At 43.1% G+C, this 72,089-nt stretch overlaps 3 protein-coding genes and 1 pseudogene across 3 annotated transcripts; 2 read left to right on the top strand and 2 right to left on the bottom strand.

Moving 5' to 3' along the window:
- The first annotated feature begins 3,531 nt into the window (after positions 1 to 3,531).
- Positions 3,532 to 13,490, top strand: LOC142665871 (gastrin/cholecystokinin-like peptide; annotated as a pseudogene).
- A 735-nt stretch (positions 13,491 to 14,225) lies between these two features.
- ABI3 (ABI family member 3) lies at positions 14,226 to 46,545 on the bottom strand. Its single transcript, XM_075846794.1, has 10 exons — positions 46,323 to 46,545; positions 44,404 to 44,571; positions 43,765 to 43,938; positions 39,983 to 40,068; positions 38,677 to 38,745; positions 29,537 to 29,640; positions 23,441 to 23,548; positions 22,756 to 22,857; positions 15,902 to 15,989; positions 14,226 to 15,493 (listed from the first exon to the last, which is right to left on the bottom strand). The coding sequence occupies exons 1-9, from the start codon at positions 46,476 to 46,478 to the stop codon at positions 15,928 to 15,930; spliced, it is 1,029 nt and encodes a 342-aa protein (XP_075702909.1). The 5' UTR covers positions 46,479 to 46,545; the 3' UTR covers positions 14,226 to 15,493; positions 15,902 to 15,927.
- Positions 46,546 to 48,789: 2,244 nt separating this feature from the next.
- GNGT2 (G protein subunit gamma transducin 2) lies at positions 48,790 to 51,720 on the top strand. Its single transcript, XM_075846761.1, has 2 exons — positions 48,790 to 49,058; positions 51,324 to 51,720. Exons 1-2 carry the CDS (start codon positions 48,975 to 48,977, stop codon positions 51,447 to 51,449), a joined length of 210 nt encoding a protein of 69 aa, XP_075702876.1. The 5' UTR covers positions 48,790 to 48,974; the 3' UTR covers positions 51,450 to 51,720.
- A 4,592-nt stretch (positions 51,721 to 56,312) lies between these two features.
- LOC142666277 (olfactory receptor 5AR1-like) lies at positions 56,313 to 57,263 on the bottom strand. Its single transcript, XM_075846263.1, has one exon. The coding sequence runs from the start codon at positions 57,261 to 57,263 to the stop codon at positions 56,313 to 56,315; it is 951 nt and encodes a 316-aa protein (XP_075702378.1).
- Positions 57,264 to 72,089: the final 14,826 nt, after the last annotated feature.

Raw genomic sequence — 72,089 nt, forward strand, 5'->3', positions numbered from 1 at the left:
ACATGGATGGGGTAGAAGGCATTGCAGCTCCGGGGCCCAAGTCCGCTGTTAAAAGTGCCAACGAGGTGAGCCTAATGAGGAGCAGATGGAAGGGTGGCAGCATATAGGGGACAGCAGAGCCCAGAAAGGCCAAGGAAGGGAGGAAAAGACCCACAGGACAAAGCAACCTTTCTATTACTTGAACACACTCACTAATGATGGTGGTCGTTGCAGAGTGGGGCCCCCTTACAAGTTTAGCTAGAGGGCCCCGTAGTTACTTGTGACACACCTGGTGGCAACGTTGGGTCTTCAGTTTCCCGCCACACAAGCAACTTGCCCAACAATGCAGGCAAGTGTCCCACATTTCTGATAGACGCCCCCCCTAGTGAACCTTGTGTGCCAGGGCTGTAGAATGAGGAATGCAAGATATGGACATCGCTGTGGTATTGAGCCCCCTAAGTAGAGATCTAAATGGAGACCTCTTGGTGGAATCCACTAGAGAAACATTGAGCTTCAGGGTTCTCCATATTACTCCAAGTGTTAATTATCTCATTGTGCTTGTCCGCTTTATCTACAGATACTTCCAAATACATAAGAGCCCTCCATTGAAGGGTATACATTCTATTCCCAAAGACAATCAGGTTTTAATCAAACACAAAAGAACCCGTGTAATGAGAAGAACCAATTGTAAGGAAAATAATAGACAAGAAAGACATGTTGCTTGTAGCATGGCAATGTCAGAACATAAATAAGAGCTCACGGCATATTAAGGGATCAGGCAGCCTGCCCGCTCTGAACTCACTGTCCTCATTGCTGGAAACTTGCTGCAGAGACAACTTGACACAGAACTGACTCATTATGGACGGTAGACGAACAGAACTGAGAGCCTTCAAGACAACCAGACATCAATGGGTAAAAGCAACTCATTAGGACGTGTGTCTATTCTTAGTTTAGCTCATCAACTGTATTGGCTTCAGATTTGTAGGATCAGATGTAATATAGGTGAGGAGATAAATATATATATATATATATATATATATATATATATATATATATATATATATATATATATATATACTCACACATATACATATATATATATATATATATATATATATATACACACACACTCACACACACGATATAGGTTTCCAGGCAGGATGCTAAAAAAATCGGAATGGATCATGCAGACAATACTTTTTCCATAGAGATCCCGAAAGCCCTCAAGTACCCACAACAGGTCATGATTTAAGGGTGTCTGGGAAGAAAAAAACGTACACAGCGCCACATGGTGCAAGATAAACCTGATAGGTAAGATAATTTGTAGTGGTGGTAAGTTATAGCACTCAACTAAAGAAGTTTGTACTGGCAGGTACAACTTAGGGATGTAGGTAGTAGTAAAATAGGTTGCAGCTTTCAGTATCCAGATGCCGGCATCAATTGTATTGTGCCGCGATAAATCGTAATTTAAAAAAAGTATATATTTTTGGAAAAAATATATAAAAAATGGAAATAAGAAAGTGCTTAAAAGTCATTTTTGGCCTGATGAAGACGCAGGTTCTGCGTTGAAACGTGTTGCCCTTCTTTGCAAAATAAATCCACCCATTATTATTACTCTGCCGATCCTTCCTTTTGTGTAGCGCTTTCTTATATCCATTTTTAATATATTTTTTCCAAAAATATATACCTTTTTTAAATTATGATTTAAGGGTATCCTCTACAGAAAATGTTGGTAATTCCTGATGTACTGACAATAATTGTTTCACCTGTATGCTACTAAGGCAATCCTGAGGGTACACTGAGAAACACTGGTCCACATTACACCGCACCTCATGACTATGAATGGTATAAGTACAGGCTCTAACATCAAAGACCTTATCACACACAACAGAGTATATTGAGATCGGTATGAACAACATCAAATTGGCCAATAGAAGATTGGGAAGGCCATTTGTGCACCCCCAGCAGGTCATAGTGGTGTGCCAAATGTCAGCAAACACAGTTCCTTGGCACAAGTGGGTTGAAAAACAAGAAGTGTTGGGAGATATGGACCAAAATTGCAAGCTTACAATGTTCAGCTGTCATGATGTCAAGGAGATGGTCAGTGATGGAAAGTAACCACAATGAGGAAAGCCTCTCATATATTTTCTTTGGTTTTGAGTATTTTGAAGGTCTTATCAGCAGAGGATCTTCTGTTCCTCTGGTGGGAGAGACCAATTCTGCCCATCTGTATCTACACTCCTCAATTGAAATTGCAACACCAAGAAGGGCAGGCCGTAAGATCGAGGAAGTAGCAGCTGTCGCTAAGATCTGCAAAGGATCAATTCTCAGGCACCGAACTCCAATCTGTGGCATGTGGGAGGGGGTTAAAAGCCATATTGAAAGCAACGTTTTTTAGCCACATGAAACCTCAAAAATCGTATCAAGTGGTGTGGGATGTTTGTGCGATGCCTCCTGTTCCTCGATGTGCCAGTTATCACCACTTTTCGCAAACTGAGATGGACAGAATCCTTGAACTGAGAGACCTTGGCTTATTACTTAGAACGTTGCGTGTCCCGGAGGTTGGGAGAACAACAATGTAGGGGATGATAGCAAGAGGTGCGTGGAGGCGAACCTCTGCACGGACGGATCGTCTGATTGTAACAATGGAGCGTAGTGATCCATTCTGAACTAAAGTGAAATTAGATGTCACATCCTAAACCTAGGGCGGCAACCAGTGCCAACACAAACCATCAGAAGGCGTTTGCACGAAATTGGTCTTTTGAGCCAAATGTCCAGCTACAGGTGTTCCATTGACCACATGCCACCGCTCTCAAAGGCTATCATGGTGCACAAGACGGAAATGGGGGCTGGAATGAAGGTCTATCCTCTTCAGTGATGAGTCCTGCTTTTGTCTCGGACGCAATGTTAGCCAGAGATTAGTCTGGAGACTACGTGGGCAACGTCATGAAGAGATCTTCACAATGGAACACTGGTCCTACTCCTGGGATTTTGGTGTGGGGTGGAATAATGTACGATAGCCAGACCCCTCTAGTCTTCATTTCAGGTACACTAACAGCTCGGCGTTAGATTGATTTGGTCGTGGAACCAGTGGTACCGCCATTTCTCCAAAGTGTCCCAGAAGCCATTTTTCAACAGGACAACACCTGTCCGCATGTTGCTCGTGCCACTGTGACCAGCCTGCCCATTCTAAACGTGATACCATGGCCTGCAGCATATCCAGACAGGTCTCCTGTCGAGCACATCTGGGACGTCACTGGTTGGCAATTGCAAAGGGAGCTGCCAGCAGCCAATCTTGATGATGTGCGTGCCCAACTGCATTCAGCGTGGCATAACATTCCTCAGACAACCATTAATAACCTCACTGATAGCATGACAAGGCGTGTAAGTGCGTGTATTTCTGCGCTTGCCGCTCGTACTCTCTACTGAATAAATCAAGATGTTTGGAATATTTTGTTTCCATTTTCTTATCATTTGCATATCATTAACATGTCTATCGATCCTGTGATTTCCACAATTCCAACACTTTTCCATCTTGGTGTTGCAGTTTCAATGTTGAGGAGCGTCCCAGATGTTGGGAGAACAACGACGACCGAGATGGATAGCAAGAAGTGTGCGGAGTAACTTTATGAGGACCACTGCTTGGTGGACCATAATGAAACGAGGCCTTGAAGACACTGGACACCCCTCCTCAATGTCGAACATGGACCACAGAGAAACTTACGACGTATAACTACATACAACATTCAGCACTAGGCAGAGTTAAAAGATATTAGAATTTTTTCTTTTGAAAACCTCATAGGCTGTAAGAGAAAATGAGTGGAAAATGTTCTAGAAATGTAAAGATCTCCGCAGTGTAAGTGTCAGGTAACGACGTTACGATGATTTGCTCAGCTATATTTGCGCATCTTTCTTTGTGTTGTGTGATCCTCTTGACAAATAGTTAATCTCCATGTATCTTAGGACAGGGGGTGTACTGACATCATGAGCAGAAGTGGCACTGAATAAGGAGGGGGTTGGAAGGTGGGTAATGGCTATGGATGGGAGGAGACATCCTGCATTGCCCTCAATAAAAAGGTGCTCAGAACCGGCAGAAAGCCAGAGAGATCTCCTGCACCACCGTCCAGGCTCAGAGACACCATCACCACAGGTGAGTTATATTTGAGCAGTAGGGGGCGATGGAGAACTTTTGGAAAAAGCACAGGACAACTTATGGTCTATATTCACTCTATTTTAATAGTTTTAGAGTTGTCCATGTTCTGAAATGCCAGTTTAGAGCAAATTTTGCTAATAGTACAAGGGTCACCTGGACTTCCTTAATACCGAAGGTCAAGAGGCACCTTCATGGTACTCAAGCTGGTAGATTACCCACCCCAAAAACAAAAGAAACCTGGTAGCCGCATTGTTTAGGTGAATTCGCTTTTATGTTTTGTTTTTTCTTAACCAAAGTTCAAGAGGCTCAGCCAGTTGACCAGGGTTGGCTGTGGTCCCTGACAGGGCAGCTCTTCATGGTCATGTATTCAGAGGCAGGCATAGATGTTTGGTCAACTACGTGTAATATATTTGGATGTTTATGATGGAAATGATGAATTGTAGGAGTTCAGAAATGGAAAGGGATCTACAGTATATAGAACTCTATCTCTTCATTACAGTATGAATAGAAATAGCATTGACTATGGTGTCCCCTGCTCTTTGGAAAAATGTCTTCTGGTCAGAAGAGTAACCTAATGATAAGTTGATAATAATAGGAGTTGCGATGCGAGAACACACAATTAGATTGTCGCATAGTTATGAAAGGGTAAATAAACTGTAATGACGGGGGTGGGGAGACAGACAAGTGAGCCCTAATCTACCCACCACTCAGTCCCTGCCTACTTGCAACGACCCGCCCTAGGCGACGGGGTACAACTGGGCGACGGTCCCTACGCTCAATAAGTGCACGACAGACAAACAGACAAGGGTACACAGAGCTAGGGGGAGAAAGGGGCAGTTGCCCACGGCAAAACCGTGAGCAACAAGAGAAGTGAACAAGCCGAGTCAAACCAGGAGAGTATGAGGTGCCAAACGCAGAGCAGAAGAGTAGTAAACAAGCCGAGTCAAAGTAGGAGTGTACGAGGTACCAAACGCAGAGCAGGAGAGTAGTCAGCAAGCCGGGGTCAATATGAAGCAAGGACAATGGTACAAGAAGCTGCAGCAGGGCCAGGAAACCAAACGAGAAGAATCACAAGCAAAGGAGGAACAGGAAAGGCAGGTATAAATAGACAGAGGGCGGGAGCTAGCTCCGTCTGGCCAGTTCTCCCACTCCTAAGCCTGCCACCCTGAGTGGTGGAAGATGGAGTCAGTCTCACAGACATAGAAGCAGGTGCAGACTGATTATCTATGGGCGTTAACCCCGAAGCTGTGCCTGGCAGATCCTTTACAGTACCCCCCCTTTTATGAAGGGCCACCGGACCCTTTCTAAGTGGTCCTGGTTTACTGGGGAAACGAAGGTGAAACGAAGGTGAAACCTCCTGACCAATATCCCAGCGTGAACATCCCGAGCGGTTACCCAAGTCCTCTCCTCAGGCCCGTATCCTCTCCAATGGACCAGGTACTGGAGGGAGCCTTGGACCATCCTGCTGTCCACAATCTTGGCCACCTCGAATTCTGCTCCCTCAGGGGTGAGAACAGGGACCGGAGGTTTCCTCAAGGGAGCCAAGCACGGGGAGCAGCGTTTAAGGAGGGAGGCATGGAACACGTCGTGTACTCGAAAAGATGGGGGCAACTCCAGTCGGAAGGAGACAGGATTGAGGACTTCAATGACCTTGTACGGCCCTATAAACCGGGGAGCAAACTTCTTGGACGGGACCTTAAGGCGCAAATTTTTAGACGATAGCCACACCAGATCCCCGACCATAAACAAGGGGTTAGCAGAACGTTTTCTATCTGCCTGAGTTTTTTGTATGCTCTGGGACGCCTCTAGGTTCTTCTGAACCTGAGCCCAGACTGTGCACAGTTCTCGATGAACGACCTCTACCTCGGGATTGTTGGAACTACCAGGTGAAATGGAGGAGAACCGTGGATTAAACCCAAAATTACAGAAAAAGGGGGAGACCCCTGACGAGTTACTGACCCGGTTATTAAGGGAAAATTCGGCGAGGGGAATGAAGTAGACCCAATCATATTGACAGTCAGAGATAAAACACCTTAAATATTGTTCTAGAGACTGATTAGTCCTCTCAGTTTGGCCATTAGATTCAGGATGGAAGGCAGAGGAGAAGGACAGATCAATCTCCAACTTTTTACAGAAGGCTCTCCAAAACAATGAAACAAATTGTACCCCTCTATCAGAAACAATATTGACAGGGACCCCATGGAGATGCAGGATGTGTTTGACAAACAAGGTAGCTAACGTCTTAGCATTGGGTAATTTTTTGAGGGGCACAAAGTGGCACATCTTACTGAAGCGGTCTACTACAACCCACACCACCGACTTGCCTTGAGATGGAGGCAAATCGTGATAAAATCCATGGAGATATAGGTCCAAGGTCTCTGGGGAATGGGCAAAGAACATAGTAAGCCCGCTGGTCGGGACCTGGGAGTCTTGGACCTAGCACAAACTTCACAAGCGGCGACGTAGGCCTTAACGTCTTTAGGCAACCCAGGCCACCAATAGTTTCTGGCAATGAGGTGCTTGGTACCCAGGATGCTTGGATGGACAGATAGTGCAGAGTCATGATTTTCCCTAAGTACCCTTAGCCGGAATTGCAGGGGAACAAACAGCTTGTTCTCAGGAAGGTTCCCGGGAGCTGAACCTTGATCAGCCGCAATTTCAGAGACTAAATCAGAATCAATAGCGGAAATGATTATACCTGGAGGCAAAATACAAGCAGGATCTTCCTCCGAAGGAGGGCTGGCCATGAAGTAACGTGACAGTGCATCAGCCTTAACATTTTTAGACCCAGCCCTATAGGTAACCACAAAGTTGAATCTGGTAAAAAATAACGCCCAACGAGCTTGTCTCGGGTTTAGCCTCCGGGCAGATTCTAAGAAAACCAGATTCTTGTGGTCGGTAAGGACCGTTACCTGGTGCCTAGCCCCCTCCAGGAAGTGGCGACACTCTTCAAATGCCCATTTAATGGCTAAGAGTTCGCGGTTGCCAATATCATAGTTACTCTCAGTGGGTGAAAACTTCCTGGAGAAGTAGGCACAGGGACGGAGATGGGTGAGGGACCTGGTACCCTGGGATAAGACAGCCCCCACTCCCACCTCGGACGCGTCAACCTCCACGATAAATGGCTCCATTTGGTTGGGCTGAACCAGCACCGGGCCCAAGATAAAGCACTTCTTAAGGACCTCAAAAGCCTGGACAGCCTCAGGAGGCCAGTGGAGGAGATCAGCACCTTTGCGAGTGAGATCCGTAAGAGGCTTAGCGATGACCGAGAAGTTAGCAATAAACCTCCTGTAATAATTAGCGAACCCCAGGAAGCACTGTAACGCCTTCAGGGAGGCAGGTTGGACCCATTCCGCCACAGCCTGGACCTTGGCGGGGTCCATGCGGAATTCATGAGGAGTGAGGATTTGGCCCAAAAATGGTATCTCCTGCACCCCAAACACACATTTTTCGGTCTTAGCAAACAGTTTGTTTTCTCGAAGGACCTGGAGCACCTTCCTGACATGCTCAATGTGGGAGGAACAGTCCTTGGAAAACACAAGTATGTCATCAAGGTACACTACAAGAAATAACCCCAGGTAGTCTCTTAAAATCTCATTTATGAAATTCTGGAAGACCGTGGGAGCATTACACAACCCAAAGGGCATGACGAGGTATTCGAAATGACCTTCGGGCGTGTTAAACGCAGTCTTCCACTCATCCCCCTCTTTGATGCGGATAAGGTTATACGCCCCCCGTAGATCAAACTTAGAGAACCATTGGGCCCCCTGAACCTGATTAAAGAGATTAGGAATCAGAGGAAGGGGATACTGGTTCCTTACAGTGACCTTATTCAAGCTTCGGTAGTCAATGCATGGCCTAAGACCACCATCCTTCTTCCCTACGAAGAAGAAGCCAGCACCTACCGGAGAAGTAGAGGGGCGAATGTAACCCTTGGCCAGGCATTCCTGGATATACTCTCTCATGGCTTCACGTTCGGGACAAGAGAGATTAAATATCCTACCCTTAGGGAGCTTAGCTCCTGGTACCAAATTGATTGCGCAATCATATTCTCTATGAGGAGGTAACACTTCGGAGGCCTCCTTAGAGAAAACATCGGCGAAGTCCTGAACAAACTCAGGTAGCGTGTTCACCACCTCAGGGGGAGAAATAGAATTAACATAAAAACATGACGTTAAGTATTCATTACCCCACTTGGTAAGGTCCCCAGAATTCCAGTCAAATGTGGGATTATGCAACTGCAACCAGGGAAGGCCTAAAACCAAATCGGACGATAATCCCTGCATTAACAGTACAGAGCACTGCTCCAAATGCATGGAGCCAACAAGGAGTTAAAAAACAGGGGTATGCTGTGTAAAATAACCATTAGCACGAGGAGTGGAGTCGATACCCACTATCGGGACAGGTTTAGGCAAATCAATCAAAGGCATAGCTAGAGACATAGCAAATTCCACAGACATGATATTAGCAGAAGACCCTGAATCCACGAAGGTACTGCCGGTAGCAGACCTACCACCAAAAGAGACCTGAAAGGGAAGCAAGATTTTATTACGTTTCATATTTACGGGAAATACCTGTGCGCCCAAGTGACCTCCCCGATGATCACTTAGGCGCGGAAGTTCTCCGGCTGCATTCTTACGCTTAGGACAGTTGTTCACTTGATGCTTGTCATCCCCACAGTAGAAGCAGAGACCATTCTTCCTGCGGAAATCTCTACGTTGTTGGGGGGATACGGAGGCCCCGAGTTGCATAGGTACCTCCGAGTATTCCGGGGAGGAACGAAGCAACGGAACCTCGGGAGACATCATGGGGGAGTCAGAGGAGAAAACATCAAGACGTTCAAGTCGTCGTTCCCTGAGACGTCGGTCAAGTCGTACCGCTAATGCCATAACCTGGTCTAGGGAGTCAGAAGAGGGATAACTAACTAGCAGATCTTTCAGGGCGTTCGACAGACCCAACCTAAACTGGCACCTTAAGGCAAGGTCATTCCACCGAGAAGCTACGCACCACTTCCTAAAGTCAGAGCAATACTCCTCAACAGGTCTCTTACCCTGACGTAAGGTCACCAGCTGACTCTCGCCAAAAGCAGTCTTGTCAGTCTCGTCATAGATGAGTCCGAGAGCAGAAAAGAAAAGATCAACGGAGGAAAGTTTAGGGGCGTCAGGAGCCAAGGAGAAGGCCCATTCTTGGGGCCCTTCCTGGAGCCGGGACATAATTATACCCACCTGCTGGCTCTCAGAACCTGAGGAGTGGGGCTTTAAACTAAAATAGAGCCTACAACTCTCCCGAAAGGAGAGAAAAGTCTTCCGGTCCCCTGAGAACCGGTCGGGCAACTTGAGGTGGGGTTCAAGAGGTGAGGTGAGAGGGACTACCATGGTAGCATCAGGCTGCTTGACCCTCTGAGCCAGGGCCTGAACCTGTAGGGAGAGACCCTGCATTTGCTGAGCCAGGGTCTCAAGGGGGTCCATAGTGGTGTCAGGGACCAGGGTAGACTAGGTATTGGCTTGTGATTATGTAATGACGGGGGTGGGGAGACAGACAAGTGAGCCCTAATCTACCCACCACTCAGTCCCTGCCTACTTGCAACGACCCGCCCTAGGCGACGGGGTACAACTGGGCGACGGTCCCTACGCTCAATAAGTGCACGACAGACAAACAGACAAGGGTACACAGAGCTAGGGGGAGAAAGGGGCAGTTGCCCACGGCAAAACCGTGAGCAACAAGAGAAGTGAACAAGCCGAGTCAAACCAGGAGAGTACGAGGTGCCAAACGCAGAGCAGAAGAGTAGTAAACAAGCCGAGTCAAACCAGGAGTGTACGAGGTACCAAACGCATAGCAGGAGAGTAGTCAGCAAGCCGGGGTCAATATGAAGCAAGGACAATGGTACAAGAAGCTGCAGCAGGGCCAGGAAACCAAACGAGAAGAATCACAAGCAAAGGAGGAACAGGAAAGGCAGGTATAAATAGACAGAGGGCGGGCGCTAGCTCCGTCTAGCCAGGCTGTGATAGGTTCTCCCACTCCTAAGCCTGCCACCCTGAGTGGTGGAAGATGGAGTCAGTCTCACAGACATAGAAGCAGGTGCAGACTGATTATCTATGGGCGTTAACCCAACTTTACATAAACGTTCGACGAACTTCTGACATGTCATAGTGTCATATCAGTAGTTTCGATTGGTGAGTGTCCGAGCACTGAGACCCCCACCGATCGCTAAAACAAAGCAGCAGAAGCGTTCGTGTGAGCGCTCAGCCGTTTAGTTTCTGATCGGCTTTTTCCGGAAAACCGATGTATCGGAGTACGGGCTCATAGACTTTCTATTGAGCACGTACTCCAATACATTGATATCTGGAAAAAGCTGATCAGAAACGAAGTGGCTGAGCGCTCACACAAGCGATTCTACTGCTTCGTTTTAGCGATTGGTGGGGATCTAAGTGCTCCGTCCCGCACCAATCAAAACTTCTGACATGTCACTATCACGTCAGAAGTTTGTCGAATGTTTAGTTACCCTTTAAGGTTGAAAAAACACAAAAACACACAGGTCCATCAACTCCAACCTGTAATCCCGTGTTAATCCGTGTAAAAAAACATGAGGTTAACGCCAAAAATTCCTCCCCGACTCCAAATATGGAAATCAGAATAAATTCCTTGATCAACGTCCCATCTACAAAATCTAGTACTCATAACTTGTAATATTATATTTTTCAAGAAAGGCGTCCAAGCAGTCCTTGAACTTGCTCAATGAACCAACCATAAGAATATTGCGTGACCGTGAGTTCCACAATATTACTGCACTGACCGTAAAGAACCCTGCCTATGATTGTGGTGAAATCTTCATTCCTCTAGACATAGAGGACGCCCCTTGTCATGGTTATAGGCCTATGTGTAAAAAGATCATTGCAAAGATCTCTGTACTGTTCATTGATATATTTGTACATTGTAATTAGATCGCCCCTAAACAGTCTTTTTTCTAAACGGTTAAGCCGCAAATTTGATAGCCTTTCTTGGTGCTGCGATCCACCCATTTCCATATACCTTGGTTGCCCTCCTTTGCACCTGGTCTATAGTGTCACTAGTGACTTGTATAGAGGAAACACTATATTCTTGTCATGTGCCTCTTGATGCATCTCATTATTTTATTTGCCTTGTCAGCAGCCGCCTGGCACTGGTTGCTAAAGTTAAGTTTGTTGTCCACCAATATCCCCAAGTCTTTTTAAAGTGGCAGTTTTACCCAGTGTTTTACTATTTCATGAATTATTGAAGAATTTTTTTGCTAAGCCAAGTTGCATAACATTACATTTATCCAAATAAACTTAAAGGGGTTTTCCCATCAGAGACATTTATGAAATATCCAATGGAACGGGACCCCCTAAACCCCGTTCTGCTTCTCTGTGTTGTGGTTGACGTGTGTGATTTACGACCAAGAATTACGGAAACAGCATAGCTCGCATGCTACGCTGCTTCAGTAACTGCCATTCACTACTATGGGAGTAACGGAAACAGCCTGGCTCAGCGAGCTACATAATTCCTGGTCGGAAATTACAAGCTTCAACCGCAACACAGAGCAGTAGAACGGAGCTTAGGGAGCCCATTCTAGAGATCGATACGGGTACCAGAGGTGGGACCCGCATCTATCTGCCATTTATGACATATTCTCTGGATATGCTATAAATGTCTCTGATGGAAAAAACGCTTTAAATTGCCATTTCTCTACCCAAGCCTCTGGCTTCCCCAAATCCCTCTGCAATATTATATTATCCACCTCTGTATTGATCATTTAACATAACCTAGTATCATCTGCAAATACTGCCAGGTTCCACCCACAGATTAGCATTTTACAGAGTATAATTTCAGCAAATGTTCAATTTCTCTGCAGTGCCTCCACAGGTGATATGAAGCATTACACATTTTTAATTGAAATCAATAAGCTATCCGTGTAATACACATACAGTCTCTCCCGACTGGTTAACAGATATAGGTTCTGAATGGGGCAACTCCCTTTATTAATTCAGAATTCACTATTGCCTAAGACAGACAGATCCCTCACTTTCAGCCATATTTCCTTATATATTTTATTAATTGCAAAACTGAAGAACCCCCTTAAAATAATTATAGAATCAACAAACTGACAACGGGAAGAGATCATGAAATAAGTAGGACTATATCTGTCATGCAGGCAAACCTGGCACTTATCTAGTGTCATTGGAATAACCAATTTTCCCATAATAGTGCAGTGAATTGGATAGCGGGCATGGTTATTGTATATAGTTGCCCAGTTATTCATGTGCCCACTCACTCATGGTGCCTATAGCATTAAAGTGTAAAATATTTTAATTTTATAACTTGAGCAGAATGAGAAACGGCGTTTGCCTATATATAGTGATGGATTTGAAATTGTAAAAAAAACATGCACACATTTTTATGTACACTAGGTGGCAGCAGAAACCAAATACTAAATCCTTGTTCTTGCATTGCAGAAATGGACAGAAAGGTTTGTGTTAGTATTTTGTTAGCTATGTTGGCCACAGCTGCCCTCTGTAGGCCAATGACCGAACTGCAGTCGGCAAGGTATGGACCACAGAAGAAGAACCCAAGCGGGACCTCCTGGCATCCTTGTCCCATGAACAGAAGCAACGGATTATGTCACAACTCCTCCCTCAGCTACTTGCAGGTACAAAGTGTCAAAAACCAGGGAGATAATGCTCATCGCCCACTCCGTACTCACAAGGACACTTCTAATCTTGATACCTCTTCAAATGTGACATCCCCCATACACACGTAGAACAAGGTTTGCTCAGCTGTTAGGAAAATGCAGTGTGCCAAGTCACCATGGGTATTACATTACAATGATGCAGGGGCATGGCGAGAGGGGGGCATGTGCCATGGGTGTTAGGGGGATGCCAACATATCACTCTGCCTTGGTCAGGGTATTTAGATACAGGGCTAGGGCAGCAAACCGAATCTTTGCCCGGGTGAAGGAAATCCGACGACTCCTTAATGCCGCCATTAGATCCCTGTGGTCCGATAGGCCGCGTTTGCTGAAATACAAAATATATCGCATTACAGCTACTAACCTGAATGATGTTACATCCTAGAAATCTCCAATGCTGAAGGCCACCTCCACCCCATGCACGACCGAGACTACGCTGGCTGGATGGACTTTGGCCGCAGGAGTTCAGAAGATCAGGTCCCAGATTCTTGAGACCATATTGCTGTGAACGTCCAATAGGGGAGGGGGGTATGGAGTTATATTATTATTAAATTATTGTTCCGAGAAGTCAGTTCTGGTGTCTGATGAGAATTGCGCTATTTATGTGAGGAAAGGCAAAACAAAATGTAAAAAAAATAAAGATGTTGGAATAAATTCCATGTTTATGTCCATTTGTCAGCCAGCTCTTGGTGTGTAATATTGGACAGTATTTTGTAATGGGTCCAGTGTGTATGTTCTATGTGGATGACGTCACCTCACTACTGGAGAAGGCTCCAAGGCTCTGTTCACACCGGTGTCATGGCTTTCAGGAGTTATGACGGATCCACTTGATAATGGATCTCATTGATTTACAATGGTTCTGTAATGCAGTGTGATTGAGCTCCAAGGGTAAGGTTGGACACTAGCTGAAGAATAGTTGGTCTTCTAGTCCACTGTGCACCCGCTCTCATCTATTCAGTGGAGACAAAGATGGTCAAAACACGAAAACTAGCCATGTTCTGGTCTTAAAGGAGACCTGCAAGTAGAACATTATAAGAGGCTGCACTACTGAGAGATTCTGATAACAACATGTCACCCTTTTCTGATTTCAGTCAAGTACAGTGGTAGTCGTAGTCGTAATCTGGATCCATCCCCGTCTTCATCAATTTCTAGATCTCTTGTGTATTTGGGAGTGCTCGGCTGTTTCTGTATCACCCATAGACTTGTATGGAGCAGACTGGGCGCAAGCTCAGCCACCATTGCACACAATTCTTCCCGCAGGAGGAGGAACAGGTTGGTATGGAAATCAATTTAGGCGGGTCGTCAACTGGACCTCGTAGTCTCTTATCTGGTTTCAAATATGTGGGAGAGCTTGACGATGCATCGGAGAGAAACGACACACTTCACACATTTTTTAAGTGCAATCAGATTCTCTCTCTAGTTTATTAGCAAACAATACATAGATTATATATCATAAAAAAGGGGTGTTGGCCATATCTCCCGCTCCAATCACATAAGAGGGGCCATGGCCTTCAGTCTATCCAATCAATATTGACCATGTCTCCTCCTCCTCTAAATCACGAGGGATTTTATTCTGGAGTCATCAGAAAAGAACACGTATACATTATATCACATTATGTCCCATTATATCACATTATATCAAATTTTTTCATAATTGTAATCAGCATATTTTAGCTATCCGAACAGATTCATAGTCTGTCTAAGAAAGAGGACGTATCTTTTTAGAAACATTGAGGTCATTAATAACAGGCAACAAGAAACATTCATGGCGCAACGTGTAATACCCCATTCAGAGATTTGTTGTCATCACGGAACGTCTCCTACCACAGACATAAATAAGACCAAAACTGTTATATATAACAATAGAAAACCTTTATTGCCATAGGCAGAATATACAAACTCAAAGTAGATGTTATCCAGATGGACTTGAACCCATGGCCTCGGTGCTGCAAAGACTATGCGTAGTCATCATACAACACAGAAATATCCTGAGTGGGGAAATAAAGTTCAAAAAGCGTGAAGAGCAGCAAGCGACAGAGAAAATTGTGCTCAGCACTTTTAATGAACACAATGTCCCAGGATTCGAGGCCTCTGGCAGTACTTAGCTCTGATATAACACGCCTTAAGTCTTATGAAAACGTCTGCGTTCCATGCTGGCAGCTCAACACTTCTGTCACATTACTAATGAACACCGGTCTGTCCTGGTCACAATGTATACTCTTATTAGTAAGATAAATCTGGTCAGATCTGGTGGAGGACCATTGACTATGCTCCATAAAGACATCACTAGAGGTCAACCATCAAAAAAAGAGGTCACCGGACTGGAACTGAATGTCTACAATTGGATATTTGAGGTTGACCGGCCACCACATTGAGGACTGTTTCTATGTCTGAGATCAGTTTGCAGCTTCTTCTCATTGAAGGTGTCCTCAAGTTTTCTTAGTTTACAATCTTTATTATATTCCAAAAACTGGAATGGAGTCTTGCCTGTAGGGTAAAGTTACATATGTCTCCATTCTCCTCGTGCTGGGGTATATTCCCATTTGTGGTGAAGAGCAGTAGGATGGATCTCCCGAATGAAGGAGCTCTTAGGGTACCCATGCACATTGGATGCAAGTCTGGTAGAAAGAACCATTCCGAGTAAGAACAGTCAACATCTGAAAAGTTACATAAGAATGATAGTTCAAAGTGATTGTCCAAAAACTTGCATAACTGTTTTTTTTATATTTTTGAGGTTATTTGGGTACATTTGTGTGGGTATTATTACGGCATCATAATGAAGTCTAAATTGTTGTTGGTGGTATCATCTGTTCCACCAGTCTTAAGCTGGGCATTAATTTGATTTACAATCTCATGTGTATGGGGTCCTGTTGACTATCCCTCGACAGCTGATGGGGGAAAGAGGGATTGGACATGGATTGGATTGGACATGTTAATTCTATTTTTGGATTTCCTTTGTTGCTGCCGGAGGGGTCTGCAGAAAGTTATTCCCCTTAACCCACGGCTGCTTATTCAACACTTCTGGGTTATTGGAACAGAAAAATTGCAGTATGCGCTGCCCTTACGTTGTAGTTCTCAGTAGGCCTATTGTCTAGAAATCAGGAGGAGGAGGGGGGAGATCATCCAAAGAAGTCGATCCATCCATGATATCACCTGCGAGATTATAAAAAAATAAAGGTTTTATTATTATTATTATTGTTATTATTATGCCACCTGACCAGTACAGAATATAATAAGTTAAATAATTAAATAAAACAAATAATAGTTTCCTATTTATTAGGGAGTCATTTATGGTGGTATTATGTTGTCTGTATATGGCAGTATTATGTGGTCTGTATGTGGCAGTGTTATATGGTGGTATTATCTGAGCCGTATATAGCAGTGTTATATGCTGGTATTATGTGGGCTCTATATGGCAGTGTTATATAGCGGTATTATGTGGGCTGTATAAGGCAGTATTATATAGTGGTATTATGTGGGCTCTATATGGCATTATTATGTGGGCTGTATATGGCAGTGTTATATTGTGGTATTATGTGGGCTGTAAAAGGCAGTGTTATATGGTGGTATTATGTAGGCTGTATATGGCAGTATTATATGGCAGTATTAAGTGGGCTTTATAGGGCAGTGTTATATGGTCGTATTATGTGGGCTGTATATGGCAGTATTATATGGTGAAATGATGTGAGCTGTATATGCCAGTGTTATATGGTGGTATTATGTGGGATAAATATGACAGTATTAAATGAGGGTATTATATGAGCTCTATATGGCAGTGTTATATAGTGGTATTATGGGGGCTGAAAAAGGCAGTGTTAAATGATGCTATTATGTGGGCTGTATATGGCAGTGTTATATTGTGGTATTATGTGGGCTGTATATGGCAGCATTATGTGGGCTCTATATGGCAGTATTATGTGGGCTCTATATGGCAGTATTATGTAGGCTCTATATGGCAGTATTATGTGGGCTCTATATGGCAGTATTACGTGGGCTGTATATGGCAGTATTATGTGGGCTGTATATGGCAATATTATGTGGGCTGTATATAGCGGTATTATGTGGACTCCATATGTCGGTATTATGTGGGCTGTATATGGTACTATTATGTGGTCTCTATATATATGGCAGTGTTATATAGTGGTATTATGTGGGCTGTATATGGCAGTATTATATGGTGGTATTATGTGGGCTGTATATAGCAGTGTTCTATCGTGGTATTATGTGGGCTATATATGGCAGTATTATGTGGGCTGTATATGGCATTGTTATATCGTGGTATTATGTGGGCTATATATGACAGTATTATGTGGGCTGTAAAAGGCAGTGTTATATGGTGATATTATGTAGGCTGAATATGGTAGTATTAAGTGGGCTATATAGGGCAGTGTCATATGGTGAAATAATGTGAGCTGTATATGCCAGTGATATAGGGTGGTATCATGTGGGCTGTATATGGCAGTGTTATGGTAACTCCATATGGCAGTATTATGTGGGCCTTATATGGCAGTACTATGTGGGCTGTATATGGCGGTATTATGTTGGTTCTATGTGGCAGTATTATGTGGGCTTTATATGGCAGTATTATGTGGGCTGTATATGGCAGTGTTTTATGGTAGTATTTTGTGGGCTGTATATGGCAGTGTTATGTGGGATGTATATGGCAGTGTTATATGGTGGTATTATATGGGCTGTATAAAGCAGTGTTATATGGTGGTATTATGTGGGCTGTATATGACAGTATTATATCAGCTATATATGGTGAGATTATGTGGGCTCTATAGCAGTATTATGTGGGCTGTATATGTTAGTATTATGTTGGCTCTATATTGCAGTATTATTTTGGCTGTATATGGAAGTATTATGTGGGCTCTAAATGCCAGTATTATGTGTGCTGTATATAGCAGTATTATGTTAGCTGTTTATGGCAGTATTATGGGGGCTGTATATGGCAGTGTTATATGGCGGTTTTATGTGGGCTGTATAAGGCAGTGAGATATGGTGATATTATGTATGCTGTTTATGGCAGTATTATGGGGGCTGTATATGGCAGTGTTATATGGTGGTATTATGGGGGCTGTATATGGCAGTATTATATGGTTTCTATATGGCAGTATTAGGTCGGCTCTATATGGCAGGATTAAGTGGACTGCATATGACAGTATTATGTGGATTGTATATGGCAGTATTATGTGGGCTCTTTATGACAGTAGTATGTGCGATGTATATGGCTGTATTATGTGAGCTATATATGCCAGTTTTATATGGGCTGTATATGGCAGTGTTATATGGTGGTATTATGTGGGCTCTATATGGCGGTGTTATATGGTGTTATTATGTGGGCTGTATAAAGCAGTGTTATATGGTTGTATTGTGTGTGCTGTATATGGCAGTATTATGTGGTCTGTATAGGGCAGTGTTCTATCGTGGTATTATGTGGGCTATATATGGCAGTATTATGTGGGCTGTATATGGCAGTATTATATGGTGGTATTATGTGGGCTGTATATAGCAGTGTTCTATCGTGGTATTATTTGGGCTATATATGGCAGTATTATGTGGGCTGTATATGGCATTGTTATATGGTGGTGTAATGTGGGCTGTATACGGCAGTATTATATGGAGTTATTATGTAGGCTATATATGATAGTATTATATGGTGGTATTATGTGGGCTTTATATGGCAGTATTATATTGCCGTATTATATAGGCTGTATATGACATTATTATATGGCAGTATTATGTGGGCTGTATATGGCAGTATTATATGGAGGTATTATGTGGGCTGTATATGGCAGTATTATTTGGTGATATGTGGGCTGTATATGGCAGTGTTATATGATGGTAGCATGAGGGCTATAACATTGTTATATGGTGGTATTATGTGGGTTTTATATGGCAGTATTTTGTAGGCTGTATATGACATTAATATTTTGGCTGTATATGGCGGTATTATGTGGTCTCTGTATGGCAGTATTATGTAGGCTGTATATGGCGGTATTATGTGGTCTATGTATGGCAGTATTATGTGGGCTGTATATGGCGGTATTGTGTGGGCTGTATATGGCGGTATTGTGTGGGCTGTATATGGCGGTATTGTGTGGGCTGTATATGGCGGTATTGTGTGGGCTGTATATGGCGGTATTATGTGGTCTCTGTATGGCAGTATTATGTAGGCTGTATATGGCGGTATTATGTGGTCTCTGTATGGCAGTATTATGTAGGCTGTATATGGCGGTATTATGTGGTCTATGTATGGCAGTATTATGTGGGCTGTATATGGCAGTATTATGTGGGCTCTAAGTGGCAGCATTGTGTGGGATGTATATGGCAGTATTGTGTGGACTGTATATGGCGGTATTATGTGGAGTGTATATGGCAGTATTATGTGGGCTGTATATGGCAGTATTATGTGGGCTTTATATGGCACTATTATTTGGGCTGAATATGACAGTATTATGTGGGCTCTAAGTGGCAGCATTGTGTTGGATGTATATGGTAGTATTATTCTGCCACTATATGGCGACATTATGTAGATACTGTATGGCATTTCTATTTGGGCACTGAATGAGAGTATTGTATGGGAAATATATGACAGTAGTATGTGGGCAGTATTTGGTAGTATTATTTGGATACTATATGGAGTTATTATTCAGGAAATATATTATGCTATTATTTGGGGCATTAAATGGCTGTATTGTGTGAGCATTGTATGGATGTATTATATGGCATTGTACGGCGGTATTTCGCTATAAACATTCAGGTAAAAAGTACAAGTATGCGTCATTTTTAATATATATGCAGTTTTTAAAATTGTGTCGAAAAAGTCTAATAATGGTGGGGGGGGGGGGCACTTTGTTTGTTGGTCAGGGCCACATTTTCTATAAAACTGGCCCTGCCTCTTTTAGAATCGCCAACAGCTGTTCAATTCCCCTACAGCGCCACCACAGGAGAAATGAAGTGTTACACAATTTCCATACAAATCAATAGGCTATCTCTGTAATGTACAGATATGTCGGGTTATCCGAGTGCTCTGCACTCAGGCTTATAGATGGGGGTCCTGAAAAAAGAACCCCCCAGCCTTTATAAACTCAGAATTCACTAATAGGGTAACTGACAATGAGTCTTAACCCATTGATATTTGTGAGGAATTATGTAAGTTAGAAGAAAGTAGTTACGATCCTCAGCAGGTCACATGTACAAGGCGCCTTTGCATAAGACACACATGATGACTGGGAAGCAAAGTTTTTCTCAGAAACATGAACCGCACTTTCCTTCTTTCAATGCATTCCTTTCTAAAAATTCTAACTATTCTGCAGAGGTGAGAATTGTCCCTCCAACCTCCCACCAAGAAATCAGAAACTGCTTTATTCGAAAAACACCTGTCCATGGATTGTGTCTGGTATAGCAGCTCAGTCTCATTCACTTCAATGGAACTCAGCTGCAATACCAGCCACAACCCATGGGCAGATGTGGCGCTGTTTTTGGAAGAAAGCAATCATTTTTCTAATCCTGGACAAGCCCTTCAAGTCAAAAACTTTATAACTACCAAGAAAAGTGAGTGACAACTGCCCTGGCCACATTTATGGTTCAGAAAAGCAGTTGTCACTGTGCAGGTCTCTACCTCTATTGGCATGAACTAATAAACACAGTATTTTACTAGATCGGTACTCAGCAGGTGGCAGAGGTCTACGCTCTGTTTTTGAGTTTTTATAAAATTCTGGATGTATTTAGCTCAAGGAGGATTGTCTGGACTGAATACAATTGCAGCGAGGATCCAGCTCTAAGGCGTTTTAGGGTGTATTAGCCTCTGGATGTAAACAAGGTTTTCATCCACTAAAAGCAAGCAGTGATGGTGTGAAATTGAAGGTTATCTCATCAATAAAACATTTTTTAAATTGAAGTCAGTTGCCAGCCACCGCTGCAGGGAAAACGTAGTATTACATGACGGACATTCAGTGGCGGATTAAGTAAACTATAGGCCCTGGGCTGTTACCCAAACTTGGGCCCCCCTTCCGCACAGCCGCCACGCCGCGCCGTAACTATTTTTAACACTACCTTTTTGGCCAAGCATTAACAAATGGGTGTTACGGATTCCCCTTGTCACAGGGCTGTGTCCCTACATACTGACAAGATCACACTGTGCAGGGACACAACCTCCTGACAAGGGGAATTGTCTATCAGTCCTGGACTGCAGAAAGACTTTTTGTGAAATACAAGGATTTCCTATAATAAACATGTCAGGAGAGGTGACAGATTTTCTATAAATCTAGTGACTCACAGGTGACGACGTCTCAGATTCTAGTAGATTTTTTCCTCTTTTCTTCTCCATCTGGTCCAGAGCACATGACGACTTCTCCCGGCCATGACCCATTTCTGCAGAATTTGCCACTCTGATGTCTTCGGCTCCTCACTTTTCCAACATTTCCACACCTATAAACAAAGATAAAATTATCATGGTGCCACACACTGTGCCCCTAAATATAATAGCACCAAACACTGCGCGCCTGAATATAATAATACCACACACTGTAAAACACCACATACACACATCCCTCTGTACATAGTGCCACACACAGCCCCTGTAGATATCACACATCCCCCCTATAGCTAGCACCACACACATCCCCCCCACAGAGAGCGTTACACACGGCCCCCTATAGATAGCGCCATACAGACCCCCTGTAGAGAGCGCCACACAGCCCTCCCCCTCTTTTAAATAGCGCCACAGAGCCCCCTGTAAAGAGCGCCACACACATACCGCTGTGGATAGTGCTAAACAGCCTCCCCTTTTATATAGTGCTACACAGCCCTCCCCCTTTGTACATAGTGTTACACAGTGCTCCCCCCTTGTATATAGTGTTACACAGCACTCCCCCTTTGTATATAGGACCACACAGCACTCCCCCTTGTATATAGGGCCACATAGCGCTCCCCCCTTGTATATAGTGCACACAGCGCTCTCCCCTTTGCATATAGTGCCACACAGCGCTCCCCTCTCCCCTTGTGTATAGGGTCACACAGCGCTCCCCTCTCCCCTTGTATATAGGGTCACACAGCGCTCCCCTCTCCCCTTGTATATAGGGTCACACAGCACTGCCCCCTTGTATATAGTGTAACGGAGAACTTCCCCCTTGTATATAGCGTCACTGCGCACCCCCCCTTTGTATATAGTGTCACACAGCACTTCCCTCCCCCTTGTATATAGGCCCACACAGCACTACCCTCCACCTTGTATATAGGGCCACCCAGCACTCCCCCTTGTATATAGTGTAACGGAGAACCCCCCCCCCTTGTATATAGTGTCACGGAGCACTCCCCCCCTCCTTGAATATATACACAGCGCTACCCAAACCTAAAAAAAAGAAAATATATTCTACTTACCTTGACCCGTTCCCGCGGTGGCCGCTCAAACTGGACACATGTGAATCCTCCGGACTAGAGGCATGCGCAGACCGGCGTGATGAAGTACCTCATCACGCCGGCCTGCGCAGGGAGTCTTCCCAGCGCCTTATAGGCTGCAGGCCTAACGTGGCCTGTAGCCTATAATATTCATTTATATCTGAGTCCGCCCGAACCGCCCTAATGATTATCCTCCAATGCGGCCATTCAGATTAATAAATACATGTATAGGCCGTTTCCCCCAGAGCAAGAGACACTTTTTGTTAACAGCTGTCCTTACTAACTAATGAGGGGGGGGGGCGGGAGGCCGAGCTGGGGTCCTAATGAACAGCCTTTTCTTATACTGACATCTAGTGGTCCCAATGCATATAGCAACGATCGTGTGTTATATTTCCTGTGATATTTTCCATGGTGGTTTCAAAAGGGACAGAAATAAATATTTGTGCAATAAACGGTGACACAAACAAAGATGTATATAAAACATGGAAATATAAAGATATATCTAAGCTTGTCATACCATTATCCGCCGGCCAAAAGATATGTGACATTTCATAGTCTGGAGCCGGAGGTGGTAGAAGATCATCAGCCAAATATTGTGTGCACACTGGGGATGGAAAACCTGCAAGCAAATAATTCAATAAATAATATCTATCTATCTATCTATCTATCTATCTATCTATCTATCTATCTATCTATCTATCTATCTATCTATCTATCTATCTATCTATCTATCTCATGGAGTGGAACTCCCTGGAACATAGACAGCGTTGTTTTTCTAGGTACTGCAGTGAAGAGGCCAAGTCGTATCTAGGATTTGCTTCACCTGGAGTAAAGATTGAGTATGCTGCCCTAGCCCTGTATCTAAATGCCCTGGCCAAGGCAGAGTGGCTTCTTGGCGCCCCTGGTAATCAGCACGGGGCACATGCTCCATCAGCCATCTCCTATATGCTCCATGCTAAGGTATTCACAGACTCTTCATTCTGCTGATCGTGGGGGTCTCAGAGGATCCATGGGGGTCCATTGATCACACATTAATAACCTATACTAAATATTGGCCATCAATGTTTTATCCAGGAAAACTCATTTAAGCTCCTCTTACAATCCATGTGTGAGACAAAACTTATGTACAGCTCCCGACCATTCAGATCCTGGGGGGTCAGGTTATATAGGTAGGGGGCTGGATCAAATTTATGATTACATACCATTTCCTATTGACCATATTGAATGTTGTTCTTCATTGTCAATGGCCGGCGGTGGTGGAAAACATTCATCAATACTTTCTAGTGATTTACAAATGGGCATTTCAATGTCTGAAAAAAGGAAACAATTGTAATTAGCGCTACACGCCAAATAAAATAATCAAACAAATGCATCCTGCCATCTAGTGGTACAAATGCTAACTGCATGCAAGCAGTTTTCTGACACTATGTTTATTTGAGCAATGTTAGGGGATTTAGTTAGTTTGCAGGATTTTATTAAACCCTATTCACAAGCTACAGAAAGGCAATAAATATGGATCTGAGGGAAAGCTGCAGATTTCTAAAAGCCTTATCGGTTATGGATTTTCTTATGGACTTGCAGTATCAACTAACTCGACACAATGCAAAGGATGAAAGCCGTGGCCAAATTTTCAATAAAAATAGACATTTTCCGCTGCATGTGAACATGGCCTTAGACTTTATATAACACAATGCCCATGTTGTACTGGGGAAGCTGCCTAGGATTGAGCAGAATACTCCTATAGGTTTACTTAGTCTCAGTAAGTGTTCAAGAAAATATATACTTATACATTACACATACATAACATTGATAACGTAGTGAAACATTCTCCTTAAAAGGGTTTTCCCACCACAGGATATGCAATAAATGTCTTATAGGTGGGGGTCCCACCTCTCAGACTCTCACCTATTAGGAGAATGGAGAGAGCTGTGGACATTAATGGCCAACTCTCCATTCAATCTCTGCCTGGATGCCGCAGATGCCTTACACGACGAGAGGGGTGTCAGGAGACCCCCATAATCCCAATAAGTAGGGATCTTAGAAGTGGATATACCATACTACAAATGTCTATGGTGATAAAAAGCTTTAAGGCAATATCATAGACATATACAGAGGTGTAATCCTAAACTCCTGGGCCCCAATGAAAAATGTATAACTAGGCCCCCACCTACCATGTGCCATTTAAAATACTGGTGTTTAGTTATGTGGATGTGCGACTGCTACCACTCACCCCTATAGCTACAACTCTGATCATAGGGTTATGTATAGTGATTGATAAGAGTCCAGTTATATCCAGTTTCTCCACTAGATGGTGTCATACTAAAGGAAAAGAGATATGCAGTATGAGCAGAGCGCAAAAGCTGTAAAAACCTATTTAGCTTCTGAATGCAGAACACATTTGCGGTTTTCGCTTTGTGCTTTTGTATTCTGCATTTAATCTTCAGCTCAGCTTCATGACTTTAAGCAAACTGAACTTTCTGTATCTTCCAGTTCCACTAAAGATAGCCTGTTCTTGTGAATGTTGGGGTTCCTATATACACATGTAATAAAACTTGGGTGGGTAAACCCTGGTTGTGTTGGTGCAATGCTTGTGTCATTTGTAGACATGCATGAGAACATGAACATATTAGAAAATGTTTGCAGGGATGTAGCTTTAGGGGATGCAGAGGTAGTAGTAGTTACACTCGGACCCTCGTGCCTGAGGGGACTCAAAGGCCCTTCTACCACATACCACACATGGTAGGTGGGGGGCCCAGCAGCTTCAAGTTCTGCCTCTAAGTCACAATATGAGTATGCAGGACAAGATATTAAAATATCTCCTATAATGGAAGCAGTGAGCCATTATCATTATATCAGTTAAGACTCTGCAGGAGGAGGGCGCTCACCGTACTGTATATGAGTGAGGGAAGATGGAGCCTGAATATTAAAGGAAGTAAAAATATCTATTGGAATATACAGATGTAATCTTTATCTGGACTTTTAGCGCATATAATACACAGTGCCAAGAAACTTTAACATGACTTTTCAATGGCTTTTGTTGCGTGATATCACGCTGCAGCAAGTTATCAGAGTCAAGATAAATTTGGCTACATCTGTATAGGAATTCTGAGGTCTGATGTTGAAACTAGTAAGCAAAAACAAGTAATAAACATCTTAAAATAATGTGAATTATTTACTTGTGTTTCTAACATTTTGCGAAACGGTTTATAAAGATTTTATGTTGCCCCTGGATTGTAAACATAAAAGTTTCAATATAAAACACTGGATTATGAACAGTAAGCAAAGACATTTGCAGCAGTGTGAAATATAATTGAAAACCCTGCACCCTGTCAGTCAAGAGTACAACTTCACTTCATATCACAGAAAAATTAGTGGACTGCATACTACAGCTGAAACTTAAGGTTGTGCTGGGACTTCCTGCTGGGAGAGAGGGAATGAAAGCTGCTTAACCCTTTCACGACCAAGGACGAAAATGCACGTCCTGGTCGGCTGCTAGTTCCCGCACCAGGACGTGCATTTTCGTCCGCATTTCAAACTGTCACTCTGTGTAAACACAGAGTGACAGACGCGCGCTGACAGCTGTCCTAGACAGCTGAGACATCAGTCTCGCCGGACAGCGGACCATCGCCGCTGCTTTCGGCAGTTAACCCCTTAAGTGCGGCGACGGATGGCCGTCGCCGCATTTAAGTGGTTTGAAGCACATCGGCAGCCCCCAAGAAGTGATCGTGGGGGCTACCGATGCTTGTCACGGCAATCGGAGGTCAGATAATGACCTCCGGGTTGCCATGTACGGAAGCCTCGGAGGAACAGCCTCCGGCCGTTCCTCCTCTGCTTCCTGTCAGTGTGACAGTCACGTCACAATGACAGTTAGCGTACATTACACTACGTGTGTAGTGTAATGTACTCTAGCAGCGATCAAAGCTGCAAGACTAAGTGTCCCCTAGTGGGACAAGTTAAAAAAGTAAAAAAAAGTAATAAAAATGTTTTAAAAAAAGTGTAAAAATAAAAGTTAGAAGTGATATAAACATGAACTGCTTTTTTTCCTATAATAAAACTTTTATTATAGAAAAAAAATGAACACGTTAAAAAAGTACACATATCTGGTATCACCGCGTTCGTAACGACCCCAACTATAAAACTGTAATGTTATTTTCCCCGCACGATGAACACCCCCAAAAAAATCAATAAAAAACGACGACAGTATCACAATTTTTTTGGTCACCACCCCTCCCAAAATAAAGAATAAAAAGTGATCAAAAAGTCGCATGTTCCCAAAAATAGTACCAATAAAAACTTCTATCCGTCCCGCAAAAAACAAGCCCTTACACAGCTTTTTTGACAAAAAAAATAAAAAAATTATGGCTCTCAGAATATGGTGACACAGAATTTTTTTTGTTTATAAATAAGTCATTTTATTGCGCAAACGCTAAAAAAAAGGACCAAACCTATAAATATATGGTATTGCCGTAACCGTACCAACCCGCAGAATAAAGTAAAAATGTCATTTATAGCGTACGGTGAGCGCCGCAAAAAGAAAACCTAAAAAACAGTGTCAGAATTCCTGTTTTTTGCTCAGGATTGCAAAAAAATGGAACAAAAAGTGATAAAAAAAAATAAATCGCACGTAACCCAAAATGGTACCAATAAAAACTGCAGCTCCTCCCGCAAGAAATAAGCCACACACCGCTCTATTGATGGAAAAATAAAAAAGTTAGGGCTCTTGGAAAGCGGGGAGTGAAAATCTAAAATATGAAAGCAAAAAATGGATCAGTCCTGAAAGGGTTAATTCATTTCTAATGAAAAAACGTATGACCCCATGTGGGGTATTTCCGTACTCGGGAGAAATTGCTTTATAAAAAATGGTTGTTTTTTTCCTCCTTTATCCCTTGTGAAAATGAGAAAATGCAACATTTTAGTGGAAAAAATGTTGATATTAATTTTCGCGCCCTAATTCTAATAAACTCTGCAAAAGACCCGTGGGGTGTAAATGCTCACTATACCCCTAGAAAAATTCCTTGAAGGTTTTTCCAAAATGGGGTCACTTTTGGTGGGTTTCCACTGTTTTGGTCCCTCCAGTGCATTGCGAATGCGACATGGCACCGAAAACCATTCCAGCAAAATCATAAATCCAAATGGCACTCCTTCCCTTCTGAGCCCTGCTGTGGGTCCAAACAGCAGTTTATTACCACATATGGGGTATTGTCGTAATCGGGAGACATTGCTTTACAAATGTTGGGGTGCATTTTCTTCGTTATTCCTTGTAAATAATAAAAATTTCTATGTTGTTTCAGAAAAAAAGTACATTTTAATTTTTACAGACTAATTCCAATATATTTAGCGAAAAACCTGTGTGGTCAAAATGCTTACTATACCCCTAGATAAATACCTTAAGGGGTCTAGTTTTCGAAATGGGGTCGTTTATGGGCAGTTTCTATCGTTCTGGCAGCTCAAAGCCTCTCCAAATGTACAGTGGGGCCTAAAACATTTTCAAGCAAAATATGAGTCCTGAAAGCCTCCGGGTGCTCCCTCCCTTTCGGGCCCTGTCGTGTGTCCAAGCAATGCATTAGAGTCACAATGGGGGCATTTTTGAAAACAGGAGAAACAGGGTGATATATTTTGGGGTGTGTTTCTTCATTCTCATGGTCACTTTACACAGAAATCGGTCTTCAAAGTGATACTTTTATGAAAAAAGTGAAATTATATTTTTTTACGCCTGCTTTGCATGAATTCTTACAAAAAAACTGTGGGGTCAAAATACTTAAAACACCCCTTAATAAATACCTTAAGGGGTGTAGTTTTCAAAATGGTGTCACTTGTGGGGGTTTCCACCATTCTGACACCTATGAGCCTCTGAAAACCTGGCTTGGTGCAGGAAAACAAAATGTACTTCAAAATGTATAAAATGATTACTAAACTTGTAAGTCTTCCAAATTGCTGGAAAAAAAAATTTTTTTTTCAAAAGTGCTGCCAAAATAGAGTAAAGAGATGGAAATATATATTTAATTTAAAAAATTGTGCAGTATGTATGTACATATGTGACATATTGCAGTTAAAAATAGGGAAAAATGATAATTATTACAAAATTTCTTCAATTTCTCTATTTTTTAATTAATTTCCGCAAATCGTATCAGTCTACTTTTACCACTAAAACAAAGTACAACATGTGACGAAAAAACAATGTCAGAATTACTTGGATATTCAAAACTTTCACAGAGTTATTCTCTGATAAAGTCAGACATACCAGATTTGACAAATCTGGCTTGGTCATTAAGGTACAAACATGCCCGGTCATTAAGGAGTTAAACAGACTAGTCTGGCTGATGCATGAGTGACATTTATAGTGTGAGAAGTGCTGCCTAGAAGTAAGACCTCTGCAACAGAGACAAGGTTTTGGCTACATGCAGCTGCAGATTGGTGTAAAAGTACAACTGGGCGTGTATTATGTGCGTACATCGGGGCGTGTTTACTACTTTTACTAGCTGGGCGTTGTGTATAGAAGTATCATCCACTTCTCTTCACAACGCCCAGCTTCTGGCAGTGCAGACACAGCGGCGTTCTCCAGAGATCACGCTGTGTCGTCACTCACAGGTCCTGCATCATGTCAGACGAGCGAGGACACCGGCACCAGAGGCTACAGATGATTCTGCAGCAGCATCGGCGTTTGCAGGTAAGTCGATGTAGCTACTTACCTGCAAATGCTGATGCTGCTGCAGAATCAACTGTAGCCTCTGGTGCCGACACGATGCAGGACCTGTGAGTGACGTCACAGATCTGCACTGCCAGAAGCTGGGCGTTGTGAAGAGAAGTGGATGATACTTCTCATCAGAAAGCCCAGCTAGTAAAAGTAGTAAACACGCCCCGATGTACGCACATAATACACGCCCAGTTGTACTTTTACTTTTCAACACGCCCAGTTGTACTTTTGCAAGCCTCATTTGCATAAATACGAAAATGGTCATAACTTGGCCAAAAATGCTCGTTTTTAAAAAATAAAAACGTTACTGTAATCTACATTGCAGCGCCGATCACATGCAATAGCAGATAGGGGTTGCAAAATCTGGTGACAGAGCCTCTTTAAGGCCACTCACGGCAACAATCCTTGCTTTTTTGTAAGTTTTAGTAAATGAGGTCCACTCTCAGACTTCATCGTTTACTTTAAAATATCTACAAACATCAACTCTTCCCTTAGTATTTTCTACATTTCATAATGTTGTATTCAGTAAAAGCACACTTTATTATTTTTCCATCTTAGATTATAAATCCCAAACGCAGCCCAGATATCACACACCTTCACTCACCTGTTTCTAATGATCGATGTGTCGGGTACTCAGGTGAGGGCAAAGTCAAATCACCATTCATTCTAGGAGGATCACGGACACTGGGAGACAATGTATCCGGAGATCTGTAGAAATACAGAAAAGTAGTAGTTATGTCAACTAATAGAGAGGCTATAGAAAGTAATAGGAGGAGATATAGGGAGAGGTTATATGGAGTAATAGGAGGAGATATAGGAGAGGTTATATGGAGTAATAGGAGGAGATATAGGAGAGGTTATATGGAGTAATAGGAGGAGATATAGGGGGAGGTTATATGGAGTAATAGGAGGAGATATAGGGGAGGTTATATGGAGTAATAGAAGGAGATATAGGGAGAGGTTATATGGAGTAATAGGAGGAGATATAGGAGAGGTTATATGGAGTAATAGGAGGAGATATAGGAGAGGTTATAATGGAGTAATAGGAGGAGACATAGGGAGAGGTTATATGGAGTAATAGGAGGAGATATAGGGAGAGGTTATATGGAGTAATAGGAGGAGATATAGGGAGAGGTTATATGGAGTAATAGGAGGGGATATAGGGAGAGGTTATATGGAGTACTATGAGGAGATATATGGAGAGGTTATATGGAGTAATAGGAGGAGATATATGGAGATGTTATTGTAATGGCAGGAAGGAGGTGAAGGGAAAGTGAGCCCTAATCTACCCACCGCCCTGTCCCTGCCTACTTGCAACGACCCGCCCTAGGCGACGAGGTACAACTGGGCGGCGGTCCCTACGCTGGCTAAGTGCACTGGAAGACAAACAGGGAACACGCAAGGGAAGGGGCAGTAGCCACGGAACGCCACGAGGAAACGGGGCGGCGAACGAACAGTCAGGACCAGGACGAAGTGAGTACACCCGAGCGGGCACGAAGACAGAAGCAAGCCAGGGCAAGCAAAGCAGGTCAAGCAGAACTGCAGCAAGGCAGAAGCACGGCAGAAGCAGGCTGGAGCAAGCAGCAGTGGGGCCAGGAATCCAAAAGAATTACAAGCACTGAGGGAGAGCACAGCGCAGGTAATAAAGGGCAGGGGGCGGAGCTAACTCCGAGACACCAGGCCGCGATAGGCTCTCCCACTCCTGAGCCTGCCACCCTGGTTGGTGGGAGATGGTGTCAGTCGAACAGGTCTGGCCTCAGGTGTGGATTGATTAATCCCAGGAGTATAGCTAGATGAAGTACCTGGCAGATCCCTAACAGTACTCCCCCTTTTATGAGGGGCCACCGGACCCTTACTAAGGGGACCCGGTTTAGTGGGGAAGAGGAGGTGGAACCTCCTGATCAATACCCCAGCGTGAACATCACGGGCAGGTACCCAAGTCCTCTCCTCCGGCCCGTATCCTTTCCAATGGACCAGGTACTGGAGGGAGCCCTGGACCATCCTACTGTCCATAATCTTGGCCACCTCGAATTCCACCCCCTCAGGGGTGAGAACGGGAACAGGAGGTATCCTCGAGGGGGACCAGGACGGGGAGCAGCGTTTAAGGAGGGAGGCATGGAAGACGTCATGTATGCGAAAGGATGGGGGGAGCTCCAGACGGAAGGATACAGGGTTGAGGACTTCAATGATCTTATAAGGTCCAATGAATCGGGGAGCAAACTTCCTGGACGGGACCTTAAGGCGCAAGTTCCTGGACGACAACCAGACCAAATCCCCGACGACAAACCGGGGGTTAGCAGAACGTCTACTATCCGCCTGAATCTTTTGTGCGCTCTGGGACGCTTCTAGGTTCTTCTGAACCTGGGCCCAGACAGTGCACAGTTCCCGATGAACCTCCTCTACCTCAGGATTATTGGAACAACCAGGGGAGACGGAGGAGAACCTTGGGTTAAACCCGAAATTACAGAAAAACGGGGAGACCCCTGACGAGTTACTGACCCGGTTATTCAGGGAAAATTCAGCAAGGGGAAGGAATGAGACCCAATCGAATTGACAGTCCGAGATGAAACACCTTAAATATTGTTCCAGGGATCGGTTGGTCCTTTCCGTTTGGCCATTAGTTTCGGGATGGAAGGCGGAGGAGAAGGACAGATCAATCTCCAACTTTTTACAAAAAGCTCTCCAAAATAAGGAAACAAATTGTACCCCTCTGTCAGAAACGATATTGACTGGGGCCCCATTGAGACGCAGGATGTGTTTCACGAACAAAGAAGCTAACGTCTTGGCGTTAGGTAGCTTCTTAAGGGGCACAAAGTGGCACATCTTGCTGAAGCGGTCGACTACCACCCACACCACCGACTTGCCCTGAGATGGAGGCAAATCGGTGATAAAATCCATGGAGATATGGGTCCAAGGTCTCTGGGGAATGGGCAAGGAACGTAGTAGGCCCGCAGGTCGGGACCTAGGGGTTTTGGACCTAGCGCAAACCTCACAAGCGGCGACGTAAGCCCTAACATCTTTAGGCAACCCAGGCCACCAATAGTTTCTGGTAATGAGGTGTTTGGTGCCCAAGATGCCAGGATGACCAGATAGAGCGGAGTCATGGTTTTCCCTGAGTACCCTCAGCCGGTATTGCAGGGGAACAAACAGTTTGTCCCCAGGGACGTTCCCGGGAGCTGCACCCTGATCAGCCGCGATATCAGAAGCTAAATCAGAATCCGTGGCAGAGACGATTATACCAGGGGGTAAAATACAAGCGGAATCCTTCTCGGAAGGAGGATTGGCCATGAAACTACGTGACAGAGCGTCAGCCTTAATATTCTTGGACCCAGCCCTATAGGTAACCAAGAAATTAAATCTGGTAAAGAATAGTGCCCACCGAGCTTGTCTAGGATTAAGCCTCCGGGCCGATTCTAGGAAAACCAGATTCTTGTGATCCGTAAGGACCGTTACCTGGTGTCTGGCCCCCTCCAGGAAGTGCCGCCACTCCTCAAGCGCCCATTTAATGGCTAGAAGTTCGCGGTTGCCAATATCATAGTTACTCTCCGTGGGCGAAAACTTCCTAGAGAAGTAAGCACAGGGGCGGAGATGGGTGAGGGAGCTGGTACCCTGGGACAAGACGGCCCCCACTCCCACCTCGGAAGCGTCAACCTCCACAATAAATGGCTCCTCTTGGTTGGGCTGAATCAGCACGGGGGCCGAGATAAAGCACTTCTTGAGAGTCTCAAAGGCCTGGACGGCCTCAGGGGGCCAATGGAGGACATCGGCACCCTTGCGGGTGAGGTCCGTAAGAGGCTTAGCGACGACCGAGAAGTTGGCAATAAATCTCCTGTAATAGTTGGCGAACCCTAAAAAACACTGTAACGCCTTAAGGGAGGCAGGTTGGACCCATTCCGCCACAGCTTGAACCTTGGCAGGGTCCATGCGGAATTCATGAGGAGTGAGGATTTGCCCTAAAAATGGTATCTCCTGTACCCCAAAGACACATTTTTCAGTCTTAGCAAACAGATTATTCTCCCGAAGGACCTGGAGCACCTTCCTGACATGCTCCACGTGGGAGGACCAGTCCTTGGAAAACACCAGTATGTCATCAAGGTACACAACAAGAAAATTACCCAGGTACTCTCTCAGGATTTCATTAATAAAATTCTGGAAGACAGCAGGGGCATTACACAACCCAAAGGGCATGACCAGGTATTCGAAATGACCCTCGGGTGTGTTGAACGCAGTTTTCCACTCATCCCCCTCTTTGATGCGGATAAGGTTATATGCCCCCGTAGATCGAACTTAGAAAACCACTGGGCTCCCTGAACCTGATTAAAAAGATCCGGAATCAAAGGAAGTGGGTACTGGTTCCTTACGGTGACCTTATTCAGGTTACGATAATCAATGCACGGCCTAAGACCACCATCCTTCTTCCCCACGAAGAAGAAGCCAGCACCTACAGGAGAAGTCGAGGGGCGAATGAAACCCTTGGCCAGGCATTCTTGGATATATACCCTCATCGCTTCACGTTCAGGACATGAAAGATTAAATATCCTACCCTTAGGAAGCTTGGCACCAGGCACCAAATCGATAGCGCAATCGTAATCTCTATGGGGGGGCAACACCTCGGAGGCCTCCTTGGAAAACACATCGGCGAAGTCCTGAACAAACTCAGGAAGCGTGTTTACCTCCTCCCGGGGAGAAATAGAGTTAACAGAAAGACATGACATCAGACATTCACTACCCCATTTGGTGAGATCCCCAGTATTCCAATCAAACGTGGGATTATGCAACTGCAACCAGGGAAGACCTAATACCAGATCAGACGATAATCCCTGCATCACCAGTACAGAGCACTGCTCCAAATGCATGGAGCCAACCAGGAGTTCAAAAACAGGAGTATGCTGAGTAAAATAACCATTAGCAAGGGGGGTTGAGTCGATTCCTACTACAGGGATAGGATAAGGTAAATCAATACAAGGCATCTTTAGAGACATAGCAAATTCCACAGACATGATATTAGCAGATGAGCCAGAATCCACGAAAGCACTGCCCGTGGCAGACCGGCCAGCAAACGAGACCTGAAAGGGAAGCAAAATTTTATTGCGTTTCACATTAACGGGAAATACCTGTGCGCCCAAGTGACCTCCCCGATGATCACTTAGGCGCGGAAGTTTTCCGGCTTCTTATTCTTGCGCCTGGGACAGGTGTTCAGTAGATGCTTGTCGTCCCCACAGTAGAAGCAGAGACCATTCATTCTGCGAAACTCCCTACGTTGTCGAGGGGACATGGAGGCCCCGAGTTGCATAGGTACCTCCGAGTCCTCCGTGGAGGGGCGAGGAGACGGGACCTCGGGGGGAATCGCAGAAAAGTCAGAGGGGAGCACACTGAAGTGTTCTAGCTGACGTTCCCTGAGACGTCGGTCAAGTCGTACTGCTAGGGCCATAACCTGGTCAAGGGAGTCAGGCGAGGGGTAGCTAACCAGCAGATCCTTCAGGGCGTCAGATAATCCTAACCTAAACTGGCACCTTAGGGCCGGATCGTTCCACTGAGAAGCTACGCACCACTTCCTAAAATCAGAACAGTATTCCTCAACCGGTCTCCTACCCTGACGTAAGGTCACCAGCTGACTCTCGGCTAAAGCAGTCCTGTCAGTCTCGTCGTAAATGAGTCCGAGGGCAGAGAAAAAACGATCAACAGAGGAAAGTTCAGGGGCGTCAGGAGCCAAGGAGAAGGCCCACTCTTGGGGCCCTTCCTGGAGTCGGGATATGATGATACCCACCCGCTGGTTCTCGGAACCTGAGGAGTGGGGCTTTAGGCGGAAATACAGTCTGCAACTCTCCCGGAAGGAGAGAAACGTCTTACGGTCCCCTGAAAACCGGTCAGGTAACTTGAGGTCGGGTTCTAGAGGTGAGGTGAGGGGTACTACTAAAGCAGCGTCACCCTGGTTGACCCTTTGGGCCAGGGCCTGGACCTGTAGGGAGAGGCCCTGCATCTGCTGGGTCAGGGTCTCAAGGGGGTCCATGATAGCGTCAGCGTAGGAGAAAGGGTAGACTAGGTAAGGGCTTGTAATTATGTAATGGCAGGAAGGAGGTGAAGGGAAAGTGAGCCCTAATCTACCCACCGCCCTGTCCCTGCCTACTTGCAACGACCCGCCCTAGGCGACGAGGTACAACTGGGCGGCGGTCCCTACGCTGGCTAAGTGCACTGGAAGACAAACAGGGAACACGCAAGGGAAGGGGCAGTAGCCACGGAACGCCACGAGGAAACGGGGCGGCGAACGAACAGTCAGGACCAGGACGAAGTGAGTACACCCGAGCGGGCACGGAGACTGAAGCAAGCCAGGGCAAGCAAAGCAGGTCAAGCAGAACTGCAGCAAGGCAGAAGCACGGCAGAAGCAGGCTGGAGCAAGCAGCAGTGGGGCCAGGAATCCAAAAGAATTACAAGCACTGAGGGAGAGCACAGGGCAGGTAATAAAGGGCAGGGGGCGGAGCTAACTCCGAGAGACCAGGCCGCGATAGGCTCTCCCACTCCTGAGCCTGCCACCCTGGTTGGTGGGAGATGGTGTCAGTCGAACAGGTCTGGCCTCAGGTGTGGATTGATTAATCCCAGGAGTATAGCTAGATGAAGTACCTGGCAGATCCCTAACAGTTATATGGAGTAATAGGAGGAGATATAGGGAGACCTTATATGGAGTAATAGGAGGAGATATAGGGAGAGGTCACATGGAGTAATAGGAGGCGATATAGGGAGAGGTTATATGGAGTAATAGGAGGAGATATAGGGAGAGGTTATATGGAGTAATAGGAGGAGATACAGGAGAAGTTATATGGAGTAATAGGAGGAGATATAGGGAGAGGTCACATGGAGTAATAGGAGGAGATATAGGGAGAGGTTATATGGAGTAATAGGAGGAGATATAGGGAGAGGTTATATGGAGTAATAGGAGGAGATAAAGGGAGAGGTTATATGGAGTAATAGGAGGAGATATAGGGAGAGGTTATATGGAGTAATAGGAGGAGATATAGGGAGAGGTTATATGGAGTAATAGGAGGAGATATAGGGAGAGGTTATATGGAGTAATAGGAGGAGCTATAGGGAGACTTTATATGGAGTAATAGGAGGAGATATAGGAGAGGTCATATGGAGTAATAGGAGGAGATATAGGGAGAGGTTATATGGAGTAATAGGATGAGATATAGGGAGAGGTTATATGGCGTAATAGGAGGAGATATAGGAGAGGTTATATGGAGTAATAGGAGGAGATATAGGGAGAGGTTATATGGAGTAATAGGAGGAGATATAGGGAGAGGTTATATGGAGTAATAGGAGGAAATATAGGGAGAGGTTATATGGAGTAATAGGAGGAGATACAGGGAGATGTTATATGGACTAATAGGAGGAGATATAGGAGAGGTTATATGGAGTAATAGGACGAGATATAGGGAGAGGTTATATGGAGTAATAGGAGGAAATATAGGGAGAGGTTATATGGAGTAATAGGAGGAGATATAGGGAGAGGTTATATGGAGTAATAGGAGGAGATATAGGGGAGGTTACATGGAGTAATAGGAGGAGATATAGGGAGAGGTCACATGGAGTAATAGGAGGAGATCTAGGGAGAGGTTATATGGAGTAATAGGAGGAGATATAGGGAGAGGTTATATGGAGTAATAGGAGGAGATATAGGGAGAGGTTATATGGAGTAATAGGAGGAGATATAGGGAGAGGTTACATGGAGTAATAGGAGGAGATATAGGGAAATGTTATATGGAGTAATAGGAGGAGATATAGGGGGAGATTATATGGAGTAATAGGAGGAGATATAGAGAGAGGTTATATGGAGTAATAGGAGGAGATATAGGGAGAGGTTATATGGAGTAATAGGAGGAGATATAGGGAGAGGTTATATGGAGTAATAGGAGGAGATATAGGGAGAGGTTATATGGAGTAATAGGAGGAGATATAGGGAGAGGTTAAATGGAGTAATAGGAGGAGATTTAGGGAGAGGTTACATGGAGTAATAGGAGGAGATATAGGGAAATGTTATATGGAGTAATAGGAGGAGATATAGGGAGAGGTTATATGGAGTAATAGGAGGAGATATAGAGAGAGGTTATATGGAGTAATAGGAGGAGATATAGGGAGAGGTTATATGGAGTAATAGGAGGAGATATAGGGAGATGTTATATGGAGTAATAAGAGGAGATATAGGGGGAAGTTATATGGAGTAATAGCAGGAGATATAGGGAGAGGTTGTATGGAGTAATAGGAGGAGATATAGGAGAGATTATATGGAGTAATAGGAGGAGATATAGGGGGAGGTTATATGAAGTAATAGGAGGAGATATAGGGAGAGGTTATATGGAGTAATAGGAGATATAGGGAGAGGTTATATGGAGTAATAGGAGGAGATATAGAGAGAGGTTATATGGAGTAATAGGAGGAGATATAGGGAGAGGTTATATGGAGTAATAGGAGGAGATATAGGGAGATGTTATATGGAGTAATAGGAGGAGATATAGGGGGAGGTTATATGGAGTAATAGGAGGAGATATAGGGAGAGGTTGTATGGAGTAATAGGAGGAGATATAGGGGGAGGTTATATGAAGTAATAGGAGGAGATATAGGGAGAGGTTATATGGAGTAATAGGAGATATAGGGAGAGGTTATATGGAGTAATAGGAGGAGATATAGGGAGAGGTTATATGGAGTAATTGGAGGAGATATAGGGAGATGTTATATGGAGTAATAGGAGGAGATATAGGGGGAGGTTATATGGGGTAATAGGAGGAGATATAGGGAGAGGTTATATGGTGTAATAGGAGGAGATATAGGGAGAGGTTATATGGAGTAATAGGAGGAGATATAGGGAGAGGTTGTATGAAGTAATAGGAGGAGATATAGGGGGAGGTTATATGGAGTAATAGGAGGAGATATAGGAGAGGTTATATGGAGTAATAGGAGGAGATATAGGGGAGGGGTTATATGGAGTAATAGGAGGAGATATAGGGAGAGGTCATATGGAGTAATAGAAGGAGATATAGGGAGAGGTTATATGGAGTAATAGGAGGAGATATAGGGAGAGGTTATATGGAGTAATAGGAGGAGATATAGGGAGAGGTTATATGGAGTAATAGGAGGAGATATAGGGAGAGGTTGTATGGAGTAATAGGAGGAGATATAGGGGGAGGTTATATGGAGTAATAGGAGGAGATATAGGAGAGGTTATATGGAGTAATAGGAGGAGATATAGTGGAGGGGTTATATGGAGTAATAGGAGGAGATATAGGGAGAGGTTATATGGAGTAATAGGAGGAGATATAGGGAGAGGTCATATGGAGTAATAGAAGGAGATATAGGGAGAGGTTATATGGAGTAATAGGAGGAGATATAGGAGAGGTAATATGGAGTAATAGAAGGAGATATAGGGAGAGGTTATATGGAGTAATAGGAGGAGATATAGGAGAGGTAATATGGAGTAATAGGTGGTTATACTTTATGTAACCATTAAGTTCTAAAGAATAATACCATAAGTAACATGCGATAATGTAACACATTTGTCTAATATTTGCTCATTATTTATACACAAATCTTTTTATTCCTTATGACTATTGAGATTAACACTCCTTGAGGATACTACGGTTTCATAAGTCCATAATACACACATGTGCATTGAAGAAAATGTCCTCTAAGAGGTGAGGTTTGGATTTATTCATATACATATGTCTGAAAATGAAAAAAAGGTTAAATACTTACATTGGACACAGAACCTTTTGTGCTGGGATCAATGGGGGGGCAACAGGATCTCTTACCCGAGAATTTCTCCTGTAAAAAAATGAAATGAGCTTTACCTATACCTATTTATATTACTGAAATGTTAATATTTTCTCATCTATGTGGTTTCCATAGTCATTTATTAGTTGCTTCGATTGATTTAAAGACTAGACTATAGGTTTGTAATTAGTGGTATATGGAATGGAGTGTATCGGGTCAAATGCCAGCCAGTTGACACGTGTCCCAGAGTTTATAGGACAGTAATGTGTATGACACTGTATGTCTGGGAACACCATACTTCTTTCTTGGCAGTAGTGGTCATTTAGAAGTCATCTCTCGTGCTTGTCGCTGAAGAGGAAGTTATATATGAGACGCCTTTTTGGTTGTTTTAAGTTCCTCCTAAAGGAGGATGAGCGTAGGTCTAGGAACATAGAGAAATAAGAGATTGGCACTGTATGGGAGCACTGAAGCTGGCACTGTATATGGGTTCTGGGGCTGGATCTGTATAGGGCCACTTTGATTGACTTTGTTATGGTGGCATTGTTGATGGCACTTTTATGAGTGTCTGTTATGAAGCCACTGAGGTTGGTCAGGAATGCTACGTGGCACTGGCTTTGCCTTGCAAGGTTATGGGTGTCTGTGACTGGACATGAAAATGCTTGGGTGTGTCTGTGTGTGTTTGTATTTGTGACCTCCCCCTCACTAGGAATGTGACAAAACAAGATTGTAGACCAATTGTATTGTTATTAGTGGGGGAAAGCAATAAAATATCTTTATTAATTTAAAGGGGTTGTCCACTACCGGACAACTGATGACCTATCCACCGAACAGGTCATTAGTATATCATCGGATTGGGTTTGACACCCGGATCCAGCACGTTAAGCCATACCGGCTGCCTCCGGGCACCGGATGTACATGCCGGAAGCAGTTGGCACCGGCCACAGAATAGCGGCCGAGCTGCAGTACCGCAAGTCTTCTATCCAAGTGAATAAGAGCAGCACGGCCGCTATGCTATGTACGGAGCCAACTGCTTCCGCAGATCGCATAATGGGCAATGACATGCGGAGCACACAGGCCGCCGGAGCGGCTGATCGGTGCGGGGTCTGGGTGTCGGACCCGCACCGATGATATACTGATGACCTATCCGGTGAATAGGTCATCAGTTGTTCGGTAGTGGACAACCCCTTTAAGGGAAATTGCACTTAAAAATCATAATTCACCTATTCTACGGCACATCAGAATACATTATACCATCTCTGAGGTATAGACAATGGATGATCCAACTTACCCCAGTGTATTGTGTGTCTGGCCCATGGATTTCACACTTATTTTGCGGGACATAGTTCCAGTTCTAGATAATTGGGAGTCAGAATCCTAAGATAATGGAAAAAAGACAATTTAGTATTTTCTTACCTATCAAAGATGTTATTATGAACGTTCACTGCTAAGTCTATTATAGGAGTTTTAAACCCCCGACACGTAATTGAAACTATTTTTATAGGGCCGACGGGTATTTTGGTCCTTCTTAAGAGAAATCAAAATCCTTAAAAAATAAATTTGGTCTAGAACGGGGAAGTCTTTTTATAGAGGTGGCCATTTGGAGGGACATACATACCCTAGAGGCAGACAGGCGGCTTCTATGTGGCGGTAAGGGGCTCAACTCAGGTTACACCATCCTTCTTCCACATAGGAACCTGTGCATTGATCCATCTCTTGGTAACAGGGGCCAGCTATAAATTCAGTTATGGACACACACGATTGCTTCAACTTATGCACACTTCCAGAAACTTGAACTGAGGAAGCGATATACAACTAAGGTCAGGGAAGTCAACCTCACGAGAGTTCCACATGGATCTATATACGGGGAGTGAGCACGTCACTCTTGTTCTCCTTCCGCTAGTGCCTCTCCCGGCCAATGGAGGGTCACCTACCACCTTGGCAGAATATGGCTTCTGATGGCTAGTCACTAAGTTTTTCCCAGATCCCCTCAGCGTTCACTGGTTTCAAGACAGGTGACCTACTTGTAGACCGACAGAGATTCTCACTGACTCTCTACAGTATACTGCCTCTTAACACTAACAGGAAGTATACTTCTCCTATGGCGCCGCACAATCTGTCTCTATATCTTGTTGTCAAGGACTCATGTGTGTTATATCTTGTGTTACCAGGAGTTCCTCAATGGCGCCTCACCAACTACCACAGATTCCAGAGACCGCTTCCCTATAACGCCTCTCTCTTCAGTCTGCCCAAATTACGCCACTAATTCTAAACAAAGACAGGAGACACACAGGGGACAGAGACACGTGGACAAGCAGGGGAAACACATGGGGGCACACAAACCACATCACCATAGACAGCCGGCACACAAGGGGACATTTATAAATGATGTATGGCAAATCTCCCTTACATATTTGCAGGAACTGCCACAGTAACAAATAAGAGAATGAAGAAGCAGCACAAGGGCCCCCTCTCTTACAAGGAATGGGCAAGAAGGTAAACCAAGAGGTAAAATTCTGTCACCAAGAGTTCCTGGTGGTATGGACCAGCATTGGGGGTGCCATTTTGTTCTGTTGGGAGGCCTATGCTCCTCTATGTACGACCCTGGTCTTTTGGACTAGTTTCCTACGGGTATTAGCCCTCTTCTTTGAGAGGACTAAGACATAGAAGAACATGGTTGTATATATATGTTTTATTTTTGTACAGAACATAACTTTTTTTCTCAGGTCTAGCCTTTTGGTCAAGCATATACTCGATCCTGGGCGGCCACTTCCTTGCAGACCACTGCTGTCCCCAAGAGGGACTCAAATTGTTTCTTTCAGAGAACTGGGGCTCCAAAAGTGATGTGATGTAGTATAATATATTAAAGAGAACTAGCAGAAGATCTACACTGACGCTTATTTCACGAACATTTCTATATGAAATGAAAAAAAATTACTAATAAATATTACATTAATTTGTTCTATTACCTCAATTCTACCATTAATGGGGTTGTACATGATTAGAAAAACATGGCTGCTTTCTCCCAGGAACAGCGCCACACCTGTCCACGGGTTATGTATGGTATGGCAGCTTAGCTCAATTGAAGTAAATGTGGCTGAGCTGTAATACCATACACAACCTGTGGACAAGTGTGGTGTTGTATTTTCAAAAAGCAGCCATGTTTTTCGACTGCTTTACTTCTGAGAAACTTTTGACCACCATAAAGAGTGAAAAAGAAAGCAGGCGCAATGTGTTAAGTTTCCTTTAGTCTTGGTGGAAATGGAAACTGACAGCATAGATGTCCTAGTTTCTGCAGAGATCCTACTGTTAACAGGACCTGCCGAAAACCAGGACAAGGAAATGTTTGGACAAAGACATTCGCTGTCACACAACCTCTGGAGGACTATGCAGTACAGGGCATAAGGCAGGGGTTTCGCAATGCACCCCACTATGTATATATATATACATATGCACTTATTGTGTAAGTTAGTGTTGTCACAGGCGTCATTCCTTCAGAAATTAGTGTTTACCCTGGTCAGGACCCTTATCTATTAAACTGAGTGGAACGTGGTTACAAAGGGCATCTCTCGCTTTCTCTCGACACAACTAGTCCATGTATTATGTGGACAGCCCATTTATTACAATGAGAACTGTGTAATGCATCATCTCCCCAGTGGCGGCGCTGCAGTTAAATTAAACACTTGCTGCCAGGTTCCTCTACACATTACAGTGGATCGCTGTGGGTCCCAGCAGCAAAACACCCTGTGATCAGCTTATTATCGGGAGCATATTCTTATAAAAAGGGATTGTCCAAAGCGGATAACCCGTTTAATGCAGAAGAAGCTCTAAATGAGCCCCAACACCTGCTCAGACCCAGTGTTTGATTGGCCGCACAAAGAAATTTAAATCCAGTCTTTATTCATATCTCATGCCCACTCCCTCAATAGTGCCCTAGGCGACTGCCTACTCTGCCTATTCCAAGTTTTGTCATGTGCCAATTACATTGCTTGGTGATACGGACCATTTTAAGTGACCACCTACCTTCTCACCCCGAGTAGAAGACTAGGACATTAATAACTGGTACAACCAGCAAGATGTATGACTTTTTTCTTGGCACCACTCATAATAAGGATCCTCAATGTCTCTTTCTTTCTGTGTTGGAGTTTTGGGTCTCAGACTTAGTGCTGGGAAAAAGTTTGTTTCACATCTCTATTTTTTTCTAAGCACTTCTTCTTTTCGTTATTGCTCAATGCTCCTGTGGTGGTTTGGATGGCGCCTCTCTGTACAGCTGACACCAGTGTTAGATCAGCGAGGCTGCTACTGTACGTCTTGATAGACAGAAGTAATATTTTATTACACGGTGCAGACTATTTTGCCGAGTCAGATTTTTTTTTTTTAAGTTGATAAACCGCACTGGTAACTCTGACACATAAAGTGTATTTCTACATGAATGGATATTAGAACATGTCATATCCATCAGTTCTCTATCATCTCTATAGAAGAGCTCATAGTACAAGATGGAGACCAAGTGAAAGGTATTAACAAGGTTGTAAATCTAAATAAGATCAGATAATCATAGATCAGGGTTTTGGTTTGAAAGCCTGATCTATGATTATCTGGGCAACAAGCAAAATACGACCCCTGCTCACCATTTTTAGAGTTTTTTTGTAAATTCAAAATCTCTGGCGGTCTAAGGTAGTGAAGGGGTAAATATTTCACTCTCTGGTCGTCTACAGCAGTAAAGAAGTCAATGGTAATTTTAGGTGGCTCTGAGGGGCTCCCGTTATTGGAGATCCCTTGAAATTGAAGCCCTGGGCAATATTCCAGTTTGTCACACCCTATAACTGGCCGTAAAACTTCTTTATGAAATCAGTCGCCATTCTCATTCCCCTGCTCACTGTAATCATGACATCATGTCACTGTGGTGGCCAATCGCTGGCCGCCTCTGTCATGTGTCGTACATAGTGACGTCATCGCAGTGGCCAGCCATTGGTCACATGAAGCATGATCACAGAGCTCATCTACATCTTACTTATTTATTAACTATTTAATATCTACCACTGAAGGTTTGTAAAACAGTATAAGTCTTACCATGATGCCATGACCAGTATTATCAAGAGAAGTGAAATTAATGGGCATTCTTGTATAAGAGGCCAATGGTCTGTTCTGTCCTTTTTGGATTTTCTGTGCCTGATTAAATTTCTTGGCTGTTGTCGACTTCCCAATCTTCTGCCGGGCAACTTTTTCCACGTGGATGTCTAGTAACTGCAGATATAAAGCATTACTCTTTATCTCTCATTACTATTTATCTCCCAATTTTAAAGGCATATTCTGGTTATGCAATTTTCTAATATACTTTGTGTTCCAAATCCTCAAGATTTTCAAGATCTCTGCTTGTAATTATTGAATGAAAACCACCGTTAACGTTCAGAAACTGAAAGCCCGTCAAGGTCATGTGATGCTCAATACAAGAGCGAGCACTGTGACAGGCCATGCCCCTGCGTGATCATCATCATGACCAGGACAGACCTACATCTTCTGAAAAGTAAACAATGAACCCATTCAATGACTACAAGAAGACATCTTGAAAACCTTAAGGAATTAATAAAGTATATTAGAAGATTCCAGAATTTTAAATTACACATTTGGCTACTAGTTATATGAAGACATTTCCCAATTTTTTTTTAGGGTTTTATAGCAGTTTTTTATTTTATTTTATAGGTGACTGACCTGAGAGACAAACCGAACTCTTGCTTCCTCCTTCTGCAGCACCAGGCTTTGTACCTCCAACATGTCTGACACATGGCGGGCAGCCACTCCTACTTGACAGGCCACACTGGCCAGTGTCTGTGTGACTAGAGACATGGTATTCTCCAGGGCCTTACGCTTGTCAGGAGCCTTTAAAGAAATGATGGAGGAAAGCAATATAAGGTTGGTGTTTCCGGGATTTTGTACAGCTAGAACCATGTCTCCCACCTAAATGTATTTCTATAAGGGGTCTGAGTACTGCTAAGCCTCATTGCCCCATATCTACTGTCAGCTCAATGCCAATCTGATCTCCATCTGAAAGCCTGAGTGATATGAAACAGACTGGTCTCTAAGAATGCACTGCCTGACTACATATAAGAGGCTGTAGTCGTAAGACTTCGGTGCTGCCCAAAGTGAAGCAGAAAACCTTCTTGGCAGCTGTCAGTCCATGCCATTACCTATCATAGTCTGCATGATCAATCAGATTTTTCTCAAAATAAATGTAGGTGGCCTACGGTGCCATTTTCTATGCACAGTCCAGTTCTCCGTGAGTTTACTGCAATAGAGAGCAGCTATAATGAGTGTCTCACTCCCTCGAAGACCCGATCTATACATGCATTACATGTAAAGCCCAATGGAAACTGTGTGCAATACTTAACTTCCCCTGTGGGGGAGCTGCAGGAAAATCGAACACTTGCTGCCAGGTTCTCGCTAAGGGTTCCAGCAGCAGTAAACCGTGTAATCAGCTTATCGCTAAGAGAAGTAGAGACAATTGTTGAATGAATGGTGACTACACAAGGCAGGTGGTTCTCCCCCTTTGTGACAGCAGATAATGGAGCCGGCATGTTAAGACATCTATTAGATGTGACAGCTACTAACACAGTATTAACAGTATATGGAGAGAATGCTAAGCCTGGGGATTAATGACTTCTAGATAATGTTCCACAGAATGGATGAGAGATGCTGGATTAATATACCTAATACCGTGTTTATCTATATTCCTCGAAATCTTCCCTTTCATGACCACTTGAGCTCATATTTATCTTTTACACTGACTCATTTACTACAAATATGGAGCAAGGCCAAAACCTCATTTTCTGCATTAAGACTAAATATTGCTCAATATGTGATGTGAAAATTCTTCATGTAGAAAAATAATGCTTTAGGTACTAATGTTCTGAAGAAGACGATTAACTAGGTCTTGTGTTGGGTACCATGGAGCCCCGGTTGTGAACAGTACATTTTCTAGTAATTTGAATTATATATCACAAAATTATACTTTATAATGACACAGAATATCATTTTGTGACGCAATATACAATTTTGTGATACAAAATACCATTGTGTGATACAGAATATCCTTTTCTAAAACAGAATACAATTTTGGGACAAACTTTGTTTTGCCATACATTTTTATTTTGTGGCATAGATTAGTATCTAATGGCACAGAATATAATTTTGTCATATTCTATTTAGTTTTGTGAAAGTTGGGTTAATTTATCTCAGCAAAATTCACTTTTTTTTCCCACTAGACTATTTCAACAGTGCCCCATAGAAAAGTCTTCTTGAAATGGTTAAGCTGTATCTATAAGTACCTCCAATTCTACGTCATTTATTCTATTCTCTATCCCACCCATCTACATCCAAACATTAGTGGTGACAGAGAACAATTAGCAAATATACACAAAGTCACATTTCCCAAAATATACATCACAAGATAGTTTTGAGTAATACTCTACTTTGTAGATACAGTATTGATACATGACTAATAACCTCAAACGTGACAGGTCATTCCTTGGGTTGTCCCAGAAAAACCACTGAAATCTACTGACTTATCAAGAAAAAACCTGAAGCCCCCCTCACCAACCCTGGAGTCAATGGGTTTTCTATTGTTCTCCTACCTCCATGTAATTCTTCTCACAGTAATCAGCAACGTTCTGCAGGTTCTGATAGCTGTCCCTCAAGGCTTGCCTTGCTGTGGACACCTCTCTGTAGATGTCTTCCATTTCACGTCTTGGTGTAGAGACATCTGGTGTCTTATTCATTAAGTCAGCCATTCTGCATCCGTGACTCTTTAAAGCATCTTAACAGTGAGTGTGAGAACAGACGGTGCCTCTGAGACACTTCCTCACATGAAACCACAATGGGCTGTGTTGCCTGCAAGACCGTCTCTGTATACAGTATGTTCTGCTCCTCCGTCATTGCTGAATGTTCACACAGCAGTATTTTATAGGTCAGGTTTTTTTTTTGCAAACACACATTTTAAAACGACTTCTCTCTTGGATAAATGGAGAAGTAAAAGACGAAAAACTCTCACACTCAAAAAACAAAGCATTACAATGTACTGCCATCATTATTGGTTCTCGTGAAAGCTTTCCTACAGATGCTATGGGATAAAGGAGCATTGTGTTTTTATTATTGAGGTCTACTTAGTCATCATTGGCACATGTCCCTAATGGGTAACTACATACTAGATGATTTTTCATTGTTTTTACAAGCACCGTACTTGATAGTCAAAGACCAGAACTTCTTCACTTAGAACCTGTATCATATTTTTGGGCAAGGTCAGTGAGTGCACTGAAATGAGACATCAACTTCTACAACTCCCTTCATTGTCTATTCTCGTATAAAGACTTTAAACAAGATCATAATATTATTCAGAGTTGCTAGAAAGGAGGTGGGGCTTTGACAACCTTTCAGTTTCTTTTCTTTAAAAGGGTTGTCCGGTTCCCCATTGAGGAATTCTGGGTTAATAAGTCTTTCATTCATACACTCCATCAACTAACCACAATGGAGAGCAGCTACAAAAAGTGTCTCTCGTTCTGGGGGACACAGCACTTGCATGCATTTCATAGTTTGTTCATTTCAGTCGGCACTGTGTAATGCTTTACCTCACCTGTGGTGGCGTAACAGGGGAATTGAACACTTGCTGTTAGATCCCTCCCACAGATTAAGCAGAGGAGGGAGGTCCCAACAGTAGGATCCCTTGTAATCAACTTATAGTGATCATCAATTAGGTCAAATAGGTTATTTGGGACACAACCCAAAAAACTAAACCCTAGTGAATGGCTCCGAAGTCATCTCCAAATTGGGTTGTCTTCTGCTAGATCTTGGGACCCATAATTGCGTCTCACTGGAGGATCCTCTGGTACACTGGTGAGCCAGTTCAACTCTGCTTTCAAATGATCTAACCATGGACATCCAGAACTGGGCTGATGAAAAAATATTGTACACCTGAAATGCTTTGAATATTTACCAACTATATCAGTCAGTATACCTTACTTCATGCCTAAGTTGATATAACTAATAATGGCACTATTATAGACAGCCACATAATAATTGTGCTCGGCCATTTGTATGACATCTGTAGCACTGATCATTGCCTACGGAAAAGTCAATTACCTATACTATGGAACCAGCCAAATGTTACCTTCACCAACATAAAGACATCTCCACTTCTTCTTTAAGACCTGACCTCCGTCTCTGGCATGGCTGTACATAGGGAAGAGCCCCATAGCAAAAATCAAAATGGGACAACCTCCTGGTTCTTCTTCATGCCATCTCACTTCCTCACCCTTGGGCAAAAGGACCCAGCATTTTCATGCTTTTTAGGAGTGAAGAGTGGCATAACACCTCTTAACTAATGTTGAGGAGCTAATGGAGAGGAGGAACCTTGTGCGGGTTCACACCACTGATAGGTAAGGGGAGCTGAGTCAAGCTCAAACCTTCATTGGATCTCAATTATCTTGGTCCATATGAGCTTCATCATTGGGACAATAAATCATTGACATCAGCTCCTGTTAATGTTTTTCTTGACATGCTTTAAGAAATAATATAAAATGTTCTCAATCAGTAATGGAAGATGAAGCCACCATTTCTCTGCGGCCCAGTTCTCAAATATTGCAGTTGTTAAAGGGAAAAAGAGAAATTAATGCAGAGTAGACTAGATGTGGCTTCATCTTGCTTAATGTCAGGGATTGAACAGAGATACAAATCATGGAAGTGGAAAAAGGGATACAAATAGTTTTCCGTGAATGATGTGCAATATAATAGATATCAGAAACGGTCCCGAATATATGTTAAGATGTGTACCGAAAAAAACACTCTCATTGTGCTAGACATCAAGAATGTTTTTCTTCATCCAACACATAGATGTATATACTGTATATCCCCACAGAGCTGTAAGCAGGTTAGATGCTAAAACCTTTATCAGATTAGGATTAAAGGGGATCTTCCATCTGTGGTCCTCCACATTGCAGGACTGAGTGAGAGGGATGAGACATGGGAGGAGATAGCGGGGCCTGGCTCAGCATCCTTTCTACATAAAGGCATCCACATTATTCCCATACATTTAGGTAGGCAGCAACATTCTGTCTTCTAAGAACCATTCTTCAGTTGACTTCAGACCAACCTTCTCCTGAAGAGCGTCATAAAGCTCCAGCGATTTAACCTTCTATTGTGGATTATTTTAATCTCAGGGACCTGTTGTGAAGACTACTAGTTTTAATTATTTTGGGACTATATAGTCTGGACGGCTTGTATAGGGTTGTGGCATGGCCCAGGACATGACAGAGAAAGACCTTCTGAAGATGGAGGTTGAGCAGTTACGAAAAGAAGTCAAAACAGAAAGGGTGTTGGTAATGTATCAGATTTTCTGGAGCTGTCCACTCTTTTATATGTAAGGATTGTTTATGTGTATGTTGTCTCATGTAATGTTCTCTTGGGTTATGTTTTCTTCTGTAGTTGTATGTTCTCTTGTGTAGTTGTACGTTCTCCTGTGTTATGTTCTCTTATGTTATGTAGTTGTATGTTCTCTTGTTTTATGTTCTTTTCTGTAGTTGTATATTGTCTTGTGTAGTTGTGTGTTCTCTTGTGTTATGTTCCCTTGGGTTATTTTCTCTTGTGTTGTATGTTCTCATGTTTTATGTTCATTTGTGTAGTTGCAAGTTCTCCTGTTTTATGTACTTTTGTGTAGCTGTATATTGTCTTTTGTTAGGTTATCTTGGGTTATTTTCTCTTGTGTAGTTGTATGTTCCCTTGTGTTAAGTTCTCTTGTGTAGTTATTTGCTCTCGTGAAGTTGTATGTTCTCTTGAGTTATGTTCTCTTGTGTATTTGTTTGCTCTCTTGTGTAGTTATATGTTCTCTAGTTTTGTGTCTCTTGTGTAGTTGTTTGTTCTCTTGTATTATTTTCTCTTGTTTTATGTTCTTTTATGTAGTTGTATATTATCTTGTGTTATGTTCTCTTGTGTAGTTGTGTGTTCTTTTGTGTTATTCTATTTTTAGTTGTCTGCTCCATTGTGTAGCTGTATGTTCTCTTTAGTTACGTTCTCTTGTGTAGTTGTACATTCTCTTGAGTTATAATCTCTTATGTTATGTAGTTGTATGTTCTCTTGTTTTATGTTCTTTTGTGTAGTTGTGTGTTCTCTTGTGTTTTGTTCTCTTGATTTATGTTCTCTTGTGTAGTTGTATGTTCTTTTTAGTTATGTACAGTAATGTAGTTGTTTGCTCTCTTCTATAGTTGTATGTTCTCTTGGGTAGCAGTATGTTCTCTGAAAACAAGGGTTCCTGTGTGTGCATGTTATATGATATCTGATAACAAATCATATATACAACTTACTACAGTTCAGAGTTGCACCAGTTACCTTGAGAAATGTGTCCCCTGGCTAACATGTTATTATTATTACCCTCAGATATGGCAACCCATCTGATGCATGGACACAGCTATATTAAAAGCACAAGCCTGTCTATCTTTAGAAACATGACAGTAGGGGCCCTGTTACACATTTTACACTGGGGTCCAGGAGCTTTAAGAAACACCATTGTATGAAGATACATGAGGAAACCAAACACATTTGTCCTACTACTTTTAATGTTCCATGTTCTTCAGCCTTGGTCTACATTGTAGTTCCCATAATTAACTTGTGTTGACTATGAGTTGTTTCAAGAAAGTCACTTACTGATTTAGAAACTTTCTACTTTTGTGCTCCCTAATTTTGTACTCGTGTTTTTTTTCTGACCTTCCACCATAAAACATATGCAGCAATGCCATGCTTCATGAATAGATGGACATTAAAGCGAATCTATGGTCAGGGAATTGCCTATTGTTTATTAAATAATGTTTTTATGTTAAACATGAATTTGTACATTTTATTTTCTATGTGACTATATGAAAAAAAATCTTGAAATATTGCAGTTTTCTCACTGGCCACTGAGCTCTTACAACAGGGTCAGCAGTCATCCCCTTATCAACAATGGGTGGGATTACAATAATAAGTAATACCTCAGTTATAAAGCTGGAGGCAGATAACACAGGATCACACTTACACTATTGCCAATAGCTGGAGACAGCTCCTCTTCCACCTCCCAGCACAATCACCTCTGTACTTGTCACAGAGCATGCCCACAACACTCTCCCATATAAGTCAATAGTCTATTTTCTGACTTCTCTATGTCATGTACCATCCTCTTAGGCCGTCCAGTAGATAACATACATTGTATCAGTTTTACTTGGGTCCTTAACTCTTCTTGAGTCTAGGAGGTTAGTAACATTTAAGGGCACATGTATTAATCTCAGGGCTACGTACTCTCCCAAAAGGTCTAGTAGACACCTCAAAAATTGAATATCCAGACTCCTGGAGAAATAGGCTATTCTACCAAACGTGGGCCTCATCTGAATGCCCACACTATAGTCTTCTTCCTAGTGGGTCTATATACCCACCAGGGAGGAGTCTGTAGGATCGGCAGTAAGAGGAGGCACTTAGTTTATGAAGTTGTGCTGCTAAATGGCCGTAAGTGGCCAGGGTCACCAATAAATCTGAACTGTCTGGGTACTGCTCTGGGCAATGTTCTTTAATCAATATAATATAGCCATATATTTACTGTTCTTTATTTTTCTTTGAAGGTCTCTAAATCTGCCCAGGAAATGAAGTCCTATGTTGAATCTCTAGCCACAGAAGATCCCTTGATTAAAGGAGTACCAGAAGATAAAAACCCATTTAAAGAGAAGGGCGGCTGCAATGTGTTCTGACACTGATACTAGACCGGATTTCTGGAGCATTCAATGAACTTTCTTACCCCCATTGCATCAGTTTTAACATGCTTATAACCATTAGTATTATTTTTAGGAGTCCTGTCATTAGAATAATTAGAGTTTGTCTATAAGATTTTGGAAATGAAGCATCTCGGCTTGCAGAAGAGGATGATGGGATATGTAGTGGGCATGTCAATCAAACCTCATTTAATTACAATCTGATTTTTTTTATAGTATCTGTAATAAAACAAACCATTGTCTCATTAAATCCGCGCTGTTAATTAAACCGTATTTTACATTGACATTCTGGTGTAGTGGAGTGCAGTAGCAGATCTAGTGTGAACATCTAGCACGTAGATCTATGAAGTTGACAATGAAAATTTTGAAGATGACAATTATTATATAACTATGACCCCCATCTCTTGGACCCCATCTATCTCAAGAGCACGGGTCCCCTGACCCCTGTTGTGATTGTCAAGACAGCCACTGGCCACGGCATCCAGGTACAAGTTAAAGAGGCTCTGTCACCAGAGGCTACAGTTGATTCTGCAGCAGCATCAGCGTTTGCAGGTAAGTAGCTACATCGACTTACCTGCAAACGCCGATGCTGCTGCAGAATCAACTGTAGCCTCTGGTGCTGATGTGTCCTCGCTCGTCCGACACGATGCAGGACCTGGGGCAGGAAGTGAGTGACGTCACAGCGTGATCTCTCGAGAACACGGCTGTGTCTGCACTGCCAGAAGCTGGGCGTTCTGAAGAGAAGTGGATGATACTTCTCGTCAGAACGCCCAGCTAGTAAAAGTAGTAAACACGCCCCGATGTACGCACATAATACACGCCCAGTTGGACTTTTACTTTTCAACACGCCCAGTTGTACTTTTGCAAGCCTCATTTGCATAAATACGAAAATGGTCATAACTTGGCCAAAAATGCTCGTTTTTTAAAAATAAAAACGTTACTGTAATCTACACTGCAGCGCCGATCTGCTGTAATAGCAGATAGGGGTTGCAAAATCTGGTGACAGAGCCTCTTTAAATCTAGAGGGAGCCATTCTGGAGATAGGTTGGGGTCCCAGACATGGGTTATGAATATTCCATACATATCTATAGTGGGCATACCCCCTTTACAGTAGTGTCCTAATAATAGGAGATATGCCACCATTTTCTTGTAGGACAGTTTGACCCAAAAAAGTAGCTAGACTTTGCTTTACCTAGAGTAAGTTTGCCGGCCTAGCCAGTATCAAAGTAGCCTGGTAAAGGCAAAATGGGTTGTTGGTGCCACTCCTGGTACCCAGCACCTAGACACATGCTCCACCTTCCTCCCAAGCTATGACCTTGCTTTGACTTTTAGCACTCACATTAAGGTAGCAGGTATTACCTCTAAGTCCACTGCCACCAGTTATTGACTAAACTACCTGAGGACGGGGGTCATGGTCTGATCTGTTCCCAAAGATTAGACTCATATGACACTATAACGTGTAGCTATGTCCTTTCGTACTAAGAGCTGTTCACAAAACCATATGTAAACTGGCATCAAATAAAAAAGGGTGTGTATACTTTTTCAACAAATTTTGTATTATTCCAATGCAATTGCAAATAGTCTTGCCTAATAATCTCCCACTGTTTTGTGTATACTGCTACTATGCAGATCTGTGTGTCTCCATGGTAACAGACTGCAAGCAAACCCTGTATGTAGTCTGATCCTGCAGTCATGAGTCTCTCTCTTCCATCTGCCCACTCTTTTATTGTCTGTAGGTTTGTATTGTCTGTATTTTTTGCCCTTTATTAAATAGAGGACCCTGCAATAACCGGAACATATATAGCATTTCTCATCTTAACCGGTTATCCCCAGTCTAACTTGTCCCATCATTTCAGAATGTCAGAGATTACATGATCTTTCTATTTCTCCCTGTGTCACAGGAGGATGGGACAATCCCTTTTACTAATCACTCAGTTAAGACGGACTTCTCAGGCTAAGTCCTGATACCCTGATATTAAACTACAAGTCTTAAGTAATCTCATCGGGGCTTCTTAGCTTGGCTGCCACAGACTTTAAGATTTATGTCAATCACTGCAGATGTTGTAGAAACTCAGAGACAAACTGACCTGATGACAATGACATAGAAGAGTGTAATAATGCTTGGTGGTGGTAGTATCATAATAAAGAGTTATATTCTATAGATAAATACTCTATATACTACACACAAGCCATTACCTATAGCAAAATGTCATGTATAACATCATGCATTGCATTATCACCAGACTATTATACATTTCTGATTTTAAAAGGGTTGTCCTGGATTAGAAAAAAAAAGTCAACTTTTTTCCAGAAACAGCGCCACTCTTGTCCATGGGCTATGTCTGGTATTGCAGCTCCCCACCATTCAAGTGAACACTGCAATACCAGACACAGACCATGAACAAGAGTCATCTAAGAGTGTCTCACATTCTAGAGTACCTGACACGTGTGTGCATCACATGGATCCATTGATTTTAATGAGAATGGTGTAATGCTTCATTTTCCCTGTGGTGGCGCTGTAGAGAAATTGAACTCTTCCTGACAAGTTTTCCCACAGATTGCAATCGATCGTTGGAAGTTACAGCAGGGCGACACTTTCAAAGTCTATTTTTCCCCAGTGATATTAATAATTATTTTTATGTACATGGGAATCTTACAGCGGATATACTGAAGCCATAATACAAAAATTACCATAATTGATACACAAGCAAAAAAAGCAAAACAAAGGGCAACCGTATAAGCACTTAGCTGTAGCTTGACCTGGGCATGTAGTGGTCTTAAGCTCTGGTCCCATCTGCGTTCGACACTTGGGGTCCATCTGTCGGCGCTGGTGTTCGTTGTGCGATGGATCTGTCACAGCTTTGTGGCTGCCGTTACAGCAGAGCCTAATGATAAAATTTCACTGTGTCCTCAAAGAAATATATTATTTCATTATGGAACCACAAGAACACACATTGTGGATATTTCACTTAATAGGTTGGAGCTACTTGTATGTATTTTCAGTGAGAGAGGAAACCAGAACATAGAGGAAACCCACAGACACATAAAGAGAACGCTCACTCACATATTATTTATAATGTATTAACTATGTAGGAGAGAATGGTGGTTTGTAATTTTTACTGGCTCTTACCATGTACTATAGTAGATGGAGATCCCTGCATCTATGGAGAAGGAAGAATCAACCCCCTTAACCAGACCCAAATCAATCCCAAACTTTAAAAGGTTGTCAAGATTAGAAAAAAAATCTCCTTTTTTTCCCAGAAACAGCACCACTCTTGTCCATAATCTGTGCCTGGTATTGCAGCTCAGTTCCATTTATGTAACTGTGGCTGAGCTGCAGTACCAGACTCAGCCTATGGGCAAGAGTGGCGCTGTGAAAGCAAACCCTTTTTCTAATTCTGTACAATCCCTTTAAGCTTTTCTCTTATATCTGTCACCTGCTCTAGGCTCTATTAGTTATATAGTAATACACTGTTATCTTTGGATAATCTATGCAGCATTTATATGTGTCACTTTCTCGATCCCCATTTGACATAATTGGCAAAAATTTTGTTCCTGTTCCAATTCCATTTAGAAAAATTGGACTAATTACTCTGTATAAGATTAATGCCCTGGCTCCGCTCCCAGGTTAGAGCTCAAATGTGAAAAGTTTAGGCATATGTCCAAATCCTAGATTATAAGCAGCGTGTAGATGACATATCATGATGTATGGTAAGTGGGGATATTTTCTGAATTCACTAGTATTATCCTATTTCTTCAGTACATAAAAATAAAAAAATGGGCGCAAAAATAAAACAATTATAATTATTATGCCCATCCCCAATGAGATTATCTTCTTCTGGATCTTTGGAGTCTGTAATTGTTTCAGAGCCTGGGCACCCTCAGAATATACTGGTCCTGTACAGCCTTAGATAGACAACCCATTGATTTGAATATACACTGTGCAATACCTAACTTCCCCTGTGGTGGCACTGCAGGGAAATGTAAATCTTACTGCCAGGTTGCCCCAAAGATAACAGCTGGACACTGGGGGTCACAGGTGGTGGAAATTTTGTGATCTGCTTCTTGCCAAGGGCCCCTACTAATTGTCCAAAGTGGAAATCCTCTTTAAAATAATATAACAATATATGATTGAACAGGGTACTCATATTTTATGGGACATTAAATATTATTGTAATATAGTTTCATAATTATATTTGAATAATAATGATAATAGTTGTATGTTATTTTTAGTTGGGGCACACAGAAATTGTGTCTGTACTGTATTTCACTTGTTAGAGCAGCAGAATGTGCCCCAGAGCTGCTCTTCCTACTGGAGTCATGAAAATTCTACTTTTGTCAGCCATTATTGAGTATATGGGCAACTATTTTTGGTCACGTGGTCACTGAGCAAGCATACAACTATACACTATTATCTTGTAGCACTGTATGTATGTTCTCCCCATGCTTGTTTGAGTTTTTTCCTGGTACCTCAGTTATCTGCCTTCCTTTTAAAATGTCCTGCTAGGTTACTTTGAAATTGGTCGTATTATGTGTATAACATAGGGGAATTAGATTGTGATAACCGGTGAGGACAGGGCTGCAGAATATGTTGGTGCTCTATATGCTAACACGCTCTTCTTCATGTTTGTCATTGTCACCTATAGTCGCATATCAGGAGCAACCACATGACAGTCCACATCCTGGTAGCTAGGAATAGAGATTTCTCGGTTTGGGTTTTCATTCATTTCAATGAAGTGCCAAGACCTAGAATTTTTGAATAAATATTCCGACATCTCGGTTATTACTCAATAGAACAACTAAGAATCAATGGCTGAGAAATATTGTGTCTGTGTTATTGCGTCACATTTTTCCATATGGTGACCAGTACAGTCTTTCTTTTGCTTTTCTTATTGCTTTTTTGACCTCTCGGTTCCGAAGACTGTAAATCAAGGGGTTCAATCCTGGAATTATAACTGTGTAAAATATAGAGGCCACGCTGTCTTGACCCTCGGAGAAAGACGTTGCTGGACGGAAGTACATAAAGAACAATGCCCCATAGAACATGCTAACAGCTGTGAAGTGTGAGGCACAGGTGGAGAAGACATTAAGTTTACCTTGGCCAGACCTTATCTTTATGATGGTAGAAATAATATAGCCATATGAGATGATGATAACAAGAAGGGAAAACCAGGAAGTCAGAATCCCAAAAACAACCAGAAGAAACTCATTGATGGTCGTGTCAGAGCACGAAAGATTCAGGAGTGGTGGGATGTCACAGTAGAAATGTTTGATGATATTCGAGTGGCAAAACCTCAACGAGAATGTTCCGGTGGTGTGAACCAAAGCATTGGCAACGCTGCCAAAGTAGGCCGCAGCTACAAGTTTAGTACAAACCTGGACATTCATAGCAACATGGTACATAAGGGGGCTGCAGATGGCACAATACCTATCATACGCCATAATGCCAAGGAGGAAGCACTCCATGGCTCCGAATGTCACAAAGATGAACATCTGAACAGCACAACCAACCAAGGATATGAAATGATGTTTTCGGAAGAAATTGACCAGCATTTCCGGACTGACGACCGATGAATAGCAAAGATCGGAGAATGAGAGATGATGTAGAAAGAAATACATAGGAGTCTTTAAACTTGGGTCAATCTTAGTGATGATCATTATTCCTGTGTTTCCTAACACAGTAAAGATGTACACGACCATAAAAAATATAAACAGGATAATCTGGAGATTTGGATTGTCAGTGAGTCCCGAGAGGACGAAAACTTGTGCAGAACTGTGGTTCAATCCACCCATTGTTTTTCTGTTGTAAAGAAATGTTTTATTAATCTACCAAAATATTTAAAAGAAAGCCATTATCATTAATGCATGAATTTGTGTGGGCGTGTATACTTTTGCAACTTTTTTTTTCTAATATCCCAATGCATCTAAAATAGAAATTGAAGCAACTTTACAATTAGTCTTAAGAATCGTCAACCATTTTGTGCATACAGCTCCTATGCAGCCTGTATGTGTCTCTATTTGCCACACTGCTTCTTGCTAACCACCAGACACTAGTGGACACAATGGAGAGACCAGAACATTGCAATTTTGGGATATCACCCAGGTCAAATTGGGTCTTCGAGGCGGCAATCTAGATCTTAGACTGTTACATGAAGAAGCCCGGTGGATCCATCGGTTAGGCAGTCTTAGCTATGGTGGACTCAACGAGGGCTTCACTTTTATGGCCTTCTTCCAAAAAACATTTGAGAAAATATTCTATTAAGTTTTCTGAAATTTGAACAAATTTTTTCTTTCCATCACTATGATAAACACTTCTAAATATATTTATGATAGTACGATGTATATCGCTATATCTATTCTTCATTTTTAACCACATCTTTGTATTGGCGACAATATTTACTTTAAAAACTTTATGGATTTATATAGTTTTTGATCTCTCTGTAACCATTTATCTGAGTATATCAATCCTCAATCCATATGTGCCTCCATAGATTTGTAAAATTCTTTATAACTCTTTATCTGAACTTTTCCAAAAATTCTTCTTCTGTTACGTAACCCCTTAGCTAAATCTATATTTTTTTGAGATAATACTGTTTTTATTAATACGCTAAGACCAATAAAATAAGGACATACTATTTTGGAACATTGATGTTCCTCTGGGCCCAACACTCTATTAACCAAATAACGTACTTCTCTTTCTATTTTGGATCTGTAATGCCTCGATTGAGACTAAGTCCGGTGACAAGCGCAACAGTATATAGTATATCCCTTTTGAGACCTGAGACATGCGCCATTGTATGACCCGTTTTAAGACTAAGTCCAGGGACATGCGCAATGGTATATAACAGATCTGACACGAGACTAAGTCCTGAGACATGCGCAGTAATATAAGTATGTCCTGTTTTAAACTAAGCCCTGACACATATGCATTTGCATGCCACTTTTGAGACTAAGTTCATAGACATGTGCAATGGTATCGAGTTTGTCTTGCTTGAGACTAAGTCCTAACACATGCGCAATTGAACATCCATGATACTTGTTGATTTTTCTTTACTCCCCGATAATAGGGCGCACGCGCCAGGGAAGACCTGTCATTGGCTGTGGGTTAGGTAGCCTTACATTGGACGTATTACTTCTCCTCTGAGACTAAAGGACCTTTTACACCGGCCAATTATCAGGCAAACGAGAGTTCATATAACGCCCGTTCCCGATAATTGCCCCGTGTAAACAGGGCAACGATCAGCCGATGAACGGTCAAACGCTCATTTATCGACTGATTGCATAGTTTTAAATGCATAAACTTTTATCGTTGTCGGCAGCACATCTGCCTGTGTAAACAGGGAGACGCGCTGCCGAGACGATAGAAATGTATGGGGACGAGCGATCAGAGCAACGAGCGTTCATCCCCATACTAGCTGCTTGTGATAGGAGCAAACGAGCGCCGATCAATGAGCTGTCTCGTTGATCAGCGCTCCTTTGCACGGCCCATGTCAGGCCGTGTAATACTACCTCTAGTCCACAGATATGTGCAATTGACCGCTTTTGACTCTTACAAATTGCTTTTTATTCTTTTGTCAATATGACATTGCGCCCAGAACAGTATGACTGGCTTATTCAGATGCCTGTCAAAGGAGAGGATAGACATAGTCAGAGCAGTGAATTTAATTGGATCTTAATGCAAACTAACTTTGATGACAGCCCAACAGTGGTTATAAATGGGAGAAATGTTTGTCTCCGTCTCCATAAGCCCTAATACCCCTGGTGGTGAAACATGTCAGTGTGGGGGGTGGGCTCTTTGAATTGTAATACAGTGCGGTGACTGGTAGTTGTATGTGATTAGCGGGCTGCAGCCGCAACGTGGCAAATATACAACGAATATGTTATACTTACTTCGCAACAGAGTAGCTATTTGTCAACTTTGATATTACCCATACCACCAGACTGCAGTGGCAATTTTAATTTAGTGTGGTTATATTAAGCAATATAATTGAATAAAAGTTAAGTTTTAATTTTATTAGATTAGTTAATAGGCATTTGGGAAACAAGGGCTTTTTCTTGCCCTGGGGCAAGTTGGTGTTAGCAGCGTATTTATTGGGCACGGTGTATGCCGCCCTACTGTCAAAAATTGTTATATGGTCCATATGCCCGATCAGCTCCTCAACTGCCTCTTACAACTTGACCACCTAACACCCAGCTCCCTGATGATTCATTTAAAATGGGAGAAATATGAGGGCGTATTGGGTCTGAGGGTCAGTGCTGCAGTGCCGGATGATCCTTCGACCATCTATCGGGGCTAAAGTAGAGTCTGCCAGGGTGGAATAGGGATAGGATCACAGTCCAAACAATTTTTGACAGGTCCTCCTGCACCGAGATCATAGTCAGAGCCTTATTTTTTTTGGTTAGTGTCGTTGTCATTTTGAATTGTGAATCCCATTATGTATAAATGTGTTTTTATACTTACTAATGTTTTAGTTCTGTTATAGATAAATTATAAATAATATAATACTACTACTAATAAAAATCATAACAATTATTTTTATTATTATTACAACTACTATTATTATTCTTATCCTCATCATCACTAATATTATTATCATTATCATTATTATTATTATTCTTATTATTATTATTATTATAACAAGTGCCACATTTTGATTTAAAATATCCATTGATTAAAAAGTTATAGATAAGTTAATGATAATAACAAAAAAATATTTATAAATAATAAATTTGAATCATAATAGTAATAATAAAATATCTAATACTGGTGGTGATAATAATAATAATGGTAATAATCCTCATAAAAATGGATAAAAATAATAATAATACAATTCTGCTAAAACTATAATAGCAAGACACTGAAAGTAGACGGATACACCATCCATTCTTTTTAAAAACAAAATGGTCCCTAGATCAGAATCTTGAAAAAAACTACGAGATTTGGGAAAATTGGTCACACTTTTGGGAGTCTAATCCTCTAGACTTGAAATTTCTGTTGCTTCTTGATGGTGAGAATAACGTAGTGTGCTGCACTATTCTTGATGTAAAAAAGGAACACAGACCTCAATATTAGTCAATGGGATCCATCAGGATTTGCTCAAACCTGTTTCACAACGGATCCGTCAAAACCATCATGGCGTTTATAATGGTCTCCATGATGGTAATGTGAACAGACATTGCGATTTACAAAACCCCCTACACAGACTTTTTTGTATATATTTTTTTAATTTAAATATAAAGAAACCTCAGGAAAGTACAATGGTTTTGTCAGCATAAATATTTGTCACTTGCCATATTTGATCATAGTATGTGTGCGAATCAACAACATCATGGTGACCTCAGTAGACAAGGAAACTCTTCTGTGTTTTACCAAAATAGTGGAGCTCCCGCCACCCCTCATTGTGCTTACCTGATCAAAGGTCCCTTTGAACATTGGTGTTGTCTTCTTTCTACTTTGTGACTCAGTTATAATATATCTATACCTACATACAGGTGCTGATGTCATGTTTAATACGCTACACTGGCATGGTGGGCACTTATCTTCCAAGCAGCTGTATCTAAATGTAATCTGTGAGCACCATCATTTATATTAAACAGGGGACAGTTATATTTTCTCTTGTGCCCTTGTCCCCTGTTACAACTAATGAGTTTATTCATCTCAGGAAGCAATTATTCATCAGAATAATTATTTGGGAAATACATAACAGCTTATTTCCTATAACATAAATGGCCCTCTAGTCATGGATGAACTGAGGCCATGGATACACTGTGCCCATGGATGCACTAAGGCCACTGAGGCCATGGCTGCATAAAGGCCATTGATGCACTGAGGCCATAGATCCACTGGTGCCATGGATGAACTGAGGCCATGGATGCACTAATACCACGGCTGCACTGAGACCACGGATGCACTGAAGCCATGGATGCACTGAGGCCATGGATGCACTGAGGCCATGGATGCACTGAGGCCATGGATGCACTGAGGCCATGGATGCACTGAGGCTATGGATGCACTGAAGCCATGGATGCACTGAAACCATGGCTGCACTGAGACCATGCCTGCACTGAGGCCATGGATGCATTGAGGAAATGGATGCACATGAGGCCACGGATGCATTGACACCATGGATGCAATGGTGCCATGGATGCACTGAGGCCATGGATGCACTGAGACAATGGATGCACTGAGGCCATGGATGCACTGAAACTATGGATGTACTGAGGCCATGGATGCATTAATACCATGGATGCATTGATACCATGGATGAACTGAGGCCATGGCTGCACTGAAACCATGGCTGCACTGAGGCCATGGATGCACTGAGGCCATGGATGCACTAATACCACGGCTGCACTGAGACCACGGATGCACTGAAGCCATGGATGCACTGAGGCCATGGATGCACTGAGGCCATGGATGCACTGAGGCCATGGATGCACTGAGGCTATGGATGCACTGAAGCCATGCATGCACTGAAACCATGGCTGCACTGAGACCATGCCTGCACTGAGGCCATGGATGCATTGAGGAAATGGATGCACATGAGGCCACGGATGCATTGACACCATGGATGCAATGGTGCCATGGATGCACTGAGGCCATGGATGCACTGAGACAATGGATGCACTGAGGCCATGGATGCACTGAAACCATGGATGTACTGAGGCCATGGATGCATTAATACCATGGATGCATTGATACCATGGATGAACTGAGGCCATGGCTGCACTGAAACCATGGCTGCACTGAGGCCATGGATGCACTGAGGCCATGGATGCACTAATACCACGGCTGCACTGAGACCACGGATGCACTGAAGCCATGGATGCACTGAGGCCATGGATGCACTGAGGCCATGGATGCACTGAGGCCATGGATGCACTGAGGCCATGGATGCACTGAGGCTATGGATGCACTGAAGCCATGGATGCACTGAAGCCATGGATGCACTGAAACCATGGCTGCACTGAGACCATGGCTGCACTGAGGCCATGGATGCATTGAGGAAATGGATGCACACGAGGCCACGGATGCATTGACACCATGGATGCAATGGTGCCTTGGATGCACTGAGGCCATGGATGCACTGAGACAATGGATGCACTGAGGCCATGGATGCACTGAAACCATGAATGTCCTGGTGCCATGGATGCACTGATGGATGCATTAAGACAATGGATGAACTGAGGCCATGGATGCACTGAGACCATGAATGTCCTGGTGCCATGGATGCACTGAGGTCATGGCTGCACTGAGGTCATGGCTGCACTGAGTGCATGGCTGCACTGGGGCTATGCATGCACTGAGATCATGGCAGCCCTGAGGCCATGGCTGCACTGAGGCCATGGATGCACTGAGGACATGGCTGCACTGAGGACATGGCTGCACTGAGGCAATGGATGCACTGAGGCCATGTATGCACTGAGACAATGGATGCACTGGTGCCATGGATGAATTGGGGCTCTGGGTGCACTAAGACCATAGCTGCACTGAGACAATGAATGCAGAAATGAGGCCATGTATGCACTGAGGCCATGGATGCACTGAGGCTATGGGTGCACTGAGACCATGGATGCACTGGTGCCATGGATGTACTGAGGCCATGGCTGCACCGAGGCCCTAGCTGCACTGAGTCCATGGCTGCACTGAGGCCACGGATTCACTGAGGCCATGGCTGCACTGACGCCATGGATGCACTGAGGCCATGGCTGCACAGAGGCCATGGATGCACTGAGGCCATGGATGGATTAAGACCATGGATGCACTGGTGCCATGGATGAACTGAGGCCATGGATGCACTGAGATTATGGATGCGCTGAGGCCATGAATGCACTGAGGCCATGGATGCATTAAGACCATGGATGCACTGGTGCCATGGATGAACTGAGGACATGGATGCACTGAGGCCATGGATGCATTGAGACCATGGATGCACTGAGACCATGGATGCACTGAGACCATGGCTGCACTGAGGCTATGGATGCGTTAAGACCATGGATGCACTGGTGCCATGGATGAACTGAGGCCATGGATGAACTGAGACCATGGATACCCTGGTGCCATGGATGCACTGAGGCCATGGCTGCACTGAGTTCATGGATGTACTGAGACCATGGCAGTCCTGAGGCCATGGCTGCACTGAGGCCATGGATGCACTGAGGACATGTATGCACTGAGACAATGGATGCAATGAGGCCATGGATGCACTGGTGCCATGGATGAATTGGGGCTATGGGTGCACTAAGACCATAGTTGCAGTGAGACAATGAATGCAGCAATGAAGTCATGGATGCACTGAGGCTATGGGGGCACTGAGACCATGGATGCACTAGTGCCATGGATGTACTGAGGCCATGGATGTACTGAGGCTATGGGGGCACTGAGACCTTGGATGCACTAGTGCCATGGATGTACTGAGGCCATGGATGTACTGAGGCCATGGATGTACTGAGGCCATAGCTGCACTGAGGCCATGGATGCATTAAGACCATGGATGCACTGGTGCCATGGATGAACTGAGGCCATGGATGCACTGGGACCATGGATTTGTTAAACAACATCTGCTTTGAGACTGCATGTTCTCCCTATGTTTATTTAGATTTAGATTTTAGATGTAGATGTTCTAGCTTTAGTAATTGACAATGTCATAGGATGCTTTTCCAGCAAGTGCTTCTCGATTTGCTCAGGTTACTGTAAGAGCTGTTATTATGGAAACATTTGAGAGAAAAGGATAGCTCTACATAAGCTGACGGGTTGTGTCTGGTGTCCCTGCAAATCATGATACTTATTAAGCTATTGTGTGTGACCCTGACTTTGACCATAGCCTTGTCTCTGGTTTCTGTCTACATATTGCTCTTTCAAAATTAATGCCTGGAACCTGTTGTCTAACCTCCTGGTTTTGACCACTGGATTTTGTTTTCATTACATCTTCGTCTTCCTCTTTCATCCTGACAGTCTTCCCTCTGGGTATGCTCCTGATTTTCGCTCTGCCTTGTCCCAGTCATTCCAGCAGCAAACTCACTGTCAATCAGTGACTACTCTGAGGACCACGACCCAGGAATCTGACCGGTAATTTCCAAACCACCGGGGTTAAGGGTAAAGAATGTGGTTTCCCTAAACTCCACATCTCAGTTTACCATTGACAAACCAATAGCGCCTCAAGGATCTCCTGTGAGAATCATAACACTTATATGGCCCGCTGCAGCTTCCCCCAATGATAACAGCTGGTTGCCAGGGGGTCTTGAAGTTGGACGTGCGTTGATCAGGTGAATGCTGGGCTAGCTTTAGTATAAAAAGAATTGCCATGATGAGACAGCTCATTTAATAGACTTTGGGTGTGCATGGTGCACTAAATAAATGAAAATACAAATTCAGCGCTGCTACATCTGCACAATGATAACATTTAGAATTTTTTATTATTATTATGATTTTTATTATTATTATTGTAGTACAATCTACTGTCATTTCTTCAATATTTGATATTAAACTTTCTAATTTTTGTACATATCCCTCTAATGTTTCTTACTTTCTTAGTTTATCTTAATTATAAAATAAAGAATTCCCAGGAGACTCCAATCCCGCATTGTAGACATGATTGCTTTTATTTGTATCCCGGGAGCTCGGAGACGATTACCAGAGGATGTTGTTTGTGTAACATTTACAGGAGATTTAATTGAGTTTTATTAACAGTAATAATTAGGAATCTCATTCTCCGAGCAATGTACATGATGGATGAAGAATCCTAATTGATGTTTATAGTTGATATTCACCATTGAACGCTATTTTGTTTCTTTAATCTAAATCTAAATATGTAAATACTGATAATTTTGTTACAAATCTCCAAATGAAACAGAGATAAATAACACACCGCTGCGCATTCATTTCAATACATCCCCAAATCCTCGATATTTTGGAAATGAAAAGAAACTAGTTTGTGATGGACATAGATTTATTGTTTGTAGGCAAATAAACATGTTTTGTACTCATGAACGTGGTTTATAAATTAATTGGGCCTTGATTTGCTTCTTAACCTCTTCCCGTCGTAAACAATTTTCAGATTTTAATTTTTTCTTCCCCACATTGCAAAAGCCATAACTTTTTTATTTTTCCGTGGATATAGTCCTATGAGGGCTTGATTTTTGTGGGACGAGTTAGTTTTTCGTAGCACCATTTATTGTGCCATATAACGTACTAGGAAACGGGAAAAAAAATATTTGTGGGGTAGAAAATTAAAAAAACAGCGATTCCTCCATTGTTTTTTGCGCTTAGTTTTTACGGAATTCACTGTGCAATTAAAAGAAAATGTTAACTTTATTCTGCGGGTCAATACGATTACGGCGATACCAAATATTTATAGTTTTTTCTTTATGTTTTACTACTTTTACATGGAAAAAACGAAAGCTAAAACTAAACTAGTCGCCAAATTCTGAGAGCCGTAACTTTTTTATTTTTCTGTTGATTAAGTGGTATGAGGGCTTATTTTTTGCGGGATAAGCTGTCGTTTTTAAAGATACCATTTTGGGGTACATGCAACTTTTGATCACTTTTTATTCCATTTTTGTGGGAGAAGAGGTGACCAAAAAAATAGCGATTCTGCCGTTTACAATTTTTTTTACGGCGTTCACCGGGCGGGTTAAATAATGAGATAATGTAATAGTTCAGACTTTTACGGATGCGGCGATACCCATTATGTTTATCTATTTTTTTTTTTACTATGCTCCAGGGGGAAAATGGGAAAAGGTTTTTTTTTTTACTTTTTATATTATTTTTTTTTTACATAGAAAAGAAACGAAACGTTATTTTACAACTTTTTACTATTTTTTATTCGTCAAGCGATCAACCAGCGATCATTGGATCGCTTGCACTATATACTGCAATACTAATGTATTTTGACAGGCTTCTATTAAGACGCAGGGCTTAGTAGGAGAACAAAGATGGCGGACCCGGGGGCCTTCATTAGGCCCCCAGGCTGCCATAGCAACCATCGGCATCCCGCGATTGCATTGCGGGGGGCGCGATGAGCTGCTGGAGGGGGTTGCCCCCCACTTTGTAACTATTAAAATGCCGCGGTCGCTATTGACCGCAGCTTTTAACAGCTTTAACGAGCGCGATCCCGCTCGTTACTGTGAAGTGTCAGCTGTAACATACAGCTGGTACCCGCACGTAATACGCATCTTTTGCATTGACCCTTACACAGGTTTCATATTTCTGTGCAAAACACGTATCACATACACCCTTACAGAGAAATGGACAAATCTGAGGGGTGTATTAAATTATTGAGCAGTAGTTTAGATGATTTGTTCAGGACTGTAGATACACTAGGTGAAATCTATAGGGACTGGAATGGTAGTCATACAGATTTCTCAGAAAGTTCTGCTTTTTTCTCCAGGAACAGCATCACTTTTGTCTATAGGCTGTATCTGGTATTGCAACTAGAGTTACCGCCTTTACGAACAAAAAATACAACCCGGATAAAGACGGAATGTGATATTGTGGTTGTGGTTTTGTACAAGACATTTTATTATGTAAAATGCCCGGGGTCCAGACTTTTCTTTTTACGCTGTGCAGAATAAGAAACAGCTGGATGTTCGATTTCCTGACTGTATAGCCAATGTGAGGGTCCAGTGGCCCAAAAGTAAATTTCCAGGAAGTAAAGTAGCCCGACACCTGTATGACATAAATGTTCTACTATTCAGAGCCTTGCCGTTGTAGCAGCGGGACGTGTTTTATGTTGTTTGTATTTTAGAAACGTTTTGTTCTGTAGATTTTGGTTTCGTACAGCTTGAGGCCGGAACAGTGAGCAACAGGTCATTGAGATTTTATATGGGGTAAGAACAATTAACAATGGATCTTACTGCTTTGTTCCATACACAAAACACAGATTTTAAAGGGACCCTTCATATTTTTTTCTGTTCAGTCCCACTCCCAACTTGGCACTGTAAAACTATTGCAATATGGCCCCCATTATGGCCCCTTTAGTAATAAAACAGGAAATCGTTAACTTTGATTAACAAGATTGTACTTCATTAGAAAAACATGACTACTCTCCTCTAATAACAGGGCCACACTGAATTCCAGCATGGTACTGTAATAGGACGCCACTGTTGTAACACGTCAGTTCATGAATCTTCTGTCCTCACAGATATTCCACGATATATCAACTGTGACTGATATTATTGCAAAGTGGAAGCATTTAGGAACCACAGCAACTCAACCAGGGATGCAGACCAATGTTACAGAGCGGGGTCACCGAGTGCTGAGGCGCATAATACATAAAAGTCGCCAACGCTCTGCTGACTCAATAACTAGAGAGCTTCAGTCCTCCTCTAGCATTAACATCAGCACAACAACTGTATGCCGGGAGCTTCATGACATGGGTTTCCAAGGCTGGGAAGCTGAATGCAAAAATTACAGAAGCAAGCACAATGCCAAGCGTTAGGTGGAGTGGTGTAAAGCCATAGCCACTAAACCCTGGTGCAGTGGAAACGTGTTCTGTGGAGTGATGAATCACCTTCTCTATCTGACAGGCTGATGGATGAGTCTGGGTTTGGAAAATGCCAGGAGAACGTTACCTGCCTGACTGCATTGTGCCAACTGTAAAGTTTGGTGGAGGAGGGGTAATGATATGGGGGTGTATTTCAGGGGTTGGCCTAGGCCTCTTAGTTAAACTGAAGGGAAACCTTAAGGCCTCATTCACACGGCAGGGTTTCCCGTCCGGGTGCCGGCCGTTCATAAATCGGCCGGCACCCGGCTGCATTAGGAATGATAGACCCCTAATGGGGCTATTCACACGACCGATTTTTTGACGGCCGGAAAATCCGGCCGTCAAAAAATAGGACATGCTCTATCTTTGCCCGGACACCCGGCCGCCCGGCTCCCATAGAAGTCTATGGGGCCGGGTATTACACGGCCATCACCGGAATGTGTTCCGAGTGATGGCCGGGTTTCCCGGCGCTTGCGCTCTATCTCCTCCTCCTCACAGCGCAGAGTGCATGTGAGGAGGAGGAGTTGATGCCATTCTGACGAATGGCATCGCTGCACACTGTGTTGCAGGGCCGGGGTGTACAGCAGGTGGAGGGAGCGCTGCGCTGGCTCCCTTCCCCTGCTTGTTAAAAGCACCCTGGCTCGGCGACACCTTAGATGGCGCCGCTAGTAGCAGCAGCTGCTGCTGCTGCGGCTGCTACTACTGCAGCGACGCCACTATAGCAGAGCGGGGAGGTATCTCCCCGCTCTGCTATGTGCTAGCCGCACTTTAGCTCCTTGAAGGAGCGGAATCCCCGTGTGTTCGGGGATTCCGCTCCTGGACAGAGCGCTTGATGTCTCTGTCCATATCTGGGCAGTGACATCAGGGGAAACTCCTGAAGCGGAATCCCCGAACACATGGGGATTCCCCTTCAGGAGCTGCCGCTGATGTCACTGTCCGGATCTGCCCGGCCCGGCACGGATGCATAACTTTATGCAAACCGGCCGGGCAGAATGGCCGATTTTACCGGCCGGCACTCGGGCTCGGACCCGACCCGGTCGTGTGAATCCCGCCTAATGCTTCAAAACAACCAAGACATTTTGGACAATTGTATGATTCCAACTTGGTGGGCACAGTTTGGGGAAGGCCCTTTTTTACCCTTCATAACTGTGCCCCAGTGCACAAGGAACATAAAGACATGGTCGGTTGGTTGGGTGAGTTTGGTGAGGAAGAACTTGAGTCCTGACCTCAACCCCATCCAACACCTTTTGGGATAAACTAGAACACAGATTTTGAGCCAGGCCCCCTCGTCCAACATCAGTGTCTGACCTCAAAAATGTTCTTCTGGACAATTGTGCAAAAATTGGCACGCTCCAAAATCTTGTAAAAAGCCTTCCCAGAAGACTGAAAACTGTGTTAGCTGCAAAGGGGGGGACCAACTCTATATTAATACCCATGGATTTAGAAGGGGATGTCATAAAAGCTCCTGTAGGTGTAATGTGTAGGTGTCCCAATACTATTGTCTGTATAGTGTACCTTTATCACACCAGAGCACCTATATGGCCAGGCATTGCTTTTCTATGCTGGACACTGTTTGGAAATGTGACAGATCTCCTGGAGATTTTTTCGGAGAGCACGTCTAATGGCCACAGTCGCAGACCGCCGGCATCCTATACTCACTAGCGGCCGCGACCGCAGACCATTGAGATCCTGCCGGCGTCTCCTCCCTCTGAGACGCTGGATGTGCAGTGCTGTTCACTTCTGCTGATGCCCGTAGGGTGCGCACGCATGCTCACACCTGCTCTTAAAGGGCCAGTGCACACTCCAGGAAAATCTCCCCCAACCTACCCCAGCATACCAGGAAGGAACTCTGCCGATTCATTCTTTGCCTGAGAAATGTTGTGTTTACCCATGTTTGAACTGCAAATGGTTCCATAGCTGTGTCCTGTATACTGTATCCCATTTCCCGTATCCAGTAATTGTGTTTAGTTCCAGAGCCAAGTCCAGTGTCCGAGACGACTGCACTACTCCAGTCCGGTGTCTTAGCCAAGTCCATTGTCCGAGACGACTGCACTACTCCAGTCCGGTGTCCTAGCAAAGTCCAGTTTCTGAGACGACTACACTACTCCAGTCCGGAGCCCTAGCCTCATGTCATCATCCTGCACAGGCTGCTTCCCACTAACTGTCTGACATATACTCACTTCTGGCCTTCCAGGTACGTTTGCATTACTGACTCTCACAGACCCTGTTGATCAGCAGCGTTTCGGCGGAGTGGCCCAGTGGGTCCACATATCTGCAAGTGGTTACAGCACTGAATAGATCTTGATTGTTCCAGAAGATGTGTAGACCTCCATTTCTGCTACTTCTGCATTTTTTTTTTCTGGGGGAGTTGAAATGACTATGCATTCTGCTGATAAGCATGTTATACATTTCAATGTAAATTTCTCTATATCTTCTCAACACATATCTGTAACTTTTTTTTTGTTAAAAATCCTAAAACTTTTCCTACTTTTCAGTACTTTTCAATCAGCTATATCACAGGCTGCTTGCTGTTTCAACTTCTACTGAGGAGGAGAAGCTAGCTACTTCCTGCAAAATCTCTGATCTGTCTAATTTACTCATTTGGTCACCGATACCAGATCACGTTTTACATTTGACAAATAGGGTCCAGCACCTTAGGTACTATCAACCCTTAAAGGAACAGTGTCATCACAAATTATTTTTTTATATGTTAAAGATGTTAGTGCTTTATTAAAAACGTTTATATTTATTTGTGTGTTTGTGTTTTACTTTTTCTTATTTTTACACTTTTTCTTCCCTATGGGGGCTGCCATTTTTTGTTCCATTTCTGTATGTGTCGATTAACGACACATACAGACATGCAATACGGCAGCCACAGTCCCATAGGGACTGCGAACGGCTCCCGTCCCATTGACTTCAGTGTACGGCGTCTGTGTGGGAACTGCGCATGCGCCGCTCCCACACAGTCCAATTCGAAATTGGCGCCGTCCGGCGCCATTTTCCTGTGGACCGGAAATCGCGGCCGGACAGTAATATTACTACTTCCGGTCGCGGCTTCCGGATTTGTGCACTTGGACCAGCGGCAGCAGACAGAGCGGACGGGCCGGAGGGAGCCGCGGCGGCAGGAGCAGGTAAGAGATTTCAATGTATGTTCGTGTTTGTGTGTGTTTACTACTGTATGTAAACCTACTACACTGTGTGTTAGCTCAAAAAATGGCGACACACAGTGTAGGAGGTTACACCGTTCAAACCCCTCGTTTATCCCGGCACTAGCCAGGATAAAGGAGGGGGGGATGCTGAGAGCTCACTAGAGCGAGGGCTTTTTACCCAATTTTGCAAAGCTGCAATTTTGGGAATAGCTCCATCTAGTGACCAGAAATGGGTAATATTATAAATTAGAATTAATTTATAATATTTCCTGACTCGTGAAAAAAATAAAAAAAATTTGAACAATGTTTAATCACCCACACACTAAATGTTTAATTTAAAAAAACAAAACATGTTTTTCTGGCAACACATTCCCTTTAAGGAAGCTTTGCTTATCCTAACTTATGTACCCCCTTCTGGCATTCAGTGGGAAAACCAAAGAATCACTAAAACCTATGCCAAAAGACTCAAACAGTAATGTGTACCCAGCATGTGCCTAAGGGGTTTACATGTATCTATTGTGTGTACAGATGGTGACATTTGATTGTGTGGACACATTAGATCGCCTATAAATATGAACAGCGCAATATCCAGCTCCACAACACATCAAGATGAAGATGATCATTGTGCTTCTTCTCGCAGCTCTAACAATTTCCAGCTGGGCATCCAACAATTCTATGTCTCTCGAAGCAATGAAAAATAACAAGTTGCCTGAAAAAATGGAAAAAAATGGTAAGCATGTCCTCTACAGTATATGTTTATTCTTTGTTGTCCTGGATGTTTAACAATTAGTTTAATCTTTTTATGTTCTACATGTCTATCATTATAGTCGTTTCTGAGGGACACAAAACCTATAAATGAGTGAGGGAAAATAGAGAAAGAAAAAACTTATTAGTCAGTCTACAAACAAATAAAACAAAAAGACTTGTAGAAATCTGGTCCATTTGCTCCTGGTACTCTACAATTTCCTCTCAATTTTTTGAATGGT

Source organism: Rhinoderma darwinii, chromosome 13 (assembly GCF_050947455.1).
Source record: "Rhinoderma darwinii isolate aRhiDar2 chromosome 13, aRhiDar2.hap1, whole genome shotgun sequence".
Taxonomy (NCBI): domain Eukaryota; kingdom Metazoa; phylum Chordata; class Amphibia; order Anura; family Rhinodermatidae; genus Rhinoderma; species Rhinoderma darwinii.

Bases quoted from the DNA above. Each gene is read 5' to 3' on its own strand.
- LOC142666277 (XM_075846263.1), bottom strand. From the start codon at position 57,263: ATGGGTGGATTGAACCACAGTTCTGCACAAGTTTTCGTCCTCTCGGGA.
- ABI3 (XM_075846794.1), bottom strand. From the start codon at position 46,478: ATGGCTGACTTAATGAATAAGACACCAGATGTCTCTACACCAAGACGT. The intron at 43,939-44,403 runs GTCAGTCACCTA...TTATATCTGCAG, and splicing joins GAGTTCGGTTTGTCTCTCAG to TTACTAGACATCCACGTGGA. The intron at 29,641-38,676 runs GTAAGTATTTAA...GTATTTCTACAG, and splicing joins CAAAAGGTTCTGTGTCCAAT to ATCTCCGGATACATTGTCTC.
- GNGT2 (XM_075846761.1), top strand. From the start codon at position 48,975: ATGGCCCAGGACATGACAGAGAAAGACCTTCTGAAGATGGAGGTTGAG. The intron at 49,059-51,323 runs GTAATGTATCAG...TTTTCTTTGAAG, and splicing joins TCAAAACAGAAAGGGTGTTG to GTCTCTAAATCTGCCCAGGA.